General features: G+C 50.0%; 5 non-coding genes across 5 annotated transcripts; 3 read left to right on the top strand and 2 right to left on the bottom strand.

Moving 5' to 3' along the window:
• Positions 1 to 47,940: 47,940 nt before the first annotated feature.
• trnar-ucu (transfer RNA arginine (anticodon UCU)) lies at positions 47,941 to 48,034 on the bottom strand. Its single transcript has 2 exons — positions 47,998 to 48,034; positions 47,941 to 47,976 (listed from the first exon to the last, which is right to left on the bottom strand). It is a non-coding gene; the product is annotated as a tRNA-Arg (tRNA).
• A 3,179-nt stretch (positions 48,035 to 51,213) lies between these two features.
• Positions 51,214 to 51,295, top strand: trnas-cga (transfer RNA serine (anticodon CGA)). Its single transcript has one exon. It is a non-coding gene; the product is annotated as a tRNA-Ser (tRNA).
• A 3,172-nt stretch (positions 51,296 to 54,467) lies between these two features.
• trnai-aau (transfer RNA isoleucine (anticodon AAU)) lies at positions 54,468 to 54,541 on the top strand. Its single transcript has one exon. It is a non-coding gene; the product is annotated as a tRNA-Ile (tRNA).
• Positions 54,542 to 59,441: 4,900 nt separating this feature from the next.
• Positions 59,442 to 59,530, top strand: trnar-ucg (transfer RNA arginine (anticodon UCG)). The gene is given in 2 exon segments: positions 59,442 to 59,478; positions 59,495 to 59,530. It is a non-coding gene; the product is annotated as a tRNA-Arg (tRNA).
• Positions 59,531 to 59,849: 319 nt separating this feature from the next.
• On the bottom strand, positions 59,850 to 59,931 carry trnas-uga (transfer RNA serine (anticodon UGA)). The gene has a single exon. It is a non-coding gene; the product is annotated as a tRNA-Ser (tRNA).
• Positions 59,932 to 71,252: the final 11,321 nt, after the last annotated feature.

Below are 71,252 nucleotides of genomic sequence, written 5' to 3'. Positions count from 1 at the left end.
ATCGCAGCTCCAGTGCCGCTATACGGTCTGCCATTAGCTGCAGCTGGACCAACTTCCTGCATACATAGTTGTCAGGGACACAGGAAGTGTCCCTGAGTTCCCAGATAGCGCAGGATGAGCATACCACGGCACCCGGCTGTCCTGCCATGACTTACACTTTAATTAATTGCAATTAAATTAAATCAAATCAATCCTACCAGTTACACAACAGTTAAATAATATATTTAAGGGCCCTGGTTCATAAACAGTCCCCGCTACGCCACAGAGACTTTAGAAACTATAAACCACAGAGTTAACGTTTAAAAAGAGAGAAATACTCACCAACCAATCACTTACCTGCTTTAGGGTGACGTCACACTTCGATTACTTTTTACTTCTCTCCTACCCTCTGAGTTCCGAATTGGGAGACTGGTAAGCCTACCTGGGTCTCCCTCCCCTCTCACTTGCAAGGGGGATGGAGTATAAAAGCAGGGATGCCATGCTGCCGTTATACAGGTTACTGGTGAGGCCACCCCTAGAATACTGCGTACAATTTTGTTTTCCATATTTAAGAAAATATATATTTGCTCTTGAGGCCGTTCAGCGAAGGTTCACTCGGTTGAATCCGGAGATGAGGGGGTTGACATATGAGGAAAGGTTGATCAGGTTGGGCCTCTACTCATGAGAGGTGATCTTATCGAGACATATAAGATTGTGAAGGGCTTGATCGGGTGGATGCGGTGAGGATGTTTCCACTGATGGGTCAGACTAGAACTGGGGAGCATAATATTAGAATAAGGGGCTGCTCTTTCAAAACTGAGATGAGGAGAAACTTCTTCACTCAGAGGGTAGTAAATCTATGGAATTTGCTACGTCAGAGAGTTGTGGAAGATGCGACATAAAATAAATTGAAAACGGAGATAGACAGTTTCCTAGCTGATAAGGGAATAAGGCATAATGGGGAGAGGGCAGGGAAGTGGACGTGAGTCTAAGTTCGGATCAGCCATGATCCTATTGAATGGTGCAGCAGGCCCGAGGGGCCGTATGGCTTACTCCTGTTCCTATTTCATAGAGTCATAGAGTCATAGAGTTATACAGCATGGATAGAGGCCCTTCGGCCCATCATGTCTGCGCCGGCCATCAAGCTCTGTCTAATCTAATCCCATATTCCAGCATTTGGTCCGTAGCCTTGTATGCTATGGCATTTCAAGTGCTCATCCAAATGCTTCTTGAATGTTGTGAGGGTTCCAGCCTCCACAACCCTTTCAGGCAGTGAGTTCCAGACTCCAACCACCCTCTGGGTGAAAACGTTCTTTCTCAAATCCCCTCTAAACCTCCCGCCCTGTACCTTGAATCTATGCCCCCTAGTTATTGACCCTTCTACTAAGAGAATAAGCTCCTTAGTATCCATCCTATCTATGCCCCTCATAATTTTGTAAACCTCAATCATGTCCCCCCTCAGCCTCCTCTGCTCCAAGGAAAACAAACCCAATCTGCCCAGTCTCTCTTCATAGCTGAAGCGCTCCAGCCCTGGTAACATCTTGGTGAATCTCCTCTGCACTCTCTCCAAAGCTATCACATCCTTCCTGTAGTGTGGCGACCAGAACTGCACACAGTATTCCAGCTGTGGCCTAACCAGTGTTTTATACAGCTCCATCATACCCTCCTTGCTCTTATATTCTATACCTCGGCTAATGAAGGCAAGTATCACATATGCCTTTTTTACCACCTTATCCACCTGTTCCGCCGCCTTCAGGGATCTGTGTACTTGCATATCCAGATCCCTGTGACCCTCAGTCTTGCCTAGGGTCTTACCATTTATTGTGTATTCCCTTGCCTTGTTAGTCCCCCCAAAGTGCATCACCTCGCACTTTTACGGGTTAAATTCCATTTGCCACTGTTCCGCCCATCTGACCAACCCATCTCTATCGTCCTGCAGACTGAAACTACCCTCCTCGCTATTGACAACCCTACCAATTTTTGTATCATCCGCGAACTTACTGTTATGTTCCCATTACGCTCTCTACCCCCTCGCTCACTCTCCTGTCTCCCTCTCGCCCCCTCCCTCAGACCCCACTAACTCCCTCCAGTCCCTCACCCTCTCCCCCCTCCCAAACTCTCGCTGCCCCTCCCTCACTCGCTCTCCTCGCTCCCTCACTCTCTCTCCCCCCTCCCTCTTTACTTGTCCTGACTATGATGTTGGTTCCAACAGGGAGGGAGAGAGAGTGAAGTGCGGGGGAGAGAGACTGAGGGAGGGAGAGAGAGTGATGGAGGGGGGAGATAGAGTGGAGGGGAGTGAGAGTGAGGGGGAGAGAGAGTTCTGGTGAGAGAGATTGGGGGGAGAGAGAGTGGGGGGAGTGAGAGTGGGGGGGAGGGATAGAAAGTGTGGTGGAGAGAGAGAGGGTGAGGGGGAGGGAGAGAGTGAGAGGGGAGGGAGAGAGAGGGGGAGAGAGAGAGTGGGGAGAGAGAGTGAGTTGGGGAAAGAGCGGGGGAGAGAGAGTGAGGGGGGAGAGAGAGTTAGGGGGAGAGTGAGGGAGAGAGTGAGGGAGGGGAGAGTGAGAGAGGGGTGAGGGAGGGTGAGAGTGAGGAAGAGATGGGAGTGAGGAGAGGCGGGAGAGTGAGGGGGAGGAGACCGAGAGGGAGTGTGAGTGAGGGGGGAGAGAGAGTGCGGGAGGAGAGAGAGAGGGGGAGAGAGGGGGAGAGAGAGTGGGGGGAAAGAGAGAGTGAGGGAGTGCAAAGAGAGTGAGGGAGGGGGAAGAAGGAGTGAGGAGGAGCGAGAGGAAGAGAGAGGGAGGAGAGAGAGAGGGAGGAAAGAGAGAGGGAGGGAGGAGAGAGAGAGGGAGGAATGAGAGCGTGTGATGGAGGAGAGAGAGTGAGGGAGGAAGGAGAGCGAGGGAGAGAGGAAGGAGAGAGAGTGTGGAAGGAGGGAGTGAGAGAGGTGGAGGATTGAGAGGGAGAGAGGGAGGAGAGAGAGAGGGAGGAGAGAGAGAAAGAGAGAGGGAGGAGAGGGAGTGCAGAGAGAGAGAGAGGAAGGAGGGAGTGAGAGAGGTGGAGGATTCAGAGGGAGAGAGGGAGGAGAGAGAAAGAGGGAGGAGAGAGAGTAAGAGAGAGGCAGGAGAGGGAGTGTGGAGAGAGAGAGAGTGCGAGGAGAGAGAGTGGGAGGAGAGAGAGAGTGAGGGGGAGGGTTAGAGAGTGAGGGGGAGGGAGAGAGAGATGGTTGAAGGAAGGAGAGAGAGAGAGGGAGGAAGGAGAGAGAGACGGAGGAAGGAGAGACAGCGGGAGGATGGAGAGAGAGAGGGAGGAAGGAGAGAGTGAGAGAGCGAGGAAAGAGATGGAGAGGGAGGAAAGAGAGAGAGAGCGGGAGAAAGGAGAGAGAGAGGGAGGAGAGAGAGAGTGAGGGGGAGAGAGGGAGGGAGGAGAGAGAGAGTGTGGGGGAGGGGGAGAGGGAGGAGAGGGAGAGTGTGGGGGAGGGGGATAGACAGAGTGAGGGAGGGGAGGGGAGAGAGAGTGATAGAGAAGGAGGGAAGGATAGATAGAGAAGGAGGGAGGGAGAGATAAAGAGGGAGGGAGGGATAGATAAATAGTGAGGGAGGGAGGGGTATAGAGAGGGTTGGATAGAGAGAGCGGGAGGGATAGAGAGAGCGGGTGGAATAGAGAGCGGGAGGGAGGGATAGAGAGAGGGAGGGAGGGATAGAGAGAGGGAGGGAGGGATAGAAAGATAGAGAGGGAGGGATGGATGGAGAGAGGGGGGTTAGAGAGAGAGGGGGGATAGAGAGAGCGGGAGGGATAGAGAGAGTGGGAGGGTTAGAGAGAACGGGAGGGAGGGATAGAGGGAGGGAGGGATAGAGAGAGGGAGGAAGGGATAGAGAAAGGGTGGGAGGGATAGAGAGAGGGAGGGAGGGATAGAGAGAGGGAGGGATAGAGAGTGGGGAAGGATAGATAGAGACAGAGGTATAGAGAGAGAGCTGGATAGAGAGAGAGAGGGATAGAGAGAGAGGGATAGAGAGGGGGAAAGAGAGAGTGAGTGAGGGGAGAGAGAGTGAGGGGGAGGGGGATAGAGAGATTGAGGGAGGGGGAATAGAGGGAGGGAGAGAGGGATAGAGTAGGAGAGGGTGCTGGTGAAAGGGAGAGGAGAGAGAGAGTGTGAGCGAGATAGAGAGGGTTAGGGGGATAGAGAGGGAGAGGGGGATAGAGAGGGAGAGGGAGATAGAGGGGGAGAGGGGAATAGAGAGGTAGGAGAATGTAGTGTTAGATAGAGAGGGGGAGAGAGAGTGAGGGAGAGGAGAATGTGTGATAGAGAGAGGGTGGGATAGAGGGTGTGAGGGAGGGATTTAGAGAGGGGGGGATAGAGAGGGATAGAGAGAGGGAGGGAGATTGAGGGAGGGAAGAGAGAGGGAGAGATAAAGAGAGGGAGGGAGAGAGGAAGGGAGAGAGAGAGAGAGAGGGAGGGATAGTGAGAGAGAGTGAGGGAGGGAGAGAGAGAAGGCAGAGGGGGGTAGAGATAGAGGAGGAGTGAGAGTGAGCGAGGGAGAGAGTGAGGGGGGATATATATATATAGAGAGAGGGGGAGAGAGAGAGAGAGGGAGGGAGAGAGGGTGAGGGAGGGTGATAGAGAGAGAGGGGGAGGGAGAGAGAGAGGGAGGGAGGGGAGATAGAGAGAGAGAAGGAGGGAGAGAGTGAGGGAGGGGAGGGGATGAGTGAGTGATAGAGAGAGGGAATGAGAGAGGGAGTGAGGGAGGGGAGAGGGAGAGATAGAGGAGGGGGAGTGAGCGAGTGAGCGGGATAGAGAGAGCGAGTGAGAGGGCAGAGTTAGGGCGGAGTAACTGGGAGGGGGAGAGAGAGAGAGGGCGTGAGAGAGGGAGGGGGAGAGTGAGAGGGAGGGTGGGAGAGAGGGATAGAAAGAGGGGCAGGGAAGAGAGAGGGAGAGAGGGGGGAGGGGAGAGAATGTGGGAGTGCAAGAGAGGGGAGAGAGAGAGTGAGTGAGAGAGGGGGGAGTGAGAGATAGAGAGAGTGGGAGGGAGAGAGAGCGAGAGGGATAATAGAGGGAGGATGGAGGGAGGGGGGGAGGGAGAGAGGGAGGGGGAGAGAGAGAGAGGGAAGGGGAATGAGAGAGAGGGAGGGGAAGGTAGGGGGAGAGGGATAGAGAGAGGGGGAGAGAGAGTGAGGGAGGGAGAGTGGGGGAGGGGAGAGAAAGTGTGATGGAGAGGGTGGGGAGATAGAGGAATTGGGAGAGGGGAGTGGGAAAGAGATAGAGGAGGGGAGAGAGAGTGAATGTGCGAGGGCGATAGCGAGGGAGAGTGAGGGTGAGGTGGATAGAGTGAGGGAGAGAGAGTGAGGGGGATAGAGAGAGGGATATAGAGAGAAGAGGGGAGAGAGAGGGAATGAGTGAGGGGGATAGAGAGATAGTGAGGGAGAGGGGATAGAGAAAGAAGGGAGAAGATACAGGTGGATAATGAAGGAGAGGGGCAGGGAGGGAGGTGAGCGGCGTGAGAGATGTGGGGAGAGAGGAGGAGAGAGTGCGAGAGAATGGGAGTAATAGAGGGGGAGGGAGGGAGAATGAGAGTAGGGGAAGGAAAGTGGAGGGGAGAGGGGGAGGGAAGAGGAGGGGAGAGTGGGGAGAGAAAGGTGGTGAGAGAGCAGGAGAGAGAGCGAGAGAGAGCGCGATGGAGAGGGAGTGGGGAGAGATGGAGGGAGTGGGTTGAGAGGGAGTGAGTGGGGAGAGAGCGAGGGTGTGTGGAGAGAGGGAGGGAGTGGGGACAGAGAAAGGGAGGGGAGAGCGAGGGAGAGGTGGAGAGAGACAGGGATTGACAGATGGAGGGAGAGGGGGATAGAGAGTGATGGGGAGAGAGAGAGAATGGGGAGAGATGGTGAGAGGGATGGAGTCGGGGGAGAGAGGGGAAGGGGAGAGGAGAGGGAGAGAGAGTGATGGGGAGAGAGATGGGGTAGCGGGTGGGGAGAGAGCATGAGGGGGAGACAACGGGTAGAGAGGGTGGAGATAGAGAGAGGGGAAGAGAGAGGGAGAGGCGGAGAGAGAGCAGAAGGAGCTAGGGGGAGAGAGTGATGGGAGAGAGAGTGAAAGAGACTTGGAGAGAGACAGATGGGAGACAGACAGAGGGGTTGTGAGAGAAAGAGAGGGGGAGAGTGGGGAGAGAGATGGAGAGGGAGAGACGGAGAGAGAGGGGGTAGAGAGAGAGGTAGAGGCGGGGAGGTGGGGGTGAGAGAGGGAGGATTGAAGAGGAGAGAGAGATAGAAGAGAGGAGCTAGGGAGAGAGAGAGTGAGGGGTAGAGTAATGGGGAGGGAATGAGAGTCATGGGGGAGGGGGTGAGAGAAGGATGGAAAAAGAGCGGGAGAGGGAGGGGAGCGAGGTGTAGAGGGAGGGAAAGGGATAGGGAGAGAGAAGGGGAAAGTGAAAGAGGGAGGCAGAAAGAGAGAGCAGGGGGACTGGTGGAGAGTGGTGAGAGAGAGGGAGACAGAGACACAGGAGTTGTGAAGGAGAGAGGGAGAGAGAGAGATAGAATGAGAGATGGGCAGCGAGAGAGAGAAGGTAGAGGGGGAGAGGGAGGGAGAGAGAGGGATTGGAAGAGATTGATGGAGGTAGAGGGAAAGAGAGGGGGAGAGAGTGATTGGGACAGAGATGGAGATAGAGGGAAAGAGAGAGAGGGTTGAGAGAGGTGGAGAAAGGTTGAGAGAGAGAGAGAGTTAGAGGGGAGGGAGCGATAGGAGTAAGACAGTCAGAGCGATAGAGTGGTAGAGACAGAGATGGAGAGGGGGAGAGAGAGAGAATGAGCGGCAAGAGTGGTAGAGGGGGAGAGAGAGAGACAGGTGGAGGAGGGGAGAGAGACAGTGAGAGAGGGGAGATAGAGAGGGAGAGGGGGAGAAAGAGAAGGGAAGGGAGAGAGTGAAGGGAAGGGAGACAGATTAGTAAAGGGAGAGGGAGAGAGAGAGGGAGGGAGAGCAGGTGGAGAAAGAGAGAGAATAGAGAGTTTAAAGTGAGAGACAGGTGGACAGATGGGGTAGAGACAACGAGAGGGGGAGAGATGAAGGGGGGAGAGTGACAGGGGGGAGGTAGTGTGAGAGGGGGAGGGAGGGAGAGGAGGGGTGAGAGGAGAGAGACAGGGAGAGAGAGAGATGGGGAGAGAGAGGGAGGGAGAGAGAGGGAGGGAGAGGATGTGGAGAGAGAGAGGAGAGAGAAAGGGAGAAGGGGAGCGAAGTGGAAAGTGAGGGGAGAGAGTGAGGTGGAGAGAGAGGGAGGTGGTAGAGAGAGAGAGGCAGAGGGTCCGAGAGAGTGGAGAGAGTGTGGAGGAGAGGGAGAGGGGAGAGGAGGGGAATGAGAAAGAGGGGAGAGGAGGGGGCGGAGAGAGTGAGGGGAGAGGCGGGGGAGGAGAGAGAGAGGGGAGAGGAGGGGGAGGAGAGAGAGAGGGGAGAGGAGGGGGAGGAGAGAGAGAGGGGAGAGTAGGTGGAGGAGAGAGATAGGGGAGAGGAGGGGGAGGAGAGAGAGAGTGGAGGGAAGGGGGAGGAGAGAGAGGGGAGAGGAGCGGTGGAGAGAGAGGGGAGAAGAGGTGGAGGAGGGAGGGGAGAGGAGGGGAGGAGAGAGAGTGGGGGAAAGAATGGGAAAGGGGGAGGGATAAGAGGGGAGAGAGCGGGAGAAGAGAGACCGAGAGAGAGAGAGACAGGAAGAGTGAGAGGGAGAGGCAGAGAGAGAGAGAGAGTTTGAGACAGACAGAGTGAACAGGGAGAGGGGGGAGTGAGATGGAGTGGAGAGCGAGAAAGGGAGTGGGAGAGAGAGTGAGAGGGGGAGAGAGGCGAGGGGCATGAGAAAAAGAGAGAGGGAGAGAGAGAGAGAGGAGGTAGAGGAGAGGGTGAGCACGAGAGTGGGAGATAGAGGTTGGAAGAGGGAGGAGAGAGAAAGAGTGGGGGAGTGATTGGGTGGAGAAAGAAAGGGAGAAGGGGAGGGAGTGGGGTAAGAAAAGCAGAGGGGAGAGAGTGAAGTGGAGATAGAGGGAGGGCGTAGAGAGAAGAGGAGAGAGGGCGAGAGAGAGCAAGTGGAGGGGGGAAAGTGGGAGAGGAGATGGCGAGAGAGAGGTGGGGGTGGAGGGAGTGGGGCGAGAGTTAGGAGAGCGAGGGGGAGAGAAAGGAGCTACAGAAAAGGGGGAGTGAGAGAGGGGGAGGGAGAGAGGGGGACAGAGTGGGGGACAGAGAGCGGGAGATGGGAGAGAGGGGAAGATAATGAGAGGAGAGAGTCAGAGAGAATGGATGTGAGAGAAATGGAAAGAGAGATGTGGGGAGATAGGGAGAAGAGGTCGAGAGAGATAGAGGGGGTGCGGGACGAGGGGAGAGATAGCGAGAGAGAGAGAGAGAGAGTGAGGGGGTGAGATATGGAGGGAGAGGGGGTAGAGAGAAGAGGGGAGAAGGGGAGTGAGAGAAAGTGAGGCGAGTGGAGAGAGAATGCGAGAGAGGGGGTGTTACAGGTAGGAAGAGGGGGAGAGAGAGAGGGTGGGGTTGAGAGAGACAGGTGGGGAGAGAGAGAGAGCTGGAGGGGGCAGAGAGAGATGGAGAGGGGGAAGGGAGAGTGAGGGGGGAGATATAGGTAGGGAGAGTGGGAGAGAGACAGGTGGAGGGGGGAGAGAGAGGGGTGGAGGGGCAGAGAGAGGGAAGGGAGAGTGAGGGGAGATAGGTAGAGAGAAGGGGAGAGATAGTGAGGGGGAGATAGAGAAGGAGAGATGGGAGAGGGAGGGAGGTAGGCAGGCAGAGTAGAAGAGAGTGAGAGAGGGGGAGTTGGAGGGTAGAGAGAGATGGGGAATAAAAGGAGGGGGAGAGGTGGTAGATAGCGAGCGCAGAGGACAGAGAGAGAGGGAGTGGAAGCAAAAGACGAGTGGAGAGAGAGAGAGGGAGGGGGAAAGAGAGTAAGAAAGACAAACATTTATATAGCGCCTTTCACGACCACCAGATGTCTCAAAACGTTTACAATAAATGAAATACTTTTGAAGTGTAGTCACTATTGGAATGTGTGAAACGCGGCAGCCAATTTGAGCACAGTAAGCTCCCACAAACAGCAATGTGATAATGACCAGGTACTTTTTTTTGGTTTGGTTGATTGAGGGATAAATATTGGTCAGGACGCTGGGGATAACTCCGCTGCTTTTCTTCGACATAATGCCATGGGATCTTTGATGTCCACCTGAGAGAGCAGACGAGGACTCCATTTAACATCTCATCCGCAAGACGGCACCTCCGACAGTGCAGCATTCCTTCAGTACTGCACTGGGAGTCTCGACCTGGATTATGAGCTCAAGTATTTGGAGTGGGATTTGAACGCACAACCTTCTGACTCAGAAGCGAATGTGCTACCACCTGAGCATCAACTGACACTGCAGGCGAAGAGGAGAGGGGGAAGGGAGGAGGGAGTAGGGGAGAGACAGAGGGGAAGGGAGGGGTGGGTGAGGAGAGGGAGAGGAGAGACAGAGCAGGAGGATTGCAGGAGGATTGTGTGGGGAGGAGGAGGGAGAGGCAGGGGACTGTCACACACCTGTCCCCTGGGGCCTGGGCCTGTAACACACCTGTCCCCTGGGGTCTGGGCCTGGGACTGTCACACAGCTGTCCCCTGGGGTCTGGGCCTGGGTCTGTCACACATCTGTCTCCTGGGGTTTGGGCAGTGGCCTGACACACACCTGTCTCCTGGGGTCTGGGCCTTGGCCTGACACACACCTGTCTCCTGGGGTCTGGGCCTGGGCCTGACACACACCTGTCTCCTGGGGTCTGGGCCTGGGCCTGTCACACACCTGTCTCCTGGGGTCTGGGCCTGGGCCTGTCACACACCTGTCTCCTGGGGTCTGGACCTGGGCCTGTCACACACCTGTCTCCTGGGGCCTGGGCCTGTCACACATCTGTTTCCTGTGGCCTGGGTCTGTGTCTGTCACACACCTGTCCCCTGGGGTCTGGGCCTTTGCCTATCACACACCTGTCTCCTGGGTTCAGTGCATTGGCCTGCCACACACCTGTCCCCTGGGGTCTGGGCCTGGGAATGTCAAACACCTGTCTCCTGGGGTCTGCGCCTGTCACTCATCTCTCCCCTGGGGTCTGGGTCTGGTCCTGTCACACACATGTCCCCTGAGGTCTGGGCCTTGGCCTTTCAGACACCTGTCTCCTGGGGTCTGGGCCTGGGCCTGTCACAGACCTATCTCCTGGAGTCTGGGCCTATCACACACTTTTATCCTGGGGTCTGGGTCTGGGCCTGTCACAATCTTGTCCCCTGGGGTCTGGGTCTGTCACACACTTTTATCCAGGGGTCTGGGTCTGGGCCTGTCACACACCTGTCTCCTGGGGTCTGGGCCTGTCACACACCTCTCCCCTGGTGACTGGGTCTGGGTCTGTCACACAACTGCCCCTGAGGTCTGGGTCTTGTCCTGTCACACAATCAGCCCAGGTTGCCTCGAACATCGGGAACATCCTTCCTGTATCTAGTCTGTCTAGTCCTGTTAGAATGTTATAAGTTTCAATGAGATCCCCTCTCATTCTTCTCAAATCAAGCGAGTATAAATCCAATCGACACAAACTCTCCACGTACTGACCAAAACTGCACACAATGGTCTCACCAAGGCCCTGTAATACTGCAGCAAGACATCCTTGTTCTTGTACTCAAAACCCCTCGCTCTGAAGGCCAACATACCATTTGCCTTCTTAATATCCCCCTCTGGTTCTTTTGACAATTATCTTAAATCTGTGTCCTCTGGTTACCGACCATCCTGCCACTGGAAACAGTTTCTCCTTATTTACTCAATCGAAACCCCTCATGATGTTGAGCACCTCCATTAAATCTCCCCTGAACCTTCTCTGATCTAAAGAGAAAAACGCCAGCTTCTCCAGCCTCTCCACGGAACTGAACATCCCTGGTACCATCCCGGAAAACCTGCTCTGCAACCTCTCCAGGGCCTTGACAACTTGAGACAGGCAGTGGGCAGAGTGCGCCCATCAGCTACTCCCACCACCGTGAGACGTGAGCATGATTCGCATGCAACCAGTGAGTTGCATTTATATAGTGCCTTTCACGACCACCAGACATGCCAAAGTGCTTTCCAACCGATTAAGTATTTTCTGAATTCAGTCACTCTTGGAATGTAGGAAACGCGGCAGCCAATTTGTGCACAGCAAGCTCCCACAAACATCAATGTGATAATGACCAGGTCATCTGTTTTTTGTGATGTTGGTTGAGGGGTAAATATTGAACCCAGGACACCGGGGAGAACTCCACCTGCTCTTCTTCCAGTAGTGGCCGTGAGATCTTACCTCCAACCGAGGAGGCAGACGGGGCCTCCGTTTAACATCTCATCTGAAAGATGGCAATCCAACAGTGCGGCGCTACCTCAGTACTGCCCCTCCAACAGTGTGGCTCTCCCTCAGTCCTGCCCCTCCGACAGTTTGGCGCTCTCTCAGTCCTGCTCCTCTGACAGTGCTGCACTCATTCAGTACTGCCCCTCCGACAGTGCAGCGCTCCCTCAGTGTCGACCCTCCGACAATGCGGCACTCTCTCAGCACTGCCCTTCCGTCAGTGCAGCACTCCTTCAGAACTGCACTTCCGACAGTGCAGCTCAATACTGCCCCACCGATAGTGCAGCGCTCCCTCAGTACTGCCCCTCCGACAGTGAGAAGCTCCCTCAGTACTTTCCCTCTGACAGTGCAGCTCTCCCTCAGTACTGCCACTCCGACAATATGGCAGTCCCTCAGTACCACCCCTCTGACAGAGCGGCGCTCACTCAGTACTACCCCTCTGACAGTGCTGCACTCCCGCAGTACTGCCCCTCCGACTTTGCTGCACTCCCTCAGTACTGCCCCTCCGAAAGCGCGGCGCTCCCTCAGCACTGCCCCTCCGACAGTGCAGTGCTCCCTCAGTACTGCCCCTCCAACAGTGCAGCGCTCCTTCAGTACTGCCCCCTGTCAGTGCAGCGCTCCATCATTACTGCCCCTCCGACAGTGCGGCACTCCCTCAGTACTGCCCTTCCGACAGTGTGGCGCTCCCTGTGTACTGCGGCTCTGATAGTTCGGTGCTCCCTCATTACCACCACCACGACAGTGCAGCGCTCCCTCAGTGCTGCACCTCCAACAGTAGGGCACTCCATCAATACCGCCCCTCTGACAGGGCGGCGCTGGCTCAGTACTGCCCCTCCGACACTGCTGCACTCCCGCAGTACTGCCCCTCCCACAGTGCAGCGCTCTCTCAGTACTGCCACTCCGACAGTGCAGCGCTCCCTCAGTACTGCCCCTCCAACTGCACGGCAGTCCCTCAGCACTGCCCCTTTGACAGTGCAGCGCTCCCTCAGTACTGCCCCTCTCACAGTGCAGCGCTCCCTCAGTACTGCCCCTCCGACAGAGCAGCGCTCCATCAGTACTGCCTCTCTGACAGTGCGGCACTCCCTCAGTGCTGCCCCTCCGACAGTACGGCGCTCCCTGTGTACTGCCCCTCCGATAGTTCGGTGCTCCTTCAGTACCTTCCATCTGACAGTACAGCGCTCCCTCAGTACTGCCCCTCCGACAGTATGGCACTCCCTCAGTACCGCCCCTCTGACAGAGCGGCGCTCGTTCAGTACAGTCCCTCTGACAGTGCTGCACTCCCGCTGTACTGCCCCTCCGACAGTGCTACACTCTCACCGGTCTGCACCTCTGACAGTGTTGCGCTCCATCTCTACTGCCCCTGCGACAGTGCAGCTCAGTACCACCTTTCTGACAATGCGGCACTCCCTCAGTATCACCCATCCGAGAGTGCAGCACTCACTCAGTACAGCCCCTCCCACAGTGCAGCGCTCCCTCAGCACTGCCCCTCCGACAGTGCAGCGCTCCCTCAGCACTGCCCCTCCGACAGTACAGCACTTCCTCAGTATTGCCCCTCCGACAGTGCGCCGCTCCCTCACTTCTGCCCCTCCAACGGTGCCGCGCTCCCTCAGCACTGTCCCTCAGACAGCGCGGTGCTCCCTCAGTGCTGCCCCTCCGAAAGTGAGGCGATCCCTCAGTGCTGCCCCTCCGACAGTGCGCCTCTCCCTCAGTGCTGGACTGGAGTGTCAGCCTGGATATTTGTTCTCAAGTCTCTGGAATGGGTCTCGAACCCACAACCTTCTAACTCAGGCGAGAGAGTGCTACCCACTGAGCCACGGCTGGAGCAGTAGCAAAACCTCCTGCCCCACTTGGCCCCCCGAAAATAAGAGTTCAAAAGAAACTTTGGCCATTTTCTGAGTGGTGGATTTGCTTATTCCAAGTGGTCTCAAACAGGCAGGAGTTCCAGCATCTGGTCCCCGGACCCAAGATCAGCAGTGTAAACAGGGCAGCAAGTCTCCCCGGACCATTCTGCGCAGTGAGTCCCCTGGTTATGGCAGGGAGGATGCCTGACGCTTGGCCCGACGAAACTCACTGACTGATCGGTACATAACCCGGTTATCTTGTTGATATCTCTCTCAGCCTCAATCTCCAACAGATCCTATCGTGCCAAGCTTTCCTACAAAAGTATGTTGAAAGTCCAAATGTGTCCAATTATGAGCACCGCACTTTAGGAAAGATGTGAAGGCCTTTGAGAGGGTGCAGCAAATATTTTTGAGAATGATTCCAGCATTGAGGGACATCAGTTACGTTGACAGACTGGAGAAGCTGGGGTTGTTCTCCTTGGAGCAGAGAAGATTGAGAGGAGATTTGATAGAGGTGCTCAAAATCATGAGGGATCTGGACAGAGTAGAGAGTGAGAAACTGTTCCCATTGGCAGAAGGGTAGAGAATCAGAGGACACAGATTTAAGTTGATTTGCAAAACAACCAAAGGCGACGTAAGAAAATACTTTTTTACGCAGCAATGGGGAAAAATTCAGTTGCCTGCGCCTCCCGTTAGCGCCTTAAGAGGGCGCTAATGGGGCGCAAATCATCTAGTGCCCGGGTGCGGCGATGTTTGTGCCGGCAGATCGTGACGTTAGTCGAGCGTGCAATGCCCCGGTAGCACCCCGGACCGGATATTGAGCGGCGCCCCCTGCCTTACCACCTGCCGCTAGCAACGATATGTTGAGGGGAGCGTTTTGCAGTCAGGAAGGGACTGGGGGAGCGCTATTTAAAGGCAACCGCTTCCTGCCTTTTTTTGTTGGTGACATTTTTGCACCACGCATTCTGAGAGAGAGCGAGAGAGACTTCTGGAGAGATTCAACACTGTGTGAAGGAGTTTTGCATACTGAGCAGTACTTTGCAGGTTTATTTTGAGTTGCCCTTCCTTTTATCTGTTTGGAAGAGACTGTGGGGGCTGCACTCTGAGCACTTTCCCTCCGCCTCTCCATTGTTCTTTCCAGCAGATTTGATGCACAGCTCTCTCCAGGCCGAGATTCAAGGCTGCAATAAGCAGGATGTGGATGGAGAGCAAGATCAACCCTCCCCTTTAAGATAAAAACAGAAAAATGCTGGAGAAATTCTGCAGTTCAAGCAGCATCTGTCAAGAGAGAAACAGAGTTAATGTTTCAGGTCGATGACCTTTCGTCAGAGCTGGCCGTCGCCAGTGTGTCTGTGTTCCATTGCTGACTGACATCACATGAGCTTCGCCAGCGCTCTGAGGTAGCGCCTCGCTCCTCGGCCTTTGTGCCTTAAGACAGGTATGGAGCATATGATTTAGCGCTCCATTCACCTCCTGGGGTGATAAAAGCCAAGTTTGCTGTTGGAGGTGATAATTAGCGCCAGGCGCTAAACTTTGCGCATGGCCACTAATGGCACACCAAACGGGGCGATACTGAATTTTTCCCCCTTGCAAGTGTTTAAGATCCGGAATGCACCGCCTGAGAAGGTGGTGGAGGCAGCCTCAATCATATCTTTCAAAAGGGAGCTGCATAAGTATCTCAAGGAAATAAATTTGCAGGGCTATGGGGAAATGGTGGGCTAGTGGGACTATCTGAAGTGCTCTTGCAGGAGCCGGCACAGGCTCGATGGGCAGAATGGCCTTCGTCTGTGATGTAACCATTCTATGATCCTAAATGGCCTTTGTTAGATTGCCCTTCCCCTCCAGGTTAATCAATCTCTCAAAGAGCAGCGGGAAGTTTATAAGGAATGGCCTCTCCTTGCCAATCCCATACTGCCATTCCAGTATCATACACATGCTCTTTAAATCATCATTCATCAGACCAAATATGCCCTGATTAAAATCAAATCCTTTAAAAAAGAGGTAAATTGGGTTTTGATCAATGCACTCACACCCACCTACATGTCCGACAGCTGACCACAACTGAATCATTCGTCTTATTTAGTGGGGGTTGTTCCCACAATAAAATATCCAGCCAACCTTGTCTGGTTTCAACACAGATTATGGTGATTTGGGCATGGTACAGGAAGAGAACTGTTGGATAGGGACAGTACCCCAGTAACAGAGAGTGCTCAGGGACTGTACCCCAGTAACAAGGAGTGCCTCGGGACTGTACCCCAATAACAGGGATTGCCCGGGGACTGTACCCCAGTAAAAGGGGTGCCCAGGGAATGTACCTCAGTAACAGGGAGTGCCAGGGGACAGTACCCCAGTAACAGGGAGTGCCCAGGGACTGTACCCCAGTAAAAGTGAGTGCCCAGGTACAGTACCCCAATACAGGGATTGCCCAGGGACTGTATGCCAGTAAAAGGGAGGGCCCGGGGACTGTACCCCAGTTACATGGAGTGCCCAGGTTCCGTACACCAGTAACAGGGAGTGCCTGGGGACTGCACCCCAATAACAGGGAGTGCCCAGGAACTGTACCCCAGTCACAGGGAGTGACCAGGGACTACCAAGTAATAAGGAGTGCCCAGGGACTGTACCCCAGTAACAGGGAGTGCACAGGGACTGTACCCCAGTAACAGGGAGTGCCCAGGGTCTGTACCCCAGTAACAAGGAGTGCACAGGGACCGTACCCCAGTAACAGGGAGTGCCCAGGGAATGTACCCCAATAACAGGCAGTGCCCAGGGACTGTACCCCAGTAACAGGGAGTGCCCAGGGACTGTACCCCAGTATTAGGGAGAGCCCAGTGACTGTACCCCAGTAACAGGGAGTGCCCAGGGACTGCACCCAATAACGGGGAGAGCCCAGGGACTGTACCCCAGTAAAAGGGAGTGCCCAGGGACTGTACCTCAATAACAGGGAGTGCCCGGGGACCGTACCCCAGTAACATTGAGTGCCCAGCGACTGTACCCCAGTAACATGGAGTGCCCAGGGACCATAGCCCACTAACAGGGAGTGCCCAGGGACTGTACCCCAGTAACAGAGATTGCCCAGCGACTGTACCCCAGTGACAGGGAGTGCCCAGGGACTACCCCAGTGACAGGGAGTGCCCAGGGACTGTACCCCAGCAACAGGGAGTGCACAGGGACTGTAACCCAGTAACAGGGTGGGCCCAGGGAATGTACCCCAGGAACAGGGAGTGCCCAGGGTCAGTACCCCAGTCAAAGGGAGTGCCCAGGGACAATACCCCAGTAACAGGCAGTGCCAAGGGACTGTACCCCAGTAACAGAGTGTGCCCCGGTACTGTACCCCATTAACAGGGTGTGCCCAGGGACTGTACCCCAGTAACAGGGAATGCCCAGCGACTGTACCCCAGTAACAGGGAGTGCCCAGGGACTTTACCCCAGTAACAGGAAGTGCCCAGGAACTATACCCCAGTAACAGCAAGTGCCCAGGGACTGCACCCCAGTAACAGGGAGTGCGCAGTGACTGTAACCCAGTAACAGGAAGTACCCAGTGACTGTATTCCATTAACAGGGAGTGCCCAGGGATATTACCACTGTAACAGGGAGTGCCCAGTGACTGTACCCCAGTAACGGGGAGTGCCCAGGGACTGTACCCCAGTAACAGTGAGTCCCCAGGGACCGTACACCAGTTAGAGGGAGTGCCCAGGGTCAGTAACCCAGTAACAGGGAGCGCCCGGGACTGTACCCCAGTAACAGGGAGTGACCAGTGATATTACCCCAGTAACAGGGAGTGGACAGGGACTGTACCCCAGTAACAGAGATTGCCCAGCGACTGTACCCCAGTGACAGTGAGTGCCCAGGGACTACCCCAGTAACAGGGAGTGCCCAGGGACTGTACCCGAGCAACAGGGAGTGCACAGGGACTGTACCCCAGTAACAGGGTGGGCTCAGGGAAAGTACACCAGCAACAGGGAGTGCCCAGGGTCAGTACTCCAGTCAAAGGGAGTGCCCAGGGACAATACCCCAGTAACAGGCAGTGCCAAGGGACTGTACCCCAGTAACAGAGAGTGCCCCGGTACTGTACCCCAGTAACAGGGTGTGCCCAGAGTCTGTACCCCAGTAACAGGGAGTGCCCAGCGACTGTACCCCAGTAACAGGGAGTGCCCAAGTACTGTATCCCAGTAAAAGGGACTGCCCAGGGACTGTACCCCAGTAATAGGGAGTGATCAGGGCCTTTACCCCAGTAACAGGGAGTGCCCAGGAATTTTACCCTAGTAACAGCAAGTGCCCAGGGACTGCACCCCAGTAACAGGGAGTGCGCAGTGACTGTACCCCAGTAACAGGAAGTACCCAGTGACTGTACCCCATTAACAGGGAGTGCCCAGGGATCTTACCACAGTAACAGGAAGTGCCCAGTGACTGTACCCCAGTAACAGGGAGTGCCCAGGGACGGTACCCCAGTAACAATGAGTGCGCAGGGACCGTAAACCAGTTAGAGGGAGTGCCCAGGGAATATACCCCAGTAACAGGGCGCACCTGGGACTGTACCCCAGTAACAGGGAGTGCCCAGTGATATTACCCCAGTAACAGGGAGTGGACAGGAACTGTACCCCAGTAACACGGAGTGCCCAGTGATATTACCCCAGTAACAGGGAGTGGACAGGAAAAGTACCCCAGTAACACGGAATGCCCAGGGATCGTACCCCAGCAACAGGGTTTGCCCAGAGACCATAACCTAGTAACAGGGAGTGCCCAGGGTCTGTACCCCAGTAACAGGGAGTGCCCAGGGACTGTACCCCAGTAACAGGGAGTGCCCAGGGTCTGTACCCCAGTAACAGGGAGTGCCCAGGGACTGTACCCCAGTAACAGGGAGTGCCCAGGGGCTGTGCCCCAGTAACAGGGAGTGCCCAGGGACCGTACCCTAGTAACAGGGAGTGCCCAGGGTCTGTACCCCAGTAACAGGGGCTGCCCAGGGACTGTACCCCAGTAACAGGGAGTGCCCAGGGGCTGTACCCCAGTAACAGGGAGTGCCCACGGACTGTACCCCAGTAACAGGGAGTGCCCGGGTACTGTACCCCAGTAGCAGGGAGTGCCCAGGGACCGTACCCTAGTCACAGGGAGTGCCCAGGAACTGTTCCCCAGTAACAGGGAGTGCCCAGGGACTGTACCCCAGTAACAGGGGGTGCCCAGGGACTGTACCCCAGTAACAGGGAGTGCCCAAGAACTGTAACCCAGTAACAGCGAGCGTGTTGCTTTTCATTGTACGTTTGTGAACGGTTCAAACAATCAAAAATAAAAATAATTTTACTGGAAAATCCAGGAGACCACAGAATCCGAGACGATCGGAGCAGAGAAGGAGGCCATTCGGCCCATCGTGCCTGTGCTTGCAGATTAACGGTGCTATCAAGTTAGTCCCCTTCCATGCTTCTTTCCACAAACCCTGTTAAATTTTCTTCTATATTTATTTCTAACCTTCCCTTTTGAAAGTTAAGAGAGATTCTGAAATGATTTTAAACTGATGCTCTCTAGTTACTGAGAGACCAACCACTGGGAATTCTTTCTCTTAATTTATTTGATCAGATCTGCTCACCCTATTGACCAGTTCTGTCGGAGAGCAAGTATCAGCATTGGGAGACATTCGGGGAGGTGACGAACGAGGATTTTGACGCTGCTGCGGGAGTTCGTGGGTCAGCTGGGAAGGGGTTTACAGGGGGTGTTCCTGAGTGTGCCAAGTGATAGTTGGGGGCTCAGTGCCACGATGATGGAAGTGCGGGAGGAAGTGTGTGCGTGGGCTATAGGGTAGCGGGAGTAGCTTGAAGTGGGAGAGTGATTGATGGGGTAGGACTGGAGGTGTAGCGATCGGGGGTTGAGCTAAATGTTGAGGGAGTTGGGCTGTAGGTGATGATTGGAGGATGGACTGGAGGGGAAGGGGTAGGTGAGGAGCTGGAGTTGTAGAGATCAGCGGTACGGCTAGAGGTTTTGGACTGGTGTGTACAGGTGAGTGTTGGGCTGGGTGTGTATAAGTGAGGGTTGGGCTGGATTGTACAGGTGAGGGGTGGGCTGGTGTGTACAGGTGAGGGCTGGGCTGTGGTGTACAGGTGAGTGGCGGGCTGTGGTTTACAGGTAAGGGTTTGGGCTGGGGTGTACAGGTGAGGGTTGGGCTGGTGTGTACAGGTGAGTGCTGTGCTGGGTTGTCTAGGTGAGGGCTCGGCTGGGGTGTACAGGTGAGGGGTGGGCTGGGGTTTACAGGTGAGGGGTGGGCTGTGGGTGTAGAGGTGAGGGATTGGGCTGGTGTGTACAGGTGAGGGTTTGGGCTGGGGTGTACAGGTGAGGGGTGGGCTGGGGTTTATAGGTGAGGGCTGGGCTGGGGTTTACAGGTGAGGGTAGGGCTGGGGTATACAGGTGAGGGCTGGGCTGGAGTGTACAGGTGAGGGTTGTGCTGGTGTTTACAGGTGTGGGCTGTGCTGGGGTGTACAGGTGACGGCTGGGCTGGTGTGTACAGATGAGGGCTGGGCTGGGGTGTACAGGTGAGAGCTGGGCTGTGGATGTACAGGTGAGGGCTGGGCTGTAGGTGTACAGATGAGGGCTGGGGGTGTACAGGTGTGGGTTGGGCTGGGGGTGTACAGGAGAGGGGTGGGCTGCGGTGTACAGGTGGGTGACGGGCAGGAGTGTACAGGTGAGGGGTGGGCTGGGGGTGTACAGGTGACGGGTGGGCTAGGGGTGTACAGATGAGTGGGTGGGTTAGGGATGCAGAGGTGAGGGTAGAGCTGGAGTGCACAGGTGAGGGTTGGACTGGCGGTGCACAGGTGAGGGGTGGGCTGGGGCTTTACAGGTGAGGGGTGGGCTTGGGATTTACAGGTGAGGACTTCGCTGGGGTTTACAGGTGAGGGGTGGGCTGGGGTGCACAGGTGAGGGGTGGGCTGGTGGTGTACAGGTGAGGGTTGGGCTGGTGTGTACAGGTGAGGGGTGGGCTTATGTGTACATGTGAGGGCTCGGCTGGGGTTTACAGGTGAGGGGGTGGGCTGTGGGTGTACAGATGAGGGTTGGGCTTGGGTATACAGGTGCTGTCTGGGCTGGGTGTGTACAGGTGCGGGGTGGGCTGGGGGTGTAGCGGTGAGTGTTGGGCTGGGGTAGACAGGTGAGGGCTGGGCTGGGGTGTACAAGTGAGGGCTGGGCTGCGATTTTCAGGTGAGTATTTGGGCTGGGATGTACAGGTGATGCTTTGGGCTGGGGTGTAAAAGTGAGGATTGCGCTGGGGAGTAGAAGTGAGGAGTGCGCTGGGGAATACAGGTGAGGGGTGGTCTGGTGGGTACAGGTGAGGGATGGGCTGGGGTGTACAGGTGAGCGGTGGGCTGGGTGTGAACAGGTGAGGGGTGGGCTGGAGGTGTACAGGTGAGTGCTGGGCTGGGGCTGTACAGGTGAGGGGTGGGCTGGGGGTTTACAGGTGAGGGGTGGTCTAGGGGTGTACACGTGAGTGTTTGTGCTGGGGTGTAGAGATGAGGGGTGAGCTGGTGCGTACAGTTGAGGTTTGGGCTTGTGTGTACATGTGAGTGTTGTGCTGGAGTTACAGGTGAGTATTTGGGCTGGGGTGTGCAGGTGAGTGGTAGGCTGTGGTTTACAGATGAGGGGTTGGCTGGGGTTGTACAGGTGAGGGGTGGGCTAGGGGTGTATGGTTGAGGGCTCGGCTGGTGTGTACAGGTGGAGGGTGGGCTGGGGGTGTACAGGTAATTGGGTGGGCTAGGGGTGCACAGGTGAGGTGTGGGCTAGGGTGTAACGGTGAGGGCTGGGCTGTGGTGTACAGGTGAGGGCTGGGCTGTGGTGTACAGGTGAGGGGTGGGCTCCGTGTATACAGGTGAGTGGTGTGCTGTGTTGTAAAGGTGAGCGCTGGGCTATGGGGTACTAGTGAGGGGAGTGCTGTGGTTTAAAGCTGAGTGCTGGGCCGGTGTGTACAGGTGAGTGTTTTTGCTGTGGTTAACAGGTGAGGGGTGGGCGGGCGTGTACAGCTGTGGGTTGGGCGGGGTATACAGGTGAGGGGTGGGCTGGGGTGTACATGTGATTCTTGGGCTGCGGTTTAAAGGTGAGGGCTGGGCTGTGGTATACAGGTGAGGGGCGGGCTGTGGAGTTCAGGTGAGGGGTGGGCTGGGGTGTACAGGTGAGGGTTGGGCTTGTATGTACAGGTGAGGGTTGGGCTGGGGTGTACAGGTGAAGGGTGTGCTGGTGTGTACAGGTGAGGTGTGGGCTGGGGTGTACAGTTGAGTGTTTGGGCTGGGGTGTAAAGGTGAGGGCTGGGCTGCGGTGTACAGGTGAGTGGTGGGCTGGGGTGTACAAGTGAGAGGTGTGCTGGGGTGTAATGGTGAGGACTGGGCTGGTGTGTACAGGTGAGGGGCGGGCTGGGGTGTACAGGTGAGGGTTGGACTTGTATGTACAGGTGAGTGTTGGGCTGGGGTGTACAGGTGAAGGGTGTGCTGGTGTGTACAGGTGAGGTGTGGGCTGGGGTGTACAGTTGAGTGTTTGGGCTGGGGTGTAAAGGTGAGGGCTGGGCAGCGGTGTGCAGATGAGTGGTGGGCTGGGGTGTACAAGTGAGAGGTGTGCTGGGGTGTAAAGGTGAGGACTGGGCTGGTGTGTACAGGTGAGGGGCGGGCTGGGGGTGTACAGGTGAGGGGTTGGCTGCGGGTATACAGATGAGCGTTGGGCTGGGTGTACAGCTGAGGGCTGGGATGGGGTGTACAGATGAGGTTTGGGCTGGGGGTGTACCCGTGAGGGCATGGCTGGGGAGTACAGGTGAGTGGTGGGCTTGGGGTATACAGGTGAGGGGTGGGCTGGGGGTATGCAGGTGAGTGTTTGGCTGCGTGTATACAGGTGAATCACCTAGATGGTAAGGAGACCTACATCAGAATGCTGTTCATAGACTACAGCTCAGCATTCAAAACTATCGTCCCCAACAAGCTGGCCACCAAACTCCAAACTCTTGGCCTGAAAACTTCCCTCTGCAACTGGACCCTGGACTTCCTAACAAACTGACCCCAGTCTGTCAAATTAGGTAACCACACCTCCCCCCCGACCCTGAACACGGGGGTCCCACAAGGATGTGTGCTGAGCCCCCTCCTCTTCTCCCTCTTCACCCACGACTATGTGGTTGTTAATGGTTCCAACACCATCATCAAGTTTGCGGATGACACCACGGTAGTAGGGCAGATCACCAACAATGATGAGTCAGCCTACAGGGAGGAGGTCCAGCATCTCGTGAAGTGGTGCGCTGATAACAACCTGGCCATTAACGTCAAGAAAACCAAATAAATCATTGTGGACTTCAGGAAGTCCAAAGGTGGAAGTCACTCCCACATGCACATCAATGGGGCTGCGGTGGAAAGGGTGGACAGCTTTAAGTTCCTCGGAGTCCACATCACGGAAGACCTCTCCTGGTCCCTCAACACATCCTCTCTGGTGAAGAAGGCCCAGCAGCGCCTATATTTCCTAAGGAGGCTGAAGGGATGTAACCTGTCACCCATGATCCTCTCTAACTTTTACCGCTGCACTATAGACAGCATCCTGACAAACTGTATCACAGTATGTTATGGCAGCTGTAGCTACTATGACCGGAAAGCCCTGCAGCGGGTAGTCAAAACTGCCCAATGCATTACAGGCAGCCAGCTACCGACCATAGAGCACATACACCAGAAACGCTGTCTACGGAGGTCACGGCGCATCAGCAAAGACCCGACCCACCCCAGCCACAGTCTGTTTGCCCTCCTGCCATCTGGGAGACGCTACAGATGCTTTCACACCCGTACGACCAGATTTAGGAACAGCTTCTTTCCCAGGTCTGTCATCCTACTGAACTCCACAAATAAACTCTAAAGCCTGCACATCTGCCAATGCACTTTATTATGGTTATGTTTATGTTAATATACTACAAGCCAAATGTATGCTGAATGTTTAAATGTCTTAATCTAAATGTACACTCTCGGGAGCCGCAAGCCTACATTTCGCTGTACTGCACTTGTGCACTAAAAATGACAATAAATGTTGATTTGATTTGATTTGATTTTAATTTGATTTGAGGGGTGCAGCTGGAATGTATTTTAAAGCTGGTGGGTGGGGGAAGGTCAGGATGTGGAAACGAGTGTTAGCGGAGTTGGACTGTGGGTGGTGTGTGATTCTGGTCAGTCTGTTTGCCACTCAGAGTACCAAACCCACACCCTCTGCACATGGTTTAAAATAGCTCAAGGTCAGAATTTTCCTACTGATTTTATGTGTTGTACAAAGCATTCGTTTCGAGTCAGTTACTGCAGTGTATGAAGGACTGAATTTCATATCCTGTATGCAAATATCTAATGAGTATAGTGCTGTGAGTGGGACCGGTTGACTCCCGCTCACTCCAGCTCCCCCAGCACTCTCCCGCTCACTCCAGCTCACCTTAGCTCACTCTACCTCACCTTAGCTCATTCTACCTTACATTAGCTCACTCCAGCTTCCCCAACTCACTCCAGCAATCTCCACCTTACTCCTGCACTCTCCAGCTCACTCCAGCACTCTCCAGCTCTCTCCAGCACTCTCCAGCTCACTGCAGCACTATCCAGCTCACTCCAGCACTCTCCAGCACTCTCCAGCTCCCTCCAGCACTCTCCAGCTCACTCCAGCTCTCTCCAGCTCACTCCAGCATTATCCAGCTCACTGCAGCTCACTCATAAGGACATAAGAATTCGGAAGAGGAGTAGGGCATACGGCCCCTCAACCTGTTCCACCATTCAATAAGATCATGGCTGATCATCATCACTTCTGCACTCTCCCGCACTCTCCAGCACCCGGCCATGAACTCCTGCTCCCTCCCGCATTCGCCCGCCCACTCCCAAACTCAGTCCAGCTCTCCAGCTCACTCACACACTCACTCCAGGTGTCCCGCTCACTCCCACACTCACTCCAGCTCTCCCGGTCACTCCCACACTCACTCCAGCTCTCCCGCTCACTCACACATTCACTCCAGCCCTCTCGTCCACTCCCACGCACACTTCAGCACTCCCGCCCTCTCCCACACTCACTACAGCTCTCCCGCTCACTCCCACACTCAGTCCAGCTCTCCCGCCCACTCCCACACTCACTCCAGATCTCCCGCTCACTCCCCCACTCACTTCAGCTCTCCCGCCCACTCCCACACTCAATCCAGCTCTCCAGCTCACTCGCACACTCACTCCAGCTGTCCCGCTCACTCCCACACTCACTCCAGCTCTCCCGCTCACTCCCACACTCACTCCAGCTCTCCCGCCTACTCCCACACTCACTCCAGCTCTCCCGCTCACTCCCACACTCACTCCAGCTCTCCCGCCCACTCCCACACTGATTCCAGCTTGCCCGCTCACTTCCCTGCTCATTCTAGCTCTCCCGCTCACTCACGCACTCCCCCGCTTGCTCCAGCTCTCCTGCTCACTACCGCACTCCCCCGCTCACTCCAGCTCTCTCCCGTACAGTTGTCATGGGCTCAGTCCTCTGGCGTGGATCCTCCTGATTCAGAGGCGAGGTAGGGAGCTGCGCTGTGCCACGCCTCGCACTGAGAGGCTTTGGGATGCTGCATTATTGGAGGAGTTTGTGAAAGAAGCTGATCACTGGAATCGTCTCATTCTGACAGAGGGAAGGTCATTGATGAAGCAGCTGAAACTGATGGGCTGAGATCTTGAACGTGTTGTCGCCTCCCAAATCCGTGCCCATCATTCCAGCAGCTCCATGTTTGAATCTCTCCAATCAGGTTTCGGCCCCGCCACTGCACTAAAATGGCCTCACAAAGTCACAAATGTGAGTGGGACCGTGGTGCACTGTCCCTCCTCGTCCTTCTCAACCTGTCTGCAGTCTTTGATACAGTTTACCACACTATCCTCCTCCAACGTCTCTCCTCTGTCGCCCAGCTGGGTGGGACTGCCCATTCCATGGTACCACCCTTACCTATCTAATCATAGCCAGAAAATATCCTGTAACAACTTCTCGTCCTGCTCCTGCACCGTCACCTCAGGTGTCCACCGAGGATCTATACATGGCCCCTTCCTATTTCTAATCTACATGTTGCCACTCGGAGATATCATCTGTAAACACATCATCAGTAGCCACATGTGTGCTGACATCACCACCACCTCTCTCGACCTCTCCGCTGCCTATGATTTGTCACTTTGACTTCCAGTTCCAGATGTGGAGAAATTTGCTCCTATTGAATATTGGGAAGAGTGAAGCCATTGGCCCGGAAATTCGGGTCGGAGGCTTCCTGCCGGTGCAAGCCCACCGACCTGCACTTACCTTCCGCACGGGTCGTTGAGCTGTGGGCCCACATGGGATTCCGATCCTGGGCCTCCTTCAACTGCCGGCGCGCAGTTCTTGTGTATCCCAGGGGCGCAGTTATTTTGATGCATCCCCTGGAATCACGTGGGCCATGGAGAGCCAATTGTGGCAGGGAATGATTTATTCATAATTTTGGCAGGAAGAGCTGTCAAACCTATAAACACTATATGCCCCAAAACATTACTAAAACTTCAAATATTTTTTTTTTTTAAACACATTTTTAAAATAACTATAAATTACATGAAATAACTATTTTAAACAAGAATTTAGTTTATGAGTTGGTCGAACCGCAGGCAAGGGCTGCACAGGCAGAAGGGAAATGAGTGACCATCAGGAGACGCGTGCTACTGTGTACAGGAATAGGAGGACAGAGCAGATGAATACGTGACTAAAGAGTTGGGGCAGGAGGGAGGGCTTTATTTTCCTGGATCACTGTGTCTGCTTCTGGGGAAGGTGGGACTTGTACAAGTCAGACGGGTTGCACCTGAACCAGAACGGGTCAAATATCCTTGCGGGGAGGTTTGCTAGCACTGTTGGGGGGGTTTAACTAACTTGGCAGGGGGATGGGATACAGAGTGGAGCTATAATAGGGGGTGATGTACAGCCAAATATAGAGGAAAAAATTAGTCAGCTTGGAAGGCAGAGCAAATATGTAACGGCCAAGGGAGAAGGGCAAGGCTGGATGGCATTTATTTTAATGCAAGGATTCTTGGGAATAAGGTGGATGAACTGAAAATGTTGATGAACACATGGGAGTATGATATTGTTGCTATCACGGAGACTTGGTTGAGTGAGGGGCAAGACTGGCAGCTCAATATTCCGGGGTATAGAATCTTCAGGCGAGACAGAGATGTGGCGGTAAAAGAGCAGGGGGTCTCGCAATATGAATTAAGGAGTCAATTGCTGCTGTAAGGAGGGATGATATATTAACAGGTTCCTCTAATGAGGCCATATGGGTAGAACTTAAAAACAAAAAGGGGGCAAGCATTTTGCTGGGAGTGCACTATAGTCCCCCAAACAGTCAGCGGGAGATAGATGAACAGATAATTAGGCAAATCTCAGAGAAATATGCAAATAATACGGTAATAATAGTGGGGGGTTTCGACTTCCCCAAAATTAACTGGGATAGTCAGAGTGTGAAAGGCGTAAAGGGTACAGAATTCGTAAAGTGCATCCAAGAGAGCTTTTTGAGCCAGCATGTAGAAAATCCTACAAGAGAGCGGGTGGTGCTGGACCTAATTCTAGGGAATGTGCCCGGGCAAGTGGTAGAAGTGTTAGTAGGTGAGCACTTTGGTGACAGTGAACATATTTCGGTGAGATTTAAGGTAGCCATGGAAAAGGACAGAGATGCACCGGAAATAAAATTCTAAACTGGGGGCAGGCCGACTTTAATATGATAAGGCAGGATCTGGCCAAAGTGAACTGGGATCAGCTACTTGTAGGAAAATCCACATCGGAGCAATGGGAGTCTTTCAGAAAGGAAATTGAGAGAGTACAATGGCAACACGTTTCCGTAAAGGTCAAGGGTGTGAGCAAAAGCCCAGGGAACCTTGGATGTCAAGGGATATACGAGAATGGTTTAGGGAAAAAATGATTGCTTTTGGCAGATACAAAGGACTAAAGACAGAGGAAGCCCTAAAAAGTGCGGGGGGATACTTAAAAAAGAAATTAGGAGAGCGGGGAGGGTCCATGAAATAACACTGGCGAGCAAAATAAAGGAAAATCCTAGGGTGTTTTATAAATATATTAAGGGCAAGAGAATAACTAGGGAAAGTGTAGGGACCATTAAGGATCAAAGTGGAAATCTTTGTGTGGAGCCAGAAGTTGAAGGTGGGGCTTTAAATGATTTTTTTGCCTGTGTGTTCACCATGGAGAAGGACAATGTAAACATAGTAATCGGGCAGGGGGACTGTGATATACTTGAATATATTAGCCTCTTGAGGGAGGAGGTAATAGCGGTTTTAGCAGGCTTAAAAGTGGATAAATCCCCAGGCCCGGTCGAAATGTATCCCAGGCTGCTGTGTGAGGCAAAGGAGGAGATTGCAGGGGCTATGACACAAATTTTTAAAACCTGTCTGGCCACATGGGATGTTCCAGAGGACTGGAGAACAGCTAACGTAGTACCATTATTCAGGAAGGGCAATAGGGATAAACCAGGGAGTTACAGGCCAGTGAGCCTAACATCAGTGGTAGGGAAGTTATTGGAAAAATTCTGAGGGACAGAATTAGTCTCCACTTGGAGAGGCAAGGATTAATCAGCGATAGTCAGCATGGCTTTCTCAAGGGAAGATCATGTCTGACCAATTTGATTGAATTTTTCGAGGGGGTGACTAGGTGTGTGGATGAGGGTAGTGCAGTGGATGTGGTATACAGGGATTTTGGTAAGGCTTTCGATAAATTCCCGCACAGGAGACTGGTCAAGAAGGTAAGACACCATGGGATCCAGGGTGCCTTGGCACATTGGATCCAAAACTGGCTTAGTGGCAGAAGGCAGAGGGTGATGGTCGAAGGTTGTTTTTGTGACTGGAAGCTTGTGTCCAGTGGGGTACCGCAGGCATCGGTGCTGGGTCGTTGCTGTTTGTGGTCTACATTCATTATTTGGATGTGAATGCAAAAGGTATGATCAGTAAGTTCACAGATGATAAGAAAATTGGTAGGGTGGTAAATAGCGAAGAGGGTAGCCTCAGCCTGAGGACGATATAGATGGGTTGGTCAGATGGGCGGAACAGTGGCAAAAGTGTGAGGTGATGCATTTTTGAGGGACTAAAAAGGCAAGGGAATACACAATGAATGGTAAGACCCTAGGGAAGACAGAGGATCGAGGGACCTTGGTGTGTATATACATAGATCCCTGAAGGCAGCAGAACAGGTGGATAAGGTGGTTAAAAATTCATAAGAGATACTTGCCTTCATTAGCCGAGGTATAGAATATAAGAGCAGGGAAGTTATGATGGAGCTGTACAAAACGGTGGTTAGGCCACAGCTGGAATACTGTGTGCAGTTCTGGTCGCCACACTATAGGAAGGATGTGATTGCTTTGGTGAGGGTGCAGGGGAGATTCACCAGGATGTTACCAGGGTTGGAGCGCTTCAGCTATGAAGAAAGATTGGACAGGCTGGGGTTGTTTTCCTTGGAGCATCGAAGGATGAGGGGGGACCTGATTGATGTGTACAAAATTATGAGTGGCATAGATAGGGTAGATAGAAATGAACTTTTCCCTTAGTAGAGCGGTCAATAATAAGGGGGCATAGATTCAAGGTAAGGGGCAGGAGGTTTAGAGCGGATTTGAGGAAAAACTTTTTCACCGAGAGAGTGGTTGGAATCTGGAACTCACTGCCTGAAAGGGTGGTAGAGGCAGGAACACTCACAACATTCAAGAAGCATTTGGATAAGCACTTGAAATGCCATAACATACAAGGCTCCGGCCAAATGCTGGAAAATGGGATTAGATTGGACAGGGCTTGATGGCTGGCGCAGACGCGATGGGCCGAAGGGCCTCTTTCTGTGCTGTATATCTCTATGACTCTATGGCTTTATAACAATTTAAATTTTTGAAAAAATGTATTACATTTTCTAATGGGGCTAAAAAATAAACTTACCTTTCATTAAATTATTTAAATATAATAAACCTGTGGAAAAAATGTTTTAATTGTAATTAATTCACCACTTACCATTTTAAAAGCAGGCCTTGCGACTGCTTTTTACATGTCTACCTTCTGGAGACTTACCTTCCCGGAGAAACCTGGAAAAAAATGGAAAGTACAAAGCGCACACGCTGCCTCTCCCGCGCACGCCTTCCAGCACTTAACCCCTTCATTCAGGGGAACGGAAGTGCCGGTTTCCCGCGCATGCACAGTGCATGCACGAAACCGACACTTTCATTGGGTCTACGCGTGAGTACCCCGTGCGCACTCACGCGTTGGGACGCGAATTTCTGGGCGATTGTCTTCGGTCCCCGCCACTAACTCTGTTCACTAGCTACGGACTCCAGCCCTCCCCTGGCCACTGACTGAGGCTGATCCAGACTGGTTGCAACCTCGGCATCCTATTTAATCCGAAGGGGAACTTCCAACCCACCTCTAATTTCGCCCGACCCGCCCCCATACCAGGCCTCCCTTCATCCCACTATTGGCGGCCGTGCCTTCAGCCGCCTAGGGCTCACACTCTGGGATCCCCTCCCTAATTCCCTACTCCTTTCCATCACCCGATCCTCCTCTAAAACCCATCTCTTTGAACCCAGCCTTTTGTCACCCCTCATCATATCTTCTTCGACTGGGCTCTGGTCTTTTTTGCCTGTTAACTGCCTGGGGTCGTTTCGCTGTGTTCAAAGCCGTTACAGAAATGTAAGTTCTTATTAGGGAGCCGTGGTGATTCTGGGCGGATCTCTAAGTGAGGGCTGGTATTATTAACCAGATGAATGGTGAGCGGGTTATGATTGATGCCACTATTGATGACTCCTTCCAACACTTCACTGAAGATTGGGAGGGGAATGATGGGAGAGTGATTTATCCGTTTTCTGTGGATTGGACATACGCGGGCAATCAGCCACGTTGTGGGGTAAATGCCAGTACTGGGAGTGTCAGACTGGATTATGGGCTCAACTCTCTGAAGTGGGGACTTGAACCCCCGCCCTTCTGATGCAGAGGCAAGAGTGCTGCCCACTGAGCCACGGAAGACACTTGAGTGAATTTATTCTACAACGGATGAAGCACAAATGACTAGTCTGGATATAACGCACCCATGTGTCCTTATCATAGAATCATCGAAATTTACAGCACAGAAGGAGGCCATTCTGCCCATCGTGTCCATGCCGGCCGACAAAGAACAATCCACCCTAATCCCACATTCCAGCTCTTGGTCCGTAGCCCTGTAGGTTACGGCAGTTCAAGTGCATATCCAAGTCCTTTTTAAATGTGATGCGGGCTTCTGCCTCTACCACCCTTTCAGGCAATGAGCGCCGGACCCTACCACACCCTGGGTGAAAATATTTCTCCTCAAATCCCCTATCAACCTCCGACCAATTACTTGAGATCTATGCCCCCTGGTTACTGGCCCTTCTGTTAAGGGAAATAAGTCGTTCCTATCAAATCTATCTAGGCCCCTCATAATTATGTCCAGCTGAATTAGGTCTCCCTTCAGCCTCCTCTGTTCCAGAGGAAACAACCACAGCCTATCCAATCTTTCCGCATATCTAAATTTCCCCAGCCTTGCAACATCCTCGTAAATCTCTTCGCACCCTTTATAGTGCAATCACATCCTTCCTGTAATGTGGTGACCAGAACTGCACACAGTATTCCAGCTGCAGCCTAACTAGTGTTTTATACAGTTCAAGCATAACCTCCCTGCTCTTATATTCTATGCCTCGGCTAATAAAGGAATGTATCCCGTATGCCTTCTTAACCACTTTATCTACCTGTCCTGCTACCTTCAGGGATCTGTGGACCTGCACTCCAAGGTCCCTCTGATGTTCTGTACTTCTCAGTGTCTTACCATTTAATGTGCATTCCTTGCCTTGTTAGCCCTCCCCAAATGCATTAATTCACACTTCTCCGGATTGAATTCCATTTGCCTCTGATCTGCCCACCTGACCAGTCCATTGACATATTCCTGCAGTCTGAAGTCTTGTACTGCCCGTCCTCCTGTCGAGCGCTTCGAAAGTGAATACGGCGCAATCCAAACACTGAAATATTTTATAAATTATGAGGCAGGGTCTCTTGTGATTTCGAGCAGTGCGTGAGCCGCGCTGTCCCACTCAATTCCCGAGATCCCATGGGATCTTCGCTGGTCTCCTGCAGTCACTCCAGCAGAAAGTCCAGAGACACTGAGGGGGATAGGATGGAGAGACCAGCAGGGTGGGACTTCCAAACTTGACTCCGTGATCCACCTGACAGTAATGATGGGAACATGTTTAAGTATTGCCCAAAGTTTATTACTCATGTTGTATAGGATGCTCTGGATTGAGTCAGTTGTGGCTCAGTGGGTCGGCATCTTGCTTCTGAGTCAGCAGGTAGTGGTTTCATAGTCCTACTCCAGAAACTTGAACAAAAAAATCCAGGCTGACACTCCCAGTGCAGTACTGAGGGAATGCTGCAATATCGGAGGGGCAATACAGAGGGAGCACTGCACGGTTGGAGGCGTGGTATTGAGGGAGCACTGCACTGTCAGAGGGTGGTACTGAGGGAGTGCTGCACTGTCGGAAGGGTGGTATTGAGGGAGCACTGCACTGTCAGAGGGTGATAGTGAGGGAGTGCGGCACTGTCGGAAGGGCTGTTCTGAGGGAGAGCCGCACTGCCAGAGGGTGGTACTGAGGGAGTGCTGCACTGTCGGAGGGGCAGTACTGAGGGAGCGCCGCACTGTCAGAGGGGCAGTACTGAGGGAGCGCCGCAGTGTCGGAGGGGTAGTACTGAGGGAGCAGCGCACTGTCAGAGGGGCAGTACGGAGGGAGGGCTGAACTGTCGGAGGGGCAGCCGTGAGGGAGCGCTGCACTGTCGGAGCGGCGGTACTGAGGGAGCACCGCACTGATGGAGGGGCAGTATTGAGGGAGCGCTGCACTGTCGGAGGGGCAGTACGGAGGGAGCACTGCACTTTCGGATAGGCAGTACTGAGGGAACGCTGCACTTTTGGCGGATCAGTACTGAGGGAGTGCTGCACATTCAAATGGGCAGTACTGATGGAACGCTGCACAGTCGGAGGGGCAGTACTAAGTGAGCGCTGCACTGTCGGGGGGCAATACTGAGAGAGCGCTGCACTGTCGGAGGGGAAATACTGAGGGAGCGCTGCACTGTCGGAGGGGAAATACTGAGGGAGCGCTGCACTGTTGGAGGGACAGTACTGAGGGAGTGCCACACTGCAAATTTAAGGCACATGGGATTGTGGCAATGTATTTATTTGGATACAGAACTGGTTGGCAGAAAAAAACCAAAGAGTTGCAATAAACGGATCTTTTTCCGAGTGGCAGGCAGTGACTAGTGGGGCACCGCAGGGATCGGCCCTTGGACTCCAGCTATTCACAATATATATTAATGATCTAGACAAGGGAACTAGATGTAATATCTCCAAATTTGCAGTCGACACAAAGCTGGGTGGGCGTGTGTGCTGTGAGGAGGATGCCGAGAAATTACAGGGTGATTTTGACAGGTTGGGTGATTGGGCAGAAGCATGGCAGATGCAATATAACGTGGATAAATGTGAGGTTACCCACTTTGGTGGCAAAAACAGGAAGGCAGATTATTATCTGAAAGGCAATAGATTGGGAGAAGGGGAAGTGCAACGAGACCCGAGTGTCCTTGTGCAGCAGTCGCTGAAGGTAAGCATGCAGGTGCAGCAGGTGGTTAAGAAGGAAAGTGGTATGTTGGCCTTCGTAGCGAGAGGGCTGGAGTACAGGAACAAGGATGTCTTGCTCCAGTTGTACAGGGCCTTGGTGAGACCACATCGTGAGTATTGCATGCAGTTCTGGTCGCCTTATCTGAGGAAGGATGTTCCTGCCATGGAAGGAGTTCAGCGAATATTCACCAGGCTGATACCTGGGATGGCAGGAATGATGTATGAGGAGAGATTGGGTCGATTGGGCTTGTACTCGCTGGAGTTTAGTAGAATAAGAGGGGATCCCATAATCTTATAAAATTGTAACAGGACTGGACAGACTAGATGCAGGAACGATGATGCCGATGGTCGGGGAGGCCAGAACGAGGGGTGACAGTCTAAGGTTAGGGTGTAGGCCATTTAGGACAGAAAAGAAGAGGAATTTATTGACCAGAGAATGGTGAACCTGTGGAATTCTCTACCACAGAAGGCAATAGATGCGAATTCATTAAATATATTCATGAAGGAGTTGGATATATTTCTTAAGGCTAAAGGGATCAAGGGATATGGGGAGAAAGCAGGGAAAGGGTACTGAATTTGAAAGATCAGCCATGATCGCATTGAATGGCGGAGCAGGCTCGAGGAGCCGAATGGCCTAACCCTGATCCTATCCTCCGTGTTTCTATGTTTCTGTCAGACAGGCAGTACTGAGGGAGTGCTGCACTATCGGAGTATCAGTACTGAGGGAGTGCTGCACTATCAGAGAGGAAGTACTGAGGGAGCGCCCCACTGTCGGGAGGGAGGGAGTGTCGCACTGTAGGAGGTGCTGTCCTTCGGATCAGACGTTAAACTGCTCCCTCAGGTTGATGTAAATGAGCCCACGGCCAATATTCGAAGGAGAGCAGGGTCATCCTCTCTGGTGTCCTGGGCCAATATTTATCCCTCAATCAAAATGACTAAAAAACAGATTATCTGGCCATTTCACATTGCTGTTTGTGGGAGCTTGCTGTGTGCAAATTGGCTGCTGCGTTTCCTACATTGCAAGAGTGACTGCACTTCAAAAAGCACTTATTTTTGCTGTAAAGTGTTTTGGGACGTCCTGAGGTGGTGAAAGGTGGTAATCACTGTCCCACCAGGGGTATCTGGGCATTACCTGTAATCATGGTCCCACCAGGGGTATCTGGGTATTACCTGTAATCACTGTCCCACCAGGGGTATCTGGGCATTACCTTTAATCACTGTCCCACCAGGGGTATCTGGGCATTACCTGTAATCACTGACCCACCAGGGGTATCTGGGCATTACCTGTAATCACTGTCCCACCAGGGATATCTGGGCATTACCTGTAATCGCCGTCCCTGCAGGTATACCCTGGAATTACCTGCAATGGGTAGCACCAGGGCTATCCTGCCATGGGAGCCAGTATTGTATGAAAATTAGCGAATATGAAAGGTTAATTAGCTGGTTTTCTCACACTGGCCAATCCTCAGGCCACTGGGAGTGAGACTGAGAACTCCTGTTGTGCTCCAGTGTGGACAGTCTTGTGCAGTGGATTGATGTCCACCAGTGTCAGATTACCATGGATCGAGGAGTCGTTCACTCCATCAGTCTGTCCCAGATTCGAACAGGTGTTGGATGGAAAGACGAGAGTGAGCCGACATGCGGGGGCGAGAAGTTTAAGGCTTTATTCTGTGATTACATTGTCTGTCTGTACCTTTGTCATATCCTGGGTCAATAGCAGCAATGACAGGATTAACAATAAGGAGGGACTGTGTCGGTGGTGGATGGAAGCGTGTGGCAGCGAGTTCCGAGATGTGTGGGTGTCCTGCCACCAGAACCAAAGGGGCTTTGAGGAACACGTGCCAAGAAATCGGATATGGCCTGAAAACGGACGGCGTCATGGCCCAGCGTTACTTAGCTGCGTCTGGGCAAAGTGGTCTAAGTAGCACGCAAAATTCATGCTGAGTGCTCTTTTACATGATTATAGTGCTGATCTGAGCACTAAACCCGCTGCTCATTGGTTTACAGCTCAACAGATGGGCCAATATCGGGTGCAGTCTAACTGCAAGTCATGTTAGGCCTCGGCTTTATCCACTACTTAAAGGGGAGGTTCTTTGATGAAGTAGTTCCTCAATGTCATACCATTTGGAGCGCCACTTGGACGATCACGCTGTATCAGAGTGCTCTCCTGCAGCCTCAGCTTGCTGCCAGTCAAGCTCAGAATACTGCCACCATGGCTCGGTTTACCAGTGTTGAACGGGGCTTGCAGGGTGTCACAGCTGCCCCACCATCTGGCCACCAACAGATTGCTAGGAATGTTGAGGCACCGTCCCGGGGGGAGTGGCAGTGGGTCTGGGGAGCAGGAACGTGCTGCCCTCTCTCAGGATGACAGCATTCCTACTCCCACCTCTGCCACTCCACCATTGCCCTTTCCGCTGCCTGTCAGCCAGCCTAGGCTGCTGCCACCCATGCCGAGGTGGTGCAGTCTACAGCCAGGCCTTCTAGGGCCAGAGCTGTTCGAGGTCGTCCTGCAAGACCATTTGCAGTCTCCCCCACTGAAAGTCAGCAGCGTTCCACCGGCCATTCTGCAGCTACTGGGGGAGTTGTTCACAATTAACACAGCGCGGTTAGTTGAGCGGCGCACTCCAAAACACATGGGAAGTGCGGCAGCCACCATGTCTCCCCGAATCGGGCCTTAAGGGCCTGCGGTAAGACTGCGGATTTCTAGGCCTTGAAGCTTAACTTTCAGCAGCGGGATTCGCCTCCTTGGCCCAGTTGGAGCCAATAATCGCTTCTCTCACTTTGACCCAAAACAATTTTTGAGCTTCGATGTCTGATGGCCACTGGATATAAGTCTTCTTTTTCATGACATTTCTCGTCTTGTGGTAGGTTGAGAGTTCAGCTTCTTGAATCGTCTCCAAGAAGATCAGGATGATGATATCTTTCAGCTCGTGGAAGAGCCTGTAGCTCGCTAGCTGCAGTTCCATGGAGCACCACTCGCTGTACAGGTAGTTGCGGATCATCACACAGATGGTCTCCCTGCTCTGGTAGATGCTGTCCACGATGTTGTCGATGATATATTTGCCCAGCTCAAAATCAGTGTGGTGGAGGCAGAATTTGAAGCAGTGATGTCCTCTCGTTTTTAGGTTTGGCACCAACTCTTGCAGAACCCAGTCTTCGTCCTGAGAATTATAGGAGATAAATGCATCATACCTGTAGGAATGCTGACTCACTCCTCTCCCTCTGTGGTCATTCAACCACGATCAGAAAATATAAAACCCATACTTGATGTGCCAGTACCCTTTTCTGTAGAATATAGGGATGAACATGAACAAGATCAAGACCGGCACAGTTATATGGAACATGATCTGCCCAATGTCCAAGGAACAAACGCGAGCATCAAACTTGTACAAGTATTCAGTTGGCTGATTTGCGCAGGTTTGGTTGTAAAAATAGATAACCTGCACCCTGGGGTTGGACAGGGGCCAGTTTTGGAACCAACTGATGTCACAGGTGCAGGGGAACAGGTTCTTCCGTAGATCCAGGTAGGTCAGGGAGGGCAGGTGTTCCACAACCGTGCTATTGATGATCTGAATGGCGTTTTCCCCCAAGAACAATGTCCTCAGGTTGGAAAGGTTTCCAAAGATATCAAGAGACATGGATTGGAGGCCGACATTTTCAAGGTTGAGTCTTGTTAAACTCTGGAGATTCTTGAAGATCCCTGGATTCAGACTGTGGGTCTCGTTGCAAGCATGGGCATGGAGAGGATTCTCAAATTGATCAGGTCTTCAAATCCGTCTTTGGACAGTGACATTTTATTCTCTCCTATATACAGGCTTCTTAAAGAGATGAGGCCGTTGAAAAACTTTGGAGGAATAATGTTGGGCAAAAACAGGAACTAAGTGTCACAAAACATACTTGAAAGTTCTCTATCTGAATGCACGTAGCATTCGTAACAAAATAGATGAGTTAATGGCACAAATAACTACATATGGGTATGATCTTGTGGCCATTACAGAAACATGGCTGCAGGGTGACAATGCCTGGGAATTAAACATACCAGGTTATTTAACGATCAGGAAGGACAGGCAGGAAGGAAGGGGAGGTGGGGTGGCTATGTTAATAAAGGAAGGAACCACTGTAATACAGAGAAATGATATTGGGTCAAAAGATCAGGATAATGAAACAGTTTGGGTGGAGGTAAGGAATAATAAGGGGGAAAAAACTCTAGTGGGCGTAGTCTATAGGCCTCCGAACAGTTGCAACTTTGTTGGACGGAGTATCAATCAGGAAATAGTTGAGGCTTGTAATAAGGGAACATCTATAATTATGGTAGATTTTAACTATCATATTAATTGGACAAATCAAATTGGGCAGGGCTGCCTTGAGGATGAGTTCATTGAGTGTATTAGGGATGGGTTTCTTGAGCAGTATGTAACTGAACCGACCAGGGGGCAAGCAACCTTAGATCTGGTCCTGTGTAACGAGACAGGATTAATTAAAAATGTCCTAGTAAAGGATCCCATTGGAATGAGTGACCATAACATGGTTGAATTCCATATTCAATTAGAGGGTGAGAAGGTTGGATCTCAAACAAGCGTGCTAAGCTTGAATAAAGGAGACGATGAAGGTGTGAGAGCGGAATTGAGTAGAGTGGATTGGGAAAATAGATTAAAGGGTAAGACGATACATGATCAGTGGTGTACATTTAAGGAGTTATTTTACAACTTCCAAAAAATATATATTCCACTGAGAAGAAAAGGGTGTAAAAGAAAAGACAGCCATCCGTGGCTAAGTAAAGAAATTAAGGATAGTATTCGACCAAAAACAAGTGCATATAAGGTAGCCAAATCTAGTGGGAGGATAGAGGATTGGGAAAACTTTAAAAGACAGCAAAAAATAACAAAAAAATTGATTAAGAAAGGGAAGATAGATTATGAAAGTAAATTAGCAAAAAATATAAAAACAGATAGTAAGAGTTTTTATAGTTATATAAAAAGAAAAAGGGTGGCTAAAGTAAATGTTGGTCCCTTAGAGGATGAGACCAGGAAATTAATGGTGGGAAATATGGAGATGGCAAAAACACTGAATGAATATTTTGTATCAGTCTTTACAGTAGAGGACACAAAGAATATCCCAACACTGGACAAACAGGGGGCTATAGGTGGGGAGGAGAAAAACACGATCAAAATCATTAAGGAAGTGGTACTCGGTAAAATAATGGGACTCAAGCCAGATAAATCACCTGGACCTGATGGCTTACATCCTAGGGTCTTGAGGGAAGTGGCGGTAGGGATTGTGGATGCATTGGTAATAATTTTCCAAAACTCCCTGGACTCAGCAAAGGTCCCGGCAGACTGGAAAACTGCTAATGTAACACCCTTATTTAAAAAGAGCAGTAGACAGAAGGCTGGAAACTATAGACCGGTTAGCCTAAAGTTTGTGGTAGATAAAATTTTGGAGTCCATTATTAAGGAGACAGTAACAGGACATTTGGATAATCATAATTTAATAGGACAAAGTCAGCATGGTTTTATGAAGGGGAAGTCATGTTTGACAAATTTGCTGGAATTCTTTGAGGAAGTAACATATAGGGTGGATAAAGGGGAACCAGTGGACGTAGTGTATTTAGACTTCCAAAAGGCATTTGACAAGGTGCCACACAAAAGATTATTGCTTATGATAAAAAATCACGGGATTGGGGGTAATATTCTGGCATGGATAGAGGGTTGGCTATCTAACAGAAGGCAGAGAGTTGGGATAAATGGTTCATTCTCAGACTGGCAATCAGTAACTAGTGGTGTTCCGCAGGGGTCAGTGCTGGGTCCCCAACTCTTTACAATCTATATTAACAATTTGGAGGAGGGGACCGAGTGTAACATATCAAAGTTTGCAGATGATACTAAGATGGGAGGGAAAGTAGTGAGTGAGGAGGACATAAAAAACCTGCAAAGGGACATAGACAGGCTAAGTAAGTGGGCAGAGATTTGGCAGATGGAATACAATACTGGAAAGTGTGAGGTTATGCACTTTGGCAGGAAAAATCGTCGAGCAAGTTATTATCTTAATGGCAAGAAACTGGAAAGTACTGAAGTACAAAGGGATCTGGGGGTCCTGGTGCATGAAACTCAAAAGGTTAGTATGCAGGTGCAGCAAGTGATTAAGAAGGCCAATGGAATGTTGGCTTTCATTGCTAGGGGGATAGAATATAAAAATAGGGAGGTATTGCTTCAGTTGTACAAGGTATGGGTGAGACCGCACCTGGAATACTGCATACAGTTTTGGTGTCCATACTTAAGAAAAGACATACTTGCTCTCGAGTCAGTACAAAGAAGGTTCACTCTGTTAATCCTGGGGATGAGGGGATGGATATATGAGGAGAGGATGAGTAGATTGGGACTCTACTCATTGGAGTTCAGAAGAATGAGAGGCGATCTTACTGAAACATATAAGATTGTGAATGGGTTTGATCGGGTGGATGCGGGGAGGATGTTCCCGATGATGGGTGAAACTAGAACTAGGGGGCATAGTCTTAGAATAAGGGGCTGCTCTTTCAAAACTGAGATGAGGAGGAACTACTTCATTCAGAGGGTGGTAGGTCCATGGAATATGCTGGCCCATAAAGCTGTAGAAGCTACATAATTACATAAATTTAAAACAGAAATAGACAGTTTCCTAGAAGTAAAGGGAATTGAGGGTTACGGGGAGCGGGCAGGAATTTGGACATGAGTCTAGGTTCGGATCGGACATGGCCCTGTGGGTAGCGGAGCGGGCCCAGGGGCTGTGTAGCCTGATCCTGCTCCGATTTTGTGTGTTTAATTCTGTTAGATTCAGGAGATGGTTCTGTGATAGTAGATTGGCGGCTAGGATCAGATCAGCCATGATCTTATTGAATGGCAGAGCAGGCTCGAGGGGCCAATTGGCCTACTCCTGCTCCTATTTCTTATGTTCTTATGGTCTTATCGGGTCTGATGAAAGGGAGGAACTGAAAGAAATCAGTATTTGTAGGTAAATGGTGTTAGGGAAATTGACGGGATTGAAGGCCGATAAATCCCCAGGGGCTGATAATCTACATCCTAGGGTACTTAAGGAAGTGGCCCTAGAAATAGTAGATGCATTGCTGATCATCTTCCAACATTCAATGGAATCTGGAACAGTACCCATAGATTGGAGGGTAGCTAATGTTACCCCACTATTCAAAACAGGAGGTAGAGAGAAAAATGGGAATTACAGACCGGTAAACCTGACATCGGTAGTGGGGAAAATGCTGGAGTCCATTATAAAAGATGTAATAGCAGAGCACTTGGAAAACAGTGACAGGATCGGACAAAGTCAACATGGATTTACAAAAAGTAAATCGTGCTTGACTAATCTACTGGAATTTTTTGAGGATGTAACTGGTAAAATAGATAATCGAGAACCAGTGGATGTGGTGTATTTGGACTTTCAAAAGGCTTTCGATAAGGTCCCGCATAAGAGATTAGCGTGTAAAGTTAAGGCACATGGGATTGTGGGCAAGGTATTGACTTGGATAGAGAACTGGTTGGCAGACAGTTGACAAAGAGTTGGAATAAATGGGTCTTTTTCCGAGCGGCAGGCAGTAACTAGTGGGGCACCGCATGGATCGGCCCTTGGACCCCAGCTATTCACAATATATAATAATGATCTAGGCAAGGGAACTAGATGTAATATCTCCAAGTTTGCAGATGACACAAAGCTGGGTGGGCGTGTGTGCTGTGAGGAGGATGCCGAGAAACTCCAGTATGATTTGGACAGGTTGGGTGATTGGGCAAAAGCATGGCAGATGCAATATAACGTGGATAAATGCGAGGTTATCCACTTTGGTGTCAAAAACAGAAAGGCAGATTATTATCTGAATAGCAATAGATTGGGAGTAGGGGAATTGCAATGAGACCTGGGTGTCCTTGTACAGCAGTCGCTGAAGGTAAGCATGCAGGTGTAGCAGGCAGTTATGAAGGCAAATGGTATGTTGGCCTTCGTAGCGAGAGGGTTTGAGTACAGGAACAAGGATGTCTTGCTGCAGTTGTACAGGGCCTTGGTGAGACCACATCGTGAGTATTGTGTGCAGTTTTGGTCGCCTTATCTGAGGAAGGATGTTCTTGCCATGGAAGGAGTTCAGCGAAGATTCACCAGGCTGATACCTGGGATGGCAGGAATGACGTATGAGGAGAGATTGGGTCGATTGGGCTTATACTCGCTGGAGTTTAGAAGAATGAGAGGGGATCTCATTGAAACTTATAAAATTCTGAAAGGACTGGACAGACCAGATGCAGGAAGGATGTTCTCAATGGCCGGGGAGTCCAGAACAAGGGGTCACAGTCTAAGGATATGGGGTAAGCCATTTAGGACTGAGATGAGGAGGAATTTCTTCACCCAGAGAGTGGTGAACCTGTGGAATTCTCTACCACAGAAGGCAGTAGAGGCCAGTTCATTAAATATATTCAAGAAGGAGTTGGATATATTTCTTAAGGCTAAAGGGATCAAGGGGTATGGGGAGAAAACAGGGATCGGGTACTGAATTTGAATGATCAGCCATGATCGCATTGAATGGCGGAGCAGGCTCGAGGGGCCGAATGGCCTACTCCTGCTCCTATCTTCTATGTTTCTATGTTTCTATGTCCTTATATGGGATAAAATTAATACTCAACTAGAAACCGTTCTCGAAACCAGGAAGCTGGTTAAAAGGCAGAAGCAGAGTGCGGTAGTTATTGGGTGTTTTTTTGACTGGACGATGTAAAGAGTTGGCCCCCCTGCATCACTGCTGCGACCGTTGCCCTTCTTGCCATTTCAACAATCTGGACTTGGGTACAGGAGGCAGACGTATCGACATTTGCTGCTAACACGAAAAACAGGGAGCCTGGGTAGCTGTGAAGGAACCGTCAGTGAACATTTAGAGAAGAATATGGAGAGGAAATGTACACCAAATGGTGTGTTAAAAGCTGCCGAGGAGTCTCCAACAATAGATATTTACAGAGCAGAGGAGACCATTCGGCCCACTGTGTTAATTCTGGGTCTTTGCCACAGCAATACTAAACTAAACCCACTGACCTACTATCTCCCCATAGTACTGTATCAATCGCAAACTAATCCCACTGCCCCACTCTCTCCCCAAAGCCCTGTAACAATCCCAAACTAATCCCACTGTCCCGCTCTCTCCCCAAAGCCCTGTAACAATCCCAAACTAATCCCACAGACCCGCTATCTCCCCATAGCCCTGTATCAATCCCCAAACTAATCCCACTGCCCCACACACACCCCATAGACCTGTATCAATCACAAACTAATCCCACTGCCCCACTCTCACCCCATAGCCCTGAATCAATCCCAAACTAATCCCACTGCCCCGCTCACACCCCATAGACCTGTATCAATCACAAACTAATCCCACTGCCCCGCTCTCACCCCATAGCCCTGAATCAATCCCAAACTAATCCCACTGCCCCGCTCACACCCCATAGACCTGTATCAATCACAAACTAATCCCACTGCCCCGCTCTCACCCCATAGCCGTGAATAAATCCCAAACTAATCACACTGCCCCACTCACACCCCATAGACCTGTATCAATCCCAAATAAATCCCAGTGCCCCGCTCTCTCCCCATAGCCCTGCGCCGGCACTTTGAAAGAGCTCTGCAATTAATTTCATTCACCTGCCCTTTCCCCATAGCCCTGTAATGTTTTTCCTTCAAGTATTTATTCAACTGCCTTTTGAAAGTTACTATTGAATCTGCTTCCACCGCCCTTTCAGGCAGCGCATTCCAGATCACAACAACTTGCTGCTTAAAAAAAATGTTTCCTCATGTCACCTCTGGTTCTTTTGCCAATCACCATAAATCTGCGTCCTCTGGTTACCGAAACTTCTGCCAGTGGAAACACTTTCTTCTTATTTATGCTATCAAAACTATTCATAATTTTGAACATCTCTATCAAATCTCCTCTTAACCCTCTCTGCTCTAAAGAGAACAATCCCAGCTTCTCCAGTCTCTCCACATAATTGAATTCCCTCATCCCTGGTACCATTCTGGTAAATCTCCTCTGCACCCTCTCTAAGACCTTGACATCCTGTGTTGACTTTAACAACATAGCACTGATTTGACACGTTCCTGTGAAAGATCATTGATCATTAAGAGATTGTAAATCTCACCTGCTTGCTGCTGGGGTTTGCCGATGTTGAGCTGAGACTGTAAGTGCAATGGTTTTGAAATGACAATCAGAGGGGATGTGGTTTAGACATCACCTGAATGAAATGACAGTTTCATCTTAAAAAGGAGAAGTGTAAGTGAAGGCAGCCCACGAGGAGGCTGGATTGCCTCGTGTGTGTCACGGGCTGTGGTAACCCACTGTCCAAACTGCCTACTGTGGGCAGCAGCAGCTGTAACAGCTGGGAGCCCCTTTATTTATCTTTACAATTTCCCTTCTCCACCTCTCCCCTCCTGCTGAAACCGATCACAACTGGTCCTCTGCTCAGCCATTGCCCACAGCCAGCAGGGCGAGTGGACAAGAAGCCAGGCTCATTCACCCTCTCCCTAACACAGGGCCACAGACACCAATTGTAACCGCTGCCCAGGCTCAGGTCAGCTCCCTCAGCACAGGCCGGGGATGAAGCCTGGGCCTTTCCAAATGCAAGGAAGCAAGAAACAAATACTGGCCAGGAAAGTCTCAGCGAGTTCGAGTAATCTGTGCGTTTGTTTGATTGAAACCAAAACAGCTTCGAACCCGAGGATGCTTCACACAGGTGGAGAAATTCAGTTCACTTTTTCGACACAATTCAAAGCAGCAGAAGCAATGAACATGCTGAAACCGGCAAATATGAACACATATATCACTAAGCAACAATAGAATAAGGAGCATATGGCACAGAAAAGGAAGAAATGAAAGAAAGATTCAAAGAAAGAAAGAAAGTACAAGGACTTTGGGTTTTATACACAGGCACTGTGTTTCTTTCTGCGCCGGGACAGCAGAGGGCACAATCGGAACATCAGCCACATTAGTGCCTGAAACATGGTTCAATAGGAACAGGAGGAGGCCATTCAGCCCCTTGAGCCTGTCGAACAGGAACAGGAGGAGGCCATTCAGCCCCTCGAGCCTGTCAAACCAGAACAGGAGGAGGCCATTCAGCCCCTTGAGCCTGTCGAACAGGAACAGGAGGAGGCCATTCAGCCCCTCGAGCCTGTCAAACCGGAACAGGAAGAGGCAATTCAGTCCCTCTAGCCTGTCAAACCGGAACAGGAGGAGTCCATTCAGCCCCTCGAGCCTGTCAAACCGGGACAGGAGGAGGCCATTCAGCCCCTCGAGCCTGTCAAACCGGCACAGGAGGAGACCATTCAGCCCCTTGAGCCTGTCGAACAGGAACAGGGGGGGCCATTCAGCCCCTCGAGCCTGTCAAACCGGAACAGGAGGAGGCCATTCAGCCCCTCGAGCCTGTCGAACAGGAACAGGAGGAGTCCATTCAGCCCATCGAGCCAGTCAAACAGGAACAGGAGGAGGCCATTCAGCAACTTGAGCCTGTCAAACAGGAACAGGAGGAGGCCATTCAGTCCCTCGAGCCCGTTACACAGGAGGAGGCCATTCAGCCCCTCGAGCATGTTACACAGGAACAGGAGGAGGCCATTCAGCCCCTCGAGAATGTTGCACAGGAACAGGAGGAGGCCATTCAGCCCCTCAAGCTTGTTACACTGGAACAGGAGGCCATTCAGCCCCTCGAGCCTGTTACAATGGAACAGGAGGACATTCAGCCCCTCAAGCCTGTTACACAGGAACAGGTAGAGGCCATTCATTCCCTTGATCCAGTTACACAGGAACAGCTAATTTATTATTAATGTTTCATGTGATGTGTTTGCTCTGAAATAAATTGTTAAAAATTTTAACCTGCATTGGCTGGGAATCGGACCCAGGTCTCCCGCATGGCAGGCGAGAATTCTACCCCTGAACCACCAATGCTGACAATGACAATAAAACCCATTTTCCAGTAGCTACAATTTATTTTTGAATTTTGTTAATAGAAGCGAGAACACTGCGGTAAAATAAAAAGCGAAATGCAGCAGATGCTGGATCTGAAATTGTTCATTAAATGTTGGAAACACTCCACAGGTCAGGGAACATCTGTGGACAGAAAAACACAGGGTTAACCTTTCAGGTCCATGAGCTCTCGGTAGAACTAAGATTTTGCAGCTTTGTCGGTCCCGTGTGAGTTTCCTTCCAAACTTTTTAAACTGCTCAAAAATTACGAAACTCACCTTCCCTCGAAATATAAATGGCCTGTACGGGGATCGAACCCGCGACCATTGGCGTTATTAGTACCACGCTCTAACCAACTGAGCTAACCGTCCCATCTGTAAGGTTCATCTATAATACCGTCCCTGTTTCTGGTCTTTGCCAGCTAAGTCACTTTGTCTTTGAAGGCTGTAAAAGAAGGACTTGCATTTCTACAGGGCTTTCACGACCTCAGGACATCCTAAAGTGCTTTACAGCCAATGAATACTTTTTGAACTGTTTTGCATCTGTGACAGGTAGATTGGTCAGGAGGAGGTCAAGTAGGTTTTCCCCTCGTGTTGGTTCCCTCACCACCTGCCGCAGGCCCAGACTGGCAGCCATATCCTTCAGGACTCGAACAACTCGGTCAGTAGTGCTGCTACCGAGCCACTCTTGGTGATGGGCATTGAGGCCCCCCACCCAGTGTACATTCTGTGCCCTTGCTGCCTTCAGTGCTTCTTCCAAGTGGTGTTCAACATGGAGGAGTATTGATTCATCAGCTGAGGGAGGGTGGTAGGTGGTAATCAGCAGGAGGTTTCCTTGCCCATGATGTTCCTGTGTAACAGGCTTGAGGGGCTGAATGGCTTCCTCCTTTTCCTGCATAACAGGCTTAACAGGCTGAATAGCCTCCTCCTGTTCCTGCATAACAGGCTCGAGGAGCTGAATGACCTCCTCCTGTTCCTGCATAACAGGCTCGAGGTGCTGAATGGCCTCCTCCTGTTCCAGTGATACAGACTCGAGGAGCTGATTGGCCTCCTCCAGTTCTTGTATAACAGGCTTGTGGGGCTGAATGGACTCTTCCTATTTATGTGTAACAGACTCGAGGGGCTGAATGGCCTCCTCCTGTTCCTGTGTAACAGGCTTGAGGGGCTGAATGGCTTCCTCCTTTTCCTGCATAACAGGCTTAACAGGCTGAATAGCCTCCTCCTGTTCCTGCATAACAGGCTCGAGGGGCTGAATGGCCTCCTCCTGTTCCTGTATGATAGGCTCGATGGGCTGAATGGCCTCTTCCTATTTATGTGTAACAGACTCAAGGGGCTGAATGGCCTCCTCCTGTTCCTGTGTAACAGGCTTAAGGGGCTGAATGGCTTCCTCCTTTTCCTGCATAACAGGCTTAACAGGCTGAATAGCCTCCTCCTGTTCCTGCATAACAGGCTCGAGGGGCTGAATGGCCTCCTCCTGTTCCAGTGATACTGGCTTGAGGGGCTGAATGGCTTCCTCCTTTTCCTGCATAACAGGCTTAACAGGCTGAATAGCCTCCTCCTGTTCCTGCATAACAGGCTCGAGGGGCTGAATGGCCTCCTCCTGTTCATGTATGATAGGCACGATGGGCTGAATGGCCTCTTCCTATTTATGTGTAACAGACTCAAGGGGCTGAATGGCCTCCTCCTGTTCCTGTGTAACAGGCTTGAGGGGCTGAATGGCTTCCTCCTTTTCCTGCATAACAGGCTTAACAGGCTGAATAGCCTCCTCCTGTTCCTGCATAACAGGCTCGAGGGGCTGAATGGCCTCCTCCTTTTCCTGCATAACAGGCTTAACAGGCTGAATAGCCTCCTCCTGTTCCTGCATAACAGGCTCGAGGGGCTGAATGGCCTCCTCCTGTTCCTGTATGATAGGCTCGATGGGCTAAATGGCCTCTTCCTGTTTATGTGTAACATAACCGAGGAGCTGATTGGCCTCCTCCTGCTCCTTTACAACAGACTCGAAGGGCTGAATGGCCTCCTCCTGTTCCTGTATAACAGACTCAAGGGACTGAATGGCCTCCTCCTGTTCCTGTGTAACAGGCTCAAGGGGCTGAATGGCATCCTCCTGTGCATGTATAACAGGCTCGAGGGGCTGAATGGCCTCCTCCTGTTCATGTACAACGGGCTTGAGGGGCTGAATGGCCTCCTCCTATTCCTGTGTAACCGGCTCGAGGGGCTGAATGGCCTCCTCCTGTTCCTGTCTAACAGGCTTGAGGGGCTGAATGGCTTCCTCCTTTTCCTGTATAACACGCTCGACAGGCTGAATAGCCTCCTCCTGTTCCTGTATAACAGGCTCGTGTGTCTGAATTGTCTCCTCTTGTTCCTGTGTAACAGGCTTGAGGGGCTGAATGGCCTCCTCCTGTTACCGTGTAACAGGCTTGAGGGGCTGAATGGCATCCTCCTGTGCATGTATAACAGGCTCGAGGGGCTGAATGGCCTCCTCCTGTTCATGTATAACAGGCTTGAGGGGCTGAATGGCCTCCTCCTGTTCCCGTTTAACAGACTCGTGTGTCTGAATTGCCTCCTCCTGTTCCAGTGCAGCAGGCTTGAGGGACTGAATGTCCTCCTCCTGTTCATGTGTGGCAGGTTTGAGGGGCTGAATGGCCTCCTGCTGCTCCTGTGAAACAGACTCGTGGGTCTGAATTGCCTCCTCCTGTTCCTTTATAACAGACTCGTTGGTCTGAATTGCCTTCTCCTGTTCCTTTATAACTGGAGCATGGGTCTGTTTTGCCTCCTCTTCATCCTATGTAACAGGTTCGAGGGGCTGAATGGAGTTCTACTGTTCTTGTACAGATCTTGTATCGCTGAACGGCTTCCTCCTGTCCAATGCAACAGGCTCGAGGCGTTAAAGGCCTCCTCTTGTCCCTGTGTAACAGGCTCGAGGGGCTGAATGGCCTCCTCCTCTTCCTGTATAACAGGCTAAAGGGGCTGAATGGCCTCCTCCTGTTCCTGTGTAAAAGGGTCATGGGACTGAATGGTCTCCTCCTGTTCCGAAGTAAAACGGCCATGGGACTGAATGGCCTCCTCCTGCTCCTGTGTAACTGACTCAGGGGTTGAGAGTACTCAGAGGGAAAGTGCCGGGGCGGTAGTTTCCCTTCTCTGAATTACCGATTTACTGCAAAATGTACCGTCAGTGGAGGAACCACCGAACCCTGACCCAAAATCCGACTCTGGTGGGACTCGAACCCACAACCTTTGAATGCCTTAATCTGCTATACCAACTAGAAGTCCAATGCGCTATCCATTGCGCCACAGAGCCAATTACCTAAAATTCTATTACAAAAGCAAAATAGTGCTGATGCTGGAAATCTGAAATATAAACAGATGAAATGCTGGAAACACTCTGCAGGTCAGGCAGCATTCCATGACTGTTTAAAAGGGGTCTACTTTCAGTCCCGGATCATTCTGTGTCTGTTTAATAGGGACATGCTGTCAGTCCCGGATCATTCTGTGTCTGTTTAAAAGGGACATGCTGTCAGTCCCGGTTTATTCTGTGTCTGTTTAAAAGGGACATGCTGTCAGTCCCGGTTTATTCTGTGTCTGTTTAAAAGGGACATGCTGTCAGTCCCGGATTATTCTGTGTCTGTTTAAAAGGGACATGCTGTCAGTCCCGGATTATTCTGTGTCTGTTTAAAAGGGATGTGCTGTCAGTCCCGGGTCATTCTGTGTCTGTTTAAAAGGGACATGCTTTCAGTCCCGGATTATCCTGTGTCTGTTTAAAAGGGATGTGCTGTCAGTCCCGGATTATTCTGTGTCTGTTTAAAAGGGATGTGCTGTCAGTCCCGGGTCATTCTGTGTCTGTTTAAAAGGGACATGCTTTCAGTCCCGGATTATCCTGTGACTGTTTAAAAGGGATGTGCTGTCAGTCCCGGATCATTCTGTGTCTGTTTAAAAGGGACATGCTTTCAGTCCCGGATCACTCTGTGTCTGTTTAAAAGGGATGTGCTGTCAGTCCAGGGTCATTCTGTGTCTGTTTAAAAGGGACATGCTTTCAGTCCCGGATCACTCTGTGTCTGTTTAAAAGGGATGTGCTGTCAGTCCCGGGTCATTCTGAGTCTGTTTAAAAGGGATGTGCTGTCAGTCCCGGAGTATTCTGTGTCTGTTTAAAAGGGATGTACTGTCAGTCCCGGATCACTCTGTGTCTGTTTAAAAGGGATGTGCTGTCAGTCCCGGGTCATTCTGAGTCTGTTTAAAAGGGATGTGCTGTCAGTCCCGGATCATTCTGTGTCTGTTTAAAAGGGATGTGCTGTCAGTCCCTGGTCATTCTGTATCTGCTTAAAAGGGATGTGCTGTCAGTCCCTGGTCATTCTGGGTCTGTTTAAAAGGGATGTGCTGTCAGTCCCGGATCATTCTGTGTCTGTTTAAAAGGGATGTGCTGTCAGTCCCGGATCATTCTGTGTCTGTTTAAAAGGGATGTGCTGTAAGTCCCTGGTCATTCTGTATCTGTTTAAAAGGGATGTGCTGTCAGTCCCTGGTCATTCTGGGTCTGTTTAAAAGGGATGTGCTGTCAGTCCCGGATCATTCTGTGTCTGTTTAAAAGGGATGTGCTGTAAGTCCCTGGTCATTCTGTGTCTGTTTAAAGGGATGTGCTGTCAGTCCCGGATCATTCTGTGTCTGTTTAAAAGGGATGTGCTGTCAGTCCCGGATCATTCTGTGTCTGTTTAAAAGGGATGTGCTGTAGGTCCCTGGTCATTCTGTGTCTGTATAAAAGGGATGTGCTGTCAGTCCCGGATCATTCTGTGTCTGATTAAAACGGGTGTTACATAATATTATAGAGTCTGCCCCACAGAAACAGTCCATTTGCACGAACTGGTCTCCACACGAGGCTCCTCCTTCTCTATTTCTCCTCACTCCCCAAATAAAACTAGAATCAGTAATGGTAACCATGAAACTATCGGATTGTCGTAAAAACCCATCTGGTTCACTAATGTCTTTCAGGGAAAGAAATCTGCCGTCCTTACCTGGTCTGGCCTTTGTGTGACTCCAGTCCCATAGCAATGTGGTTGATTCTTAACTGCCCTCTGAAATGGCCAAGCAAGCCACTCAGTTGTAACAAACCGCTATGAAACAAAATAATAAAAATGAAGCTGGACGGACCACCTGGCCTGATCCATATCAGCCTCCTCCTGAGGTCCCCACCATCACAGAAGCCAGTCTTCAGCCAATTCGATTCACTCCACGTGATATCAAGAAAAGGCTGAGCACACTGGATACAGCAATGGCTCTGGGCCCTGACAACACCCCGGCTATCATTCTGAAGACTTGTGCTCCAGCCAAGCTGTTCTAGTACAGCTACAACACTGGCATCTATCCAACAATGTGGAAGACTGCCCAGGTATGTCCTGTCCACAAAAAGCAGGACAAATCCAATCCAGCCAATTACCACCCCATCAGTCTACTCTCTACTCTCAATCATCAGCAAAGTGATGGATGGTGTCATCCACAGTGCTGTAAAGTGGCACTTACTGACCAATAACCTGCTCATTGATGCCCGGCTTGGGTTCTGCCAAGAGCACTCTGCTCCCGACTTCATTAAAACCTTGGTCCAACATGAACAAAGGAGCTGACCACCAACATCCTGGGGTTTACCAATGAACATAAATACTGTGACAACAAGAGAAGGTCAGAGGCTAGGCATTCTGCGTCGGGTGTCTCACCTCCTGACTCCCCAAAGCCTTTCTACCATCTACAAGGCACAAGTCAGGAGTGTGATGGAATACTCTCCACTTGCCTGGATGAGTGCAGCTCCAACAACACTCAAGAAGTTCGACACCTTCCAGGACAATGCAGCCCGCTTGATTGGCACCCCATCCACCACCTTAAACATTCACTCCCTCCACCACCGGCGCACCGTGGCTGCAGTGTGTACCATCTACAAGATGCACTGCAGCAACTCACCAAGGCTTCTTCAGCAACACCTGCCAAACACGCAACCTCTTCCACCTAGAAGGACAAGCGCAGCAGGCGCATGGGAACACCCCCACCTCCAAGTTCCCCTCCAAGTCACACACCATTCTGACTTAGAAGTATATTGCCGATCCTTCATCGTCGCTGGGTCAAAATCCTGGAACTCCCTCCCTAACAGCACTGTGGGAGCACCTTCACCACACGGACTGCAGCGGTTCAAGAAGGCGGCTCACCACCACCTTCTCAAGGGGCAATTAGGGATGGGCATTTAATGCTGGCCTTGCCAGAGCACCCACATCCCATAAACGAATTTAAAAAACCCTATCAGCATATCCTTCTATTCCTTTCTCCCTTCCTCTTAAATGCATCTGTAGTATTCGCCTGAACTACTGCATTCTCAGCGCTCTTTGGCCAAAGAAGTTAATCCTGAATTCCCTGCTGGATTTATCGGTGAGTATTTATGACCTGTCTTCTCTGAGCTAGTTCCTGACTCACTCACAGTGGGAAGCATTTTCTCACTGTTAACGTGCAGCTGCGATGGCCGAGTGGTTAAGGCGTTGGACTCGAAATCCAATGGGGTTTCCCCGCGCAGGTTCGAACCCTGCTCGCAGCGACTTTGATGCAATTTTTTTATTTCATCGGCTCCCTGTGGCGATCACTGGCCCCGAAATTGATCAGAATTCCCTCCACTGCACTTTATTACACTGATTAACCCAAAGTTCCAATTGAAACACTAATAATTTATCGGCATCAATTAGATATTGTGGATTTGTTGGGAACTCGTGAGCAATACACACACAAAGCAGCATCAAAAATACTAATTAATAAAGAGCCCTGCAGTGTTTGGTAGGGAGTCACCTTCAGCTAGTAAGTGGGAACACGGTTTGGTTTTATAAAACTGAACACGAATTAAAAAGTGTGTAAAAAGACCGTGGCAGGACTCGAACCTGCAATATTCTGATAACCTCAAAATTAATACCGAAGTCTAACGCCTTATCCATCAGCGCCATCTGTGGACAGATAGACACAAGGTCAACCTTCCAGTTCCTTGAGTTCTCGGCAGAACTAAGGTTTTGTAGCTTTGCTTCAAAGTATGACAGCTTCAATCTTTTCAGCAAATAGCAAAATTAAGAAACTACCCACAGCATCAAAAAGTAAATGGCCCGTACGGGGATCGAACCCGCGACCTTGGACGGTATTAGCACCACGCTCTAACCTACTGAGCTAACCGGCCTGCCTTAACTCCTTTTGCTGTTAAATTCAATTTATGTTGATTTTTGGTTTTTGTCAGTTGTCAGTGCTCCGGTTTCCTCCCACAGTCCAAAGATGTGCGGGTTAGGTTGATTGGCTATGATAAATTAACCCTTAGTGTTAGGTGGATTAAATACGTGGGGTTACGGGGATAGGGTGGGATATGTGTTGGTGCAGGGGTTACGGGGATCGGGTGGGATATGTGTCGGTGCAGGCTCGATGGGCCGAAATGGCCTCTATCTGCACTGTGGGGTTTCTGTGATTCTGTGACTTTGAAGGCTGTAAAAGAAAGACTCTGATTTCTACAGCGCCTTTCACCTGAGGACGTCTCAAAGCGCTTTACAGGCAATGTAGTTGTAGTTGTAGTTGTAGTCACTGTTGTAATGTAGGAAAAACAGCAGCAGCCAATTTGTGCACAGCAAGCTCCCACAATGTGATAATCGAGGATCACCTGTTTTAGTGATGTTGATTTGAGGATAAATATTGGCTACAGGACACCGGGGTAAACCTCATCATCCCCTGCTCTTCTTCCAATAGTGCCATGGGATCGTTTATGTCCACCCGAGAGGGCAGAGGGGGCCTCAGTTTTGGAATTGTATTCCACCACAATCTGTAACCTTATGGACCGGCATATCCCTCACCCTACCATTAGCATCAAGACAGGGGACCAACCCTAGTTCAATGAGGAGTGTAGAAGAGCATTTCAGGAGCAGCACCAGGCGTACTGAAAATGAGCTGCCAACCTCATGAAGCTACAACACAGGACTACACACATGCTAAGCTATGGAAACAGCATGTGTAGACAGAGCGAAGCGATCCAACAACCAACGGATCAGATCAAAGCTCTGCAATCCTTCCACATCCAGTCGTGACGATTTTAATTTAATGTAATTTGTTCCTAGGACTTGGGCATCGCTGGCAAGGCCAGCATTAATTGCCTATCACTAATTGCCCTTGAGAAGGTGGTAGTGAGAAGCCCTCTTGGCCCGCTGCAGTCAATGAGGTGAAGGTCCTCCAATAGTACTGTTAGGGAGGGATTTCCAGGATTTTGACCTAGCGACGATGAAGTTATGGTGATATATTTTCACGTCGGGATGGTGTGTAACTTGGAGGGGAACTTGGAGGTGATGGTGTTCCCATGCACCGGCTGCCCTTATAAGAACATAAGAACATAAGAAATAGGAGCAGGAGTTGGCCATTTGGCCCCTCGAGCCTGCTCCACCATTCAATAAGCTCATGGCTGATCTGATCTTGGCCTTAACTCCACTTTTCTGCCTGTTCTCCCTTAACCCTTGACTCTCCGATAGTTCAACAATCTGTCTATCTCAGCCTTGAATATAATCAATGATTCAGGCTCCACAGCTCTCTGGGGTAGATAATTCCAAAGATTCACAACCCTCTGAGAGAAGAAATTCCTCCTCATCTGCGTCTTAAATGGACAAATCCTTATTCTGAAACTATGCCACCTGATTCTAGATTCCCCCATGAGGGAAAACAGCCTCTCAGCATCTACCCTGTCAAGCCCCCTCAGAATCTGATATGTTTCAGTAAGATCACCTCTCATTCTTCTAACCTCCAATGAGTATAGGCCTAACCTGCTCAACCTTTCCTCATAAGACAATCCCTTCATCCCGGGAATCAACCTAGAGAACCTTCTCTGAACTGTCTCCAATGCAAGTATATCCCTCCTTAAATAAGGAGAACAAAAATGTATGCAGTGCTCTAGGAGTGGCCTCACCTGTACAGTTGTAGCAAGACTTCCCGACTTTTATACCCCATGCCCCTTGCAATAAAGGCCAACATTCCATTTGCCTACTTAATTACTGCATGCTAACTTTTTGTGTTTCATGTACGAGGACACCCAGATCCCTCTTAACCGCAGCATTCTGTAGTCTCTCTCCATTTTAATAATATTTTGCTTTTCTGTTCCCTCCATGGCCTCGCCCCTCCCTATCTCTGTAATCTCCTTCAGCCCCACAACTCCCTGAGATATCTGCGCTCCTCTAATTCTGCCCTCTTGAGCATCCCTGATTATAATCGCTCAACCTTTCTGTTGCCCTAAGCTTTGGAATTCCCTGCCTAAACCTGTCCACCTCTCTTTCCTCCTTTAAGATGCTCCTTATAACCTATCTCTTTGACCAAGCTTTTGGTCACCTGCCCGAATTTCTCCTTATGTGGATTGGTGTCAAATGTTTTGTCTGAAAATACTCCTGTGCAGCGCCTTGGGACGTTTTACTACGTTAATGGTGCTATATAAATGCAAGTTGTTGTTGGTAATGGTGGTAGCTGATTCGGTGACGGTCATGCTGTTGAATGTGAAGGGGCGGTGGTTAGACTTTCACTTGTTGGAGCTGGCCATTGCCTGGCACTTGTGTTGGCTGTTGTCATGTGTGGCACACAGTGCCATATGTACAGTATTTGCCGATAGGATAGTGTATGATTGACAACTGCAGGTGTATGCTGAAAGATTAATGCAGGAAATCGTCAGCTAGAGTCTCCAAAATATAAGCTTATACACATAAACCAAACCCAATGGTCGGTTAGCTCAGTTGGTCAGAGCGTGGTGCTAATAACGCCAAGGTCGCGGGTTCGATCCCCGTACGGGCCATTTGATTTTTGGTAGAGAGGGTAGTTTCTTGATTTTGTTATTTGTTGAAAAGTTTGGATGGAAACTCACACGGGACCTGCAATACTTTGAAGCAAAGCTGGAAATCCTGAGTTATGACCTGCGGAGCGTTTCCAACATTAAATGAACAATTCCAGATCCATCGGGACTTCTCGTATTTCAATCAGTGAACGGTTCACAGCTGCTGATTGGTTTGGAGTGCAAAGAATAGAACTGAAATAAATACAATCCCGGGGTTTAATCACTCATTATTAACATACCGCCAGAAACAGACCGTTCGGTCCAACCAGTCCATGCCGCCGTTTATGCTTCACTCGAGCCTCCTCCAGTCTTTCCTCATCCAAATCTATCAGCATAACCCTCTATTCACTTCTCCCACATGTGCTTACCTAGCCTCCTCTAAAATGCATCTAAACTATTCGCTTCAACCACTCCCTGTGGTAGCGAGTTCCACATTCTCACCACTCTCTGGGTAAAGATGTTTCTGCTGAATTCCCGATTGGATTTCTTGCTGACTATCTTATATTGATGGCCTCTAGTTATGCTCTTCCCCACAAGTGGAATCATTCTCTCTGTATCCACTCTATCAAAACCTTTCATAATTTTAAAGATCTTTTAAAGTGACCTCCCTATTCTTCCTAGCATAATGAAATATGTCACACTTATTTGTGTTCAAATTCATTTGCCAATGCTATGCCCATTCTGCAAGTTTATTAATGTCCTCCTGTAACTTGTTGCAGTCCTCCCCAGTATTGACTATCCCCCCCAATTTGGTGTCATCTGCAAATTTATAAATTGTGTTTCTGATTACTAAGTCTAAATCGTTAATATAAATTGCGAACAGCAGTGGCTCCAGCTCTGATACTTGTGGAACACTACTACCCACCTTCTGCCACTGTGAATAAACTACCCGGTAGTCGGACTATCTGCCTTCTCTCCTTAAGCCAGCCAGCAATCCATTCCACTATTTCTCGCCTGACTCCAGATTCTATGACCTTGTTCATCAGTCTATTATGGGGTACATTATCGAAGGCCTTCTGAAAATCCAGATAAATTACATCGACTGCATTACCATTGTCTACTCTCTCTGTTGGTTTGGAGTGCAAAGAATGGGACTGAAATGACATCGGCCACCTCCAGTTCCCTGCTCCCCTCACCCACTCCAACCTATCTCCCTCTGAACTTGCAGCACTCCGTTCTCTCCGATCCAACCCTAACATTGTCATTAAACCTGCTGACAAAGGTGGTGCTGTTGTTGTTTGGAGAACCGTCCTCTACCATCCGGAGGCTGAACGGCAACTCTCTGACAGCTCCTCCTACCTCCCCCTGGAACATGACCCCACTACTGAACATCAAGCAATTGTTTCCAAGACTGTCACTGACCTCATCTCCTCTGGAGATCTTCCCCCCATTGCCGCCAATCTCTCAGTTCCTCAACACTGCACTGCCCACTTCTGCATCCTTCCCAAGATCCACAAACAGGACTGCCCTGGTTGACCAATTGTTGCAGCCTGTTCTTGCTCCACAGAACTGATTTCTTCCTATCTTCACTCTATTTTTTCTCGACTTGTCCTGTCCCTTCCCACCGACATGCGCGACTCTTCCAATACCCTCCGTATTTTAACAGTTTCCAGTTTCCTGGCCCCAAACGTCTCCTTTCCACTCTGGATGTCCATTCCCTCTGCACCTCCATCCACCACCAGGACGGCCTTAAGCGGCTCCACTTCTTCCTTGAACAGAGGCCCCACCAGTCCCCATCCACCACCGCCTTTGTCCGCCTGGCTGCACTTGTTCTCACATTGTACAACTTCTCCTTTGATTCCATTCACTTCCTCCAAATTAAAGATGTTGCTATAGGTACCTGCATGGGCCCTAGCTATGCCTGCCTTTTTGTGGGATATGTGGAACATTCTTTGTTCAAGTCCTACTCAGGTCCCCTTCCTCACCTCTTTTTCCGGTACATCGATGACTGTATTGGTGCCGTTTCCTGCTCTCGCTCTGAACTAGATAATTTATTTCACTTTGCCTCCAATTTCCACCCTTCTCTCACCTTCACATGGTCCATCTCCGACTCTTCCCTTTCCTTCCTCGACTTCTCTGTCTCCATTTCTGGGGATAGGCTATCGACCAACACCCACTATAAGCCCACTAACTCCCACAGCTACCTGGACCACACTTCCTCCCACCACGCTTGCTGTAAGGACTCATAGAAACATAGAAACATAGAAGATAGGAGCAGGAGTAGGCATTCGGCCCCTCGAGCCTGCTCCACCATTCAATGAGATCATGGCTGATCATCCAAATTCAGTACCCTGTCCCTGCCTTCTCCCCATATCCCTTGATCCCTTTAGCCTTAAGAAATATATCTAACTCCTTCTTGAATATATTTAATGAATTTGCCTCCACTGACTTCTGTGGTAGAGAATTCCACAGGCTCACGACTCTCTGGATGAAGTAATTCCTCCTCATCTCTGTCCTAAATGGCTTACCCCTTATCCTTAGGCTGTGACCCCTGGTTCTGGAATCCCCGGCCATCGGGAACATCCTTACTGCATCTAGTCTGTCTAGTCCTGTTAGTATTTTATAAGTATCAATGAGATTACCTCTCATTCTTCTAAACTCCAGCGAGTATAAGACCAATCAACCCAATCTCTCCTCATATGTCATTCCTGCCATCCCAGGTATCAGTCTGGTGAATCTTCACTGCTCTCACTCCATGGCAAGAACACCCTTCCTCAGATAAGGCGACCAAAACTGCACACAATGCTCAAGATGTGGTCTCACCAAGGCCCTGTACAACTGCAGCAAGACATCCTTGCTCCTGTACTCGAACCCTATCGCTACGAAGGCCAACATACCATTTGCCTTCTTAACCGCCTGCTGCACCTGCATGCTTACCTTCAGCGACTGGTGCACAAGGACACCCAGGTCTAGTTGCACTTCCCCTTCTCCCAATCTATTGACATTCAGATAATAATCTGCCTTCCTGTTTTTGCCACCAAAGTGGACAACCTCGCATTTATCCACATTATACTGCATCGGACATGCTTCTTCCCAATCACCCAACCTGTCCAAATCATACTGGAGTTTCTCGGCATCCTCCTCACAGCACACATGCCCACCCAGCTTTGTGTCATCTGTAAACTTGGAGATATTACATCTAGTTCCATCCTCTAGATCATTAATATATATTGTGAATAACTGGGGTCCTAGCACCAATCCCTGCGGTACCCCACTAGTCACTGCCTGCCACTCGGAAAAAGACCCGTTCATTCCAACTCTTTGCTTCCTGTCTGCCAACCAGTTATCTATCCAAGTCAGTACCTTGCCCCCAATCCCATGTGCCTTAACTTTACACGCTAATCTCTTGTGCGGGACCTTCTCAAAAGCCTTCTGAATGTCCAAATACACCACATCCACATAGCATTTCCCCCACTACCAATGTCAGGCTTACCGGTCTATAATTCCCCGTTTTCTCTCTACCACCTTTTTTGAATAGTGGGGTAACATTAGCTACCCTCCAATCCATGGGAACTGTTCCAGAGTCTATCGAATTTTGGAAGATGACCAGCAATGCATCTACTATTTCTAGGGCCACTTCCTTAAGTACACTAGGATGTAGATTATCAGTCCCTGGGGATTTATCCATTCCATTCTATTCCATTCTCCCAGTTTCTCTGTCTCTGTTGCATCTGTTCTGATGAGGCCACCTTCCATACCAGTGCTTCCGGTATGTCTTCCATTTTCCTCAACTGAGGATCCCCCTCTACCATGGTTGACATGACACTCGACCGAGTCTGTTCCATTTCCCGCACGACTGCTCTCACCCCTTCCGCTCACTCCCAGAAACATGATAGGGTTCCCCCCTTGTCCTCACCTTTCACCCCACCCGCCTCCACATTCAACGGATCATCCTGCGCCATTTCCACCACCTCCAGCATGATCCCACCACCAAACACATCTTCCCCTCCTCCCTTTCAGCATTTCGAAGGGACCGCTCTCTCCATGACAGCCTGGTCCACTCCTCTATCACCCCAACACCCCTTCTCCTTCGCCCGGCACCATCCCATGCAAGTGCAGGAGATGCAACACCTGCCCTTTTTACCTCCTTCCTTCCCATCGCCCAGGGCAGCAAACACTCCTTCCAGGTGAATCAGCGATTACCTGTACTTCTTACAATTTAGTTACTGTATTCGCTGAATCTACATTGTGACACCAAATGCAGATTGGGTGACCGCTTTGCAGAACAGTCGGCAAGTGTGACCCCGAGCTTCCGGTCGCCTGTCACTATAATTATCTGCTCCACTCCCTCTCTGATCTCTCCTTCCTTGGCCTGTTGCACTGTTCCAATGAAGCTCTACGTAAGCTCGAGGAACAGCACCTCATCTTTCTATTAGGCACTTTACAGCATTCTGGACTTAACATTGAGTTCAACAATTTCAGACTATAAATTGGCCCCTGTATTTCTTTAATTTTTTTAATTTGTTCTCATTTTTCCTCACATGACAGTTGTTAATGTTTCTGCCATAATCATTCACACCTCATCTTGAGCCATCTTTTGTTCGTTAACTTGTCCTATTACCTCTCCTTTTGCCTTGCACCATCATCCCTTTTGTCAGTCAATCTCTCCTGCCGTCCATTCTATCACAGACATTTCCTTTGTTCTTACCTCGCCTCCACCCACCCCTGCTTAAAAATCCCTCTTCCCTAACCTTTTCCAGTTCTGGCGAAGGGTTCGACCTGAAAGGTTAACTCTGTTTCTCCCTCACTCGATGCTGCCTGACCTGCTGAGTGTTTCCAGTATTCTCTGTTGTTAATGAAATGAACACAGTAACGGAGTTTAATCACTCATTATTAGGATTTGTTGAGTCTACTTTTGTGTGGCCGCGTGGCCTAATGGATAAGGCGTCTGACTTCGGTGTAAATTCTGATGCTATCAGAAGATTGCAGGTTCGAGTCCTGCCGCGGTCGTTTTACACACTTTTTAATTCGGGTTCAACTTTAGAAAACCAAACCGCGTTTCCACTCTTTTCCTTCCAAACATTGCAGGGTTCTTTATTAAATGGAATTTTTACGTGCTGTCTTATGTGTAAATTTCTCACTGATCTTTGCAAATAGTTTCAAACAAATCCACAATTTCTAATTGATGACAAATTAGTGTTTCCAATTGGAACAACAGCTTTGGGTTAATCAGTGTCATAACGTGCAGTGGAGGGAATTCTAATCAGTTTCGGGGCCAGTGATCTCCACAGGGAACCGATGAAATAAAATAAAGAATTTGCAGTAGAATCGCTGCGAGCAGGGTTCGAACCTGCGCGGGGAAACCCCATTGGATTTCAAGTCCAACGCCTTAACCACTCGGCCATCGCAGCTGTGCAAATGTAACTTTTCAACAGTGAAATGACCTATGCAAACTATTAGACAACTTCCCTGCACAATATAAATGGAAGGAAGTTGTGTGACAGCTGCACAGAGGCCTGGTTAGGTCACTGTGTACAGTTCTGCGCACTGCACCTTAGAAAGGATATATTGACCTGGGAGGGAGTGTGGTGCAGATTCACGAGTGTGTTACCAGGGCTCCAAGGGTTAGGCTATGAGCAGAGATCACATAATCTAGGCTTGTATTCCCTGGAATATTGAAGATTAAGGGCAGTGATCATAGAAATACAGAAATTTACGCCAGAGAAGGAGGCCATTCGGCCCATCGTGTCTTTGCCGGACGAAAAAGAGATATTTTGCCTAATCCCACTTTCCAGCTCTGGGTCCGTAGCCCTGTAGCTTACAGCACTTCAAGTACATATCCATAGTGCTTTCTATTAATGTGATCGGTAGTGACTTCCAGATCCCCTCCACTCTCTGTGTGAAAATGATTCTTGTCAACTCCTCTTTAATCATTTTACCAGTTACTTTAAATCTACGCCCCTGATCATTGACATTTCTGCTAAGGGAAATAGGTCCTTCCTATCCACTGCATCTCGGCCCCTCAGAATTTTATGCACCTCAATTATGTCTCCACTCCACCTCCTCTGCTCCAAAGATAACAACCCAACCCTATCCAATCTTTACTTACAGCTAAAATTTTCAAGTCCTGGCAGCATCCTAGTAAATCTCATCGGTACCCTCTCTAGTGCAATAACATCTTTCCTGTACTGTGGTGACCAAAGCTGTCTGCAGTACTCTAGCTGTGGCCTAACAAGTGTTTTATACTGTTCAAACATAACCAGACTGTTCTTGAATTCTATGCCTTGGCTAATACAAACATAGAAACATAGAAGATAGGAGCAGGAGTAGGCCGTTCGGCCCCTCGAGCCTGCTCCACCATTCAATGAGATCATGGCTGATCATCCAAATCCAGTACCCGGTCCCTGCCTTCTCCCCATAACCGTTGATCCCTTTAGCCTTAAGAAATATATCCAACTCCTTCTTGAATATATTTAATGTATTGGCCTCTGCTGCCTTCTGTGGTAGAGAATTCCACAGGTTCAGCACTCGCTGGATGAAGAAATTCCTCCTCATCTCTGTCCTAAATGGCTTATCCCTTATCCTTAGTCTGTGACACCTGGTTCTGGATTCACCGACCATCGGGAACATCGTTCCTGCATCTAGTCAGTCCAGTCCTGTCAGAATTTTATACGTTTCAATTAGATCCCCTCTCATTCTTCTAAACCCCAGTGAGTATAAGCCCGATCGACACAATCTCTCCTCATACATCATTCCTGCCATCCCAGCTATCTGCCTGGTGAATCTTTGCAGAACTCCTTCCATGGCAAGAATGTCCTTCCTCAGATAAGGCGACCAAAACTGCACACAATACACAAGATGTGGTCTCACCAAGGCCCTGTACAACTGCAGCAAGACATCCCTGTTCCTGTGCTCAAACCCTCTCGCTATGAAGGCCAAGATACCATTTGCCTTCTTAACCACCTGCCGCCTAATAAAGGAAAATATTCCCTAGGACTTTTTAACCAATAATAAAAACAGAAACTGCTGGAAATATTTGTTAGAACGGATTCTTTTACCCTCAGTCTGGTTCAGTAAACACTGAGTCGAACAACTGGAGAATTCAAACGATTTATTATCCGCGGAGTCTTACTCTGATATATCGACACTGACTCCTGCAAGATTCTGCGAATCCAACAGAGCAAGCAGTTTGTCCTACAGTGTGTTACATTATTATACTTGCATTTGAGAAGACATTAACACATCGTACAGTCTGCACCAATCCCGAGCTGTGCACGTAGACAGTTAATTTGATTTCCTGGCCTGGCAGTTTGAAATAAAGAAGTCACATTTTACTGAATGGGTTACAGTTAAGTAAATATCCTGGTAATGGGTTCCCGATCACCTAAACATTATGGTAATGCGTTTGCAATCACGGTAATGTGTTTTCTGATCGCCTATTGTCTGTATAACTTCTGCACTCTGCTTTACAGTGTTTCTAACAGCAAGGTGTAACATTGTGGGCGCCAGCCATATTAGCAGCCAAAGATCAGTTTAGCCTTTTTATTTTACTTCTTGCTGCCTTCACAGTTTCTTGTTTCTATTTCTTTGACCTTGGTATTCTCAATCCCTCCTTTTATCATTCTATGATAACCAACCGTTATTCGGTTACGTCTATCTTATTTAGTCGATCAAATTCTTCATTGTCATCATACTTTACTTCCTTCATTTCACATTCATTGGTCAGTCTTACCATTAACATCTTCGGGCTACCTATTTTTTCCAAAGCTAGCTGCATTCTTCCTAGCACACATTTCATGATTGCTAGTCCAATAAAAATACAGGCGATTGCAACTACTAGGTACATAGCCATATTTATCAACCAGTCATACCATCCTCCAAATCCCCAATCTCCCCAGTTACTTGCTTCCTTCATATTATCCATTTGTTCCCTTATCTTAGTGATAAAGCGGGTGATGTTCTTTGTCTGGTCTCGGACTCCCATAAGGCATTTACCTTTTACTATTGCACAGACACCACCTTCTCGGGCCAGCAGGTAGTCTAGGGCATATCTGTTTTGCATAGTGAATAACCTGAGTTCCGACAATTCTTTAGTGACTGCGTCGAGGGCCCCCATGGTAGCATTACCCAGGATGGTGAGGCCACAGATAAGGTAGTTCCGGTTATTGGCGGCCAGATAGGCTCCAATATAGCCTATAGAGAACAGGCCAGCAAATCCATATCCTATAGAGGTTCTGTGTCCTCCTAGGGATTCAGGATTTTTCCACTTGGAGCAAAACTCTTTCGAGGCTGCCCTGACTACTATTTTTCGGTGGGATGTCCATTGGGAGGGGCAGGGTACTGTGGTAGGGGTTAAGGTAGCGATGGCTACCGTCTAGGGTGGTATCTACTACCATGAAATTAGTGGTTTTTCCTTGGCTCAAGAAAAAGTAGCCTGGTTTGGTATATATCACAGATACGTGTTTCTGCCTTGTGCTTAAATGGCTCGGGGGAAGGAAATAGTCAAAACCTTGGATCTCACGAGTATCAGTAGGCTGGGTATCAGCTATTTTTACTACCATAAATGTTTCCCCCCCTACCTTCAGAGTTGCCCCATCCCCTTCTCCACATAAAACTTGTACTCCTTCGGTTATTGACACACATACGGATTGCTCACATGTGCAGCTATCGGTGTCTGGTCCTATCGTACACTGATGGTGGCGGCAGCATGTCATCAAGCAGGTGTAGTTCTGCTTAACCCATACTGACCTACAGCCATAGCCCGTCCCATTCCAACAATTCTCATAGCCACCAGGGTTCCTGCTTAGTTTCAGGCAATTGGCGGGCGGGGTTAAGGTGTAGGGTATTGTTATATTGTTTGTGGGAGGGAGAAGGTGAGCACCTAAAAGAAAGTCCGGGGGAACAATAACCGGGATTGGGGTAAACACCCCCTCAACAGATATCAGGGACGGATAACAAACAATTGACTCTGGTGAGTATAGGGCTGCGTGAGTCTGGAGGAATAGGTTGCCCGTCGGGGTTTCTTCAGGGAAAGTGTGTTGGAGATCTCGTTTACGTCTCTTTGTGAGGGTACCTTCTACCCTCGAATAGTCGAAGCTGCTCATAGGGGGCAGTCCATTTCTTTTCTTTTCCTGGTTGGACTTTGGATAACAGTTTTGTCCTTTGGCATCGGTAATTCTGTTGCATGGTCCTGCAGTAACAGACTTGGTCACCTGGCGTCAACAGACGTAATCAAATTTACACTTGGTCCAATGGCATGGCAATTTTCCTCTGTGTATGTATCTCAGCATTAGCGAGCGGTGGGGCTGTCTAATAAGCCCAATGTAGGTGTCCCAGTTGATCACGTTCCATTTCCCGAACCCGCCTGGGTTATCATCATTGCACCGAAGCACGTTACCGTGGCATAGGTGGTGTACCCGCTTGGGTTGGTTCCCCCGGCATGTCCACCTTCTGGGCCGTTGAGTTATTCCAAGGGTGATCAGGGCACTGATAGAGAGGATCCACAGCGACGTCTGCATGGCTGGTCGGCGCGGCACGTCTGTTTAGGGAGAGATTTCTTGGAAGCAAGAGAGGTTAGCATTCTTTAAGTTTTAGGCATAGCATTACTGACAATTTTACAGTGGTGGAGGCGGACCCAAGCACTCTTTCCCTCTACTTTGGCAGCAGTTGGGGTGGCACCAGCCGGGATAGTAAGTATTTGGAACAAGGCCACGGGGAGTAATTTGAGCCATGTAGTTCCCGTCTCGGCCTGTAATTTGGCAAGTTTATTTTTCAAGGTCTGATTAGCCCGCTCGACCAGTGCGGCGGCCTGTGGCCTGTAGGCACAATGTAGCTGCTGTTGGATGCCCATTTGAGTGCAGAACTCCTTGTTTACCAGACCCACAAAGTGAGGGCCGTTGTCTGAACTTAATCGGTTTGGAATTCCGTACCTTGGAATAATTTCTCTCATTAAAACTTTTACAACAGTGGAGGCTTTGATATCCGTAGTCGGGTAGGCCTCAATCCACTTACTAAATACATCAACAATAACCAGTACATATTTATAACACTTACACCTTTCTAACTCAATATAGTCCATCTGGAGGGTCTCAATGGGACCCGTGGGTAACAGCGTCTTACCCATTTCACAAGGTATGCCTTTTCCCGGGTTATGCTGCTGACAAATGAGGCAGCGACTGCTAATACCTTGAGCCAGAGCTTGTAATCTAGCATGCCACCATGTAGCTAATAACGTGTCACTAGTTGCTCTGGTACCACAATGAGTTGCAAAGTGTATACATTCAATAACCCATAATGCTAGCTCATCTGACATACAGGTTTTGCTCAGCAGGGGTGACCCATAGTTTAGACACACAATCATATGTACAACCGAGCTGTTTCCACAGTCCCTTATCACGGTCAGGAGCGTCCTCCTGTAACTTAATGACGTCTTGGATGGTTGGCATTGGCTTTTCCGAGGGAGACTTGCTTTTATTTGAGCTTTTAGTCTGGCTCATCATTCTAGGCACAACCACTCGTTGTTCCTGGGACGCTTCCCTAGCTTACTGGTCTGCACATCTATTCCCTGTATCTACAGGGATCTGTCCTGCTGTGTGTGCGGAGCACTTTATCACGGAGATCTGTTTTGGTAGCATGAGGGCTTGTAGCAAATCAGATACTAATTTCTGATGGGATATCTGTGTTCCTGCAGAGGTTAGGAACCCTCTGTTTTTCCATAATTGTCCGAAATCATGAACCACTCCGAAGGCATATCTCGAATCTGTATAAACGTTAACCTTTAAGTCCTTCCCTAAGATACAAGCTCGTATTAATGCGAACAGTTCTGCTTGTTGGGCGGAATACGGAAACTCAAAGGCGGCAGACTCCAAAGTATTACTGTCCTGATCTGCGATTGCATATCCAGAAAGTCTTTTCCCAAGGGGACTGACGGACGCACTTCCATCTACATACATGGTTGTGTCAGGACTCTGCATTGGGGCATCAGATAGATCCTCACTGACGGAGGTATCTTCCGTGATTAAAAATAGACAATCATGTCCTGGGTCTGTTTGTTCGAGGGGTGGTTCTGTGAGAAAACATGCTGGGTTGATAGTAGTACAATGCTTTTTAATTGAAATGCACATAACAGGTCTCTGGCCATGAGATTGCAATCCAGCCCATTTGTGATCACGAATTGGTGTTTCACAGACTCATTTTGAAATGTTACTTCAACTGGTTCTGATATTGGGTACTGGCACACTTGTCCTTGGAATCCAGACAGGCTTTGTGTCTCCCCGGATTTAGGGAGATTGAGCTCTGATCGGACAGATGACATAGCAGCTCCGGTGTCTACCAGAAACGTATGTCGGCTCCCTTCAATCAGCAGGGATAGAAAGGGGCTCCTTGTCTGACTGGAACCCGTTCGCCACGAGGTTGGCTAGTCAGTACTGGGGAAACGGTTTATTCTGGGAGAAGTCTGTATATCTTCCTCGTCCCCGATTTCCCTGTCAACCTCCCCGTTGTCCTTGCATGTGGCCCCCTCTTCCTTGTCTTCGGGAGGGACATTCCCTGCTCCAATGGCCTTGCTGGCCACAATTTAAACAGGTATCTGACCCTGCTTGCCTCCCTCCTCTTCCTCTATCGCCGAAATTTTGTCTTGGGGGAGCGTAGGGTGGGCCATAATTAGGGACGGTTGGTCCGTTGGGATGGCTGGTATCTCTGTACCCTTGTCTATCAACCCACCCTGGGACGCAGTACTGGAGCTCCGTCTGATATCCTATCACATCTTGGGTGGGCTTTGGCTCTTCCTTTTTTATCACGTACTCAGTCTTGACCTTGACCTGACTCTTACTCTCTTTCCAATAATATTTCACTGCCCTGGCCATCTGGCTGGGACGATTCTCTGACCAGTCCATATTGTTAGTCTTAATTGCTTCAGACACCGAGGTTGGTAGACAATTTATCAGGATAGCACAGTATTGCGGCGAGTTTGCTCCGTTCCGGTAATTAGCCTCTCCTGACTGACTCCGATATACCTCAGAGAATCTCTCTAGGAATTCCTCTGCTCCCTCGCCCTTTCGTGGTTTAGTATCCAACACCTTGGATATATCAATGGGTTTCTGCAGGGTGGTGGTTAAAGCAGTGAGTATGGCGCGTTCACGAGCAGCACTCTGTGCGTGTTGAGCCTCTAATGTGGCATGATCCTCAAAGCCTAGGTTAACCTTGCATGTTCGGCGGGATTCAAGATCTGCTGTACTAACGCCCATAAGTCTCTTGATTCAGCATTATAGACGAGTATAGTAGTCCGGAGGAATTCTACAAACAAGGTGGGGGATTTCTTCCTATCTGGCATCCCGGCTAAGATAGCCATTATCTCGTTAGGTTTCCAGGGGTAGAAGATACCGATGGTTCGGGGGTTATCGGCGGCCACTGGAATATTTGCGTTAAAGGCAGGGTTAGGCATTTGTCTCACCGGCAACTGCCGGGGTGTCGGTCTATGCCTGGCGGGTCTCTCGGTATCGGATCGTGATTCCAGGGGTGACAAGTCGTCTCCTGAATCTCCACTGTCAATGTCACTATGGTCCCGGCACTCTAAAAAGGACCTTAAAGCCTTGAGGGTACTCTGGCTCTGACTCTCTAGTCTCTGACTTTGAATCATCTGCCTTTGATTTCTCCGTTTTCGTGACCTTGATGGACTGGGTTGGGGTGGGGTGTCGTCGGGGGCCGATTATTCTTAGTCCTGAGTCGGGTGTAAAAGGCAACAGGGTCGGTATACCGGGGACCCGGTTGTTGGTCTCCCATCTGGACCGGCGGGGGATTATTTACTTGAACTGTGACTGACGGCGGCGGGGGAACGGCACTGGCAGATACTTGAGGTGTCGCCGCGGTGGTTTGTACAGCTGGTGCGGGTGCCACCGGGGGATAAATGTTAAAGTACGGGGGGGAGCGTGGGGAACAACCTGAGCCCTGTGATTCCATTCGTCCAAATCATCATCACCATCTCCCTCTGTCAAGGCAAGGCCAACCATTGGATTACGTAATCCACTCTTATCAGCCTTTCCAGGCTCGCTCGTGGTCTTTTCAGACTCCTGTTTTGAGCGTTTCTCATGAGCGCATTCCTTTTTCAATACCTCTACTGATTTGACTACCCCTCCCCCTGTAAGTGCTATTCCTAATTTTAAGGCATTATCCTGCCAGCTTGCTAACAAGGAAGTTTCTTTCAGTTCCTGACAGTACTGTCTCCATAGGGCAATTCGTTCTTTGGCTGTGGTACCCCTGTTACTTTTCCGAATTAGTTCTTGAGCCTTTTTAGCGGCATCTAGATTCTTAGTTCCTCCTAGTGGCCATTGATCACTTCCTAATTTCTTATTCAATCCTCCCGACAACTGTCTGAGTTGCTTCGCTTTGTCAGAATGTTGTTCACAAAGGGTCTGTAAGGCGCTACCCGATTCAGTCGTGGTATCTAAACAGTTGCCCATCTTACTCCCCTTGTGAACTTTACACAGTCGCGTTTTAAACTTGTTCAGAGCCTAGGCGGGCCAAGTGAGATACAAGGTCGACACTCTTTACCTGACACAAGTGTTATTTCTAAGTTTACACAGTTCCTAGTTATTCCCTCAGTACGTATACAGACCCTCAGTGATGTCCGATCACTGACCCTCAGCGATATCCGATCACTGACCCTCAGTGATACCCGATCACTGACCCTCAGCGATATCCGATCACTGACCCTCAGCGATACCCGATCACTGACCCTCAGTGATATCCGATCACTGACCCTCAGTGATATCCGATCACTGACCCTCAGTGATATCCGATCACTGACCCTCAGTGATATCCGATCACTGACTCTCAGTGATATCCGATCACTGACCCTCAGTGATATCCGATCACTGACCTAATCACCTATCCCTTCCAGTATTCGCCAGACTGACCTGGATCTCGGCGGGACACCACACGGGAGTTAGCGATTGGCCGACTCATCGTCGGACTGGCGGAATCAGAGGAAAACCGAAGCAGTACAAAAGTTACTCACATCGGGGGCCCATTTCCTCCCTCCACGTCTGAGACGATTCAGCTCCTAGTTCGCAAACTCTCGGTGACTGTCCGTTGAGATCCCACTTCTGACACCAAATGTTAGAACGGATTCTTTTACCCTCAGTCTGGTTCAGTAAACACTGAGTCGAACAACTGGAGAATTCAAACGATTTATTATCCGCGGAGTCTTACTCTGATATATCGACACCGACTCCTGCAAGAGTCTGCGAATCCAACAGAGCAAGCAGTTTGTCCTATAGTGTGTTACATTATTATACTTGCATTTGAGAAGACATTAACACATCGTACAGTCTGCACCAATCCCGAGCTGTGCACGTATACAGTTAATTTGATTTCCTGGCCTGGCAGTTTGAAATAAAGAAGTCACATTTTACTGAATGGGTTACAGTTAAGTAAATATCCTGGTAATGGGTTCCCGATCACCTAAACATTATGGTAATGCGTTTGCAATCACGGTAACGTGTTTTCTGATCGCCTATTGTCTGTATAACTTCTGCACTCTGCCTTACATTGTTTCTAACAGCAAGGTGTAACATTGTGGGCGCCAGCCATATTAGCAGCCAAAGATCAGTTTAACCTTTTTATTTTACTTCTTGCTGCCTTCACAGTTTCTTGTTTCTATTTCCTTGACCTTGGTATTCTCATATTCAGCAGCTCATCTGAAATAAAAACAGAAAATGCTGGAAATATTCAGCAGGCAATCTGAAATAATGACCTGCTGAATATTGCCAGCTCTTTTTGTTTTTATTTCAGATTCCAGCATCCGCAGTCTTTTGCTATTGCCTTCTTAACCACCTTTTCTACCTGTTCTGCTACCTTCATGGACCTGTGGACATGCTCTCCAATGTCCCTCTGTTCTTTTACGCTTCTCTATATCCTACCATTTATTGTGTATTCCTTTGTCCTGTTAGCCCTCTCCTAATGCATTACCTCTCACTTCCACGAATTGAATTCCATTTGCCACTTTTCTGCCCACCTGACCAATTCATTGATAATGTACTGCAGTCTGGAGCTTTCTTCCTCACTAAAAACCACACGGACAACATTTATATAACATCGGCAAACTTCTTAATCCTACATTGAATTCTAAATCAGTGATATATAACACAAAAAGCTCGGGACCGAGTACTGAGCCCTCCCGAATCCCACTGAACAGCCTTCCAGTCAAAAAACACCCATCGACCACTTCCCTTTGCTCGAACTTGTCACATCCCTTGGATCCTTTGGGCGTTTACCTGCCTTACCCTCTGCCATGTGGGCAGACCCTGATATTTAGGTTAGTGAAGGTAATTGATAGATTAGACAGAGGGAAACGTTTTCCGCTGGGGCGAGGGATGGGGGGTGGGGGGTGGGGGCTGGTGTGGGGGGCAGTGGGGGGTGGGGGGTGGGGGCTGGTGTGGGGGGTGGGGGGTGGGGGCTGGTGTGGGGGGCAGTGGGGGGGGTGGTAGAGTCTAGGTCAAGGGGAACAAACCTTAAAATAGGAACCAGGCCGTTCAAGAGAGAAATTAGGAAACATTTCTTCATAGAAAGAAAGGTCGAACTATGGAACTCCCTCCCACAAAAGGCATTTGTTGCTAGATCATTTAATGATTGTATATCTGAGATCGATAGACTTTTGCCAGACCGTGGTATTAGGGGAAAATAATAGACTTGTTTAACAAAAATTGCTATTAATATAAGTATACTTTAAAAATGATGGCGAATGTGCCCCACCTGGTGGGTTAACAGGCACGGTGCATGTAAGGAGGTCTGCAGTGTAAGTAAAGGCGAGTGTGCACGGTGCATGTTAGATAGTCTGCTTCTTTACAGAAAACTGAAGGCTGCCTGTGGTTCATCAATTCAGGAAGTTCCTAACCATCAGCTTTTTTGGACTGAATGATACAAACGACTTACTTGTCCCAGTACGAAAGTGATTCATTGTGTGTCTGTTTAAAGGGATCAACTGTCAATCCCGGATCAGTCTGTGTCTGTTTAAAAGGGATGTTCTGTCAGTTCCGGATCACTCTATGTCTGTTTAAAAGGGATGTGCTGTCAGTCCCGGGTCATTCTGTGTCTGTTTAAAAGGGATGTACTGTCAGTCCCGGATCATTCCGTGTCTGTTTAAAACGGATGTGCTGTCAGTCCCGGGTCATTCTGTGTCTGTTTTAAAGGGATGTACTGTCAGTCCCGGATCATTCTGAGTCTGTTTAAAAGGGATGTACTGTCAGTCCCGGATCATTCTGTGTCTGTTTAAAAGGGATGTACTGTCAGTCCCGGATCATTCTGTGTCTGTTTAAAAGGGATGTGCTGTCAGTCCCGGGTCATTCTGTGTCTGTTTAAAAGGGATGTACTGTCAGTCCCGGATCATTCTGTGTCTGTTTAAAAGGGATGTACTGTCAGTCCCGGGTCATTCCGTGTCTGTTTAAAAGGGTTGTACTGTCAGTCCCGGGTAATTCTGTGTCTGTTTAAAAGGGTTGTACTGTCAGTCCCGGATCATTGCGTGTCTGTTTAAACGGGATGTGCTGTTTGTACAGATCATGTCAGTCCCGGGCCATTTCAAAATCATGAGCGGCCTAGTCAGAGCAGATAATGGCTCGAAGGTTCAAATGGCCTAGTTGTGTTCCTATTTCTTATGTTCTTATGTCAGAAGGGTCGAGAGCCGGAGGGCACAGATGTAATGTGATTTGCAGAAGAACCAAAGGCGACACGTGGAAAA

Source organism: Somniosus microcephalus, unplaced genomic scaffold (assembly GCF_052327205.1).
Source record: "Somniosus microcephalus isolate GS21.2 unplaced genomic scaffold, FLI_Smic_1.0 unresolved_chr8, whole genome shotgun sequence".
In the NCBI taxonomy this organism is placed as follows: domain Eukaryota; kingdom Metazoa; phylum Chordata; class Chondrichthyes; order Squaliformes; family Somniosidae; genus Somniosus; species Somniosus microcephalus.
This window is presented reverse-complemented; position numbering and strand designations above follow the sequence as displayed.